Here is a 72089-nt window from a genome sequence, read left to right as displayed (position 1 = left end):
ACACAATTTAATATTGCTCAACTCCTTCCTTTCCTGGAGCTTATCTTTGCATTCCAGAGGGCTCTTCTCCATTAGGAAATGGCAGGACCAAGTTCACCTTTATATATTTAAGATAAATATGTAACTGGCCGGTGGCTTTTCCTGCTCTGAAATGACTGTCCTATTTCAGAGCAGACAGGTCTTTCTCTAGAATTTAGTTTTATATATATATATATATACACACCCTTGATAAGGTTGTCAAAGGGCAATATCTTTTTGAGAGACATCATTATAAAACAGAAGTCAAGATTCCAGGTTAGAACAGAAATACTGAAGCAGATTGGTATATCAAGAAAAACAAAGTAGGGTGTAGAATTGTACCCTTTTGGGTCAATGTAATAGCACAGAACAACAGTGACTGGTTGCCTTGGAAACTCTAATTAAGTCTAATTAATGATGGTGGATACTTATTTTGGGTATTTATTTCATCTGGAATCACAAAGACAAGTCCAACAATCAGTGAATATGCTACGTACTTATTAAAAATCTATAAGATGGATGAAAATGTATGAATAGGTGCTTCCTTAAAAATCTAGAAGCCATTTCAAAATAATGCTCAACACAAATTCTCATCAAATCTTGAAAACATGAACTCTCTAAAAGTAAGTCAGTAGCAGTGGGTTTATTTCCTACAGAAATACTATTGAAGCTGCTTCATTATTTAAAAAAGTGTCTAGGCTATTTGTGGCACATAATTATGCTATTAGATATTATCTTAATTACAGTAGAAGAAAATAAACCTAGCAAAATCTGATGATTATTGTCAAGACTCACTCAGGACTTTATATTCCATGGATGTTTCTTTGTAGTGTAAGTATTTATATTTATATTCCAAAATTTTTATTTTCTATGACAATTAAGGTAATAAACATTTTCCTCATACTGCTAAAAATAATTTGCACGAAAAACCTCAACTGTCAAAGCATGAATTGCATTTATAAGATATTTGAAGAACTTTTGGTACATATCAAGCATGCATGAACTGCCAATCACAAACAAATTTCCGTCCTGAGTACCTATCATAGTTTTATTTGTAAGTACTGTATATATTCCTGGAGCAGATGCAAGGATCCAGGATGTGTATGCTCATCTTTTTGTAAATGTGCAGGTAATATCTGAAGCTCTTTGGATCAGCCCAGTGGAAATACTAAAGTAACAAAAGAGTATGTTATTGAATAAAGCCTAGTAGAATAGACCACATTTAGCTATTCTTCTTTGACCTTGTCAAATCTCATGACTGTTATTTTGAAAGTTCTTGCATGCAAGTATTTCTCTGTTACCGACTAGGTTTGAGGTGGTGTCTTTCCTTACTGTACTTTTACTGCTTCTCTATTGGTTCTACTGTAGCATCCCAAAGGAATTATCAGGAATCATACTGAGCTCTACAAATGTAACAGCGAAAAGACTGTAACTCCAGAGAAATGCCATCTTCATCTCTGCAGACTTTGCAAGCAAAAAGATAAGTAGTATCAGGGTCTTCCAAGTATTGTAAGCAAATATTCTTAAATTATTCCTTCTATGTATATATAACTTCTGATTCACTGAAATTATGTAGAAAAACTGCAGACCCAGCTTTCTTAGCTACTTATCCCCTCTGTGAGGCTACCTAGAATAACCTGCATGGTTGCAAGTTCTTCTCTCATGACTGAATAGGAGGAAAGACTAGACAAAGATGAAATATTTCTGTAGGCAGAAACAAAGAAAAAGCTTAGGGGTGCTCATTACGGTGATTGTCTGAGATGATGACAATAACCACAAAGAAGATGCAATTTTCATTCTACAGGACTGGTCAGGAAAATTATTTTCTATAGCATAGTTTAGCACAGACCCTTACATTTATTATCGTTATGATCATGGGCAAGGACTCTGTAAATGGTTGTGCCTGACAACCATGAAATAGGATAAACAGGAATAAAATAAATACAAATATAAATAAGATAAATAGGAAAAAGTAAATATCATAAACTCTGGCAGTTTAAATATAAACTATTATTCAGCAAGCCAAAGTGAGAAAAAACTAACTAAAGGAGCAAAATTAAAACTAAATAGTTTTTCCAGCATATTTGGAAAGAAGCCTACCAGAGGGCCCGTGCCATGACAGCCAGATTATAAAAGAAGCACTCAGGGAGCCTGAGGCCATTTCAGGGAAGCTAAATGAATTTTATACATTGATGTTTATTGTAGAAGAAATGAAGAGCTTCGCACTCTGTAAGGTTCTAACAGAGGAGGAGAGGGCTCAGCATAGGATCTGTCTGTAAACACACTGACTGCAGAAGAAACTGTGGTACAACTAGATGGAACACCCACAAAATGATCAGAGTTGCATAATATTTGCATACAAGTTCAAAGACATCTTAAGCACAAAGTAGCTGATTTACTGATGCTAGTATGCACCCTCTGGAACAGCCCTGATATCCAGAGACAGGAGACTGGCAACTATAACATCAAAAAACCAAAAAGTTTTGGTGGGAGCACTGTGGGGAACTGCAGACTGGCCATTCTGACTCCTGTGCTGGATGGATCAGCAGAAGTTCTGCTGAAGGGCAGAGTTGGTCAGACTCACGGGTGGCAGAGTTCAGCACGGCTCTTGTTGGCAGAGGTTGTGTCTTTTGTAAGGCTTCTTGGAGTCCTTTCAAGGCAGCAGCAAGCATATTGATGAGATGATTGAGTCTGCTAAAACAGTGTACTGAAGTTTCCAAAAGGTAAACCCTCTGCAAGGGCTTTTAAGGGATTGGTGGGGCAATAGGAAAGATCGTAGCATAGATTAGTAGTTGGCTGAAAGAGAAACATGAATGTCTTGGTTAGAGATGAAGTGTGAGAAAGTGTGCAGATGATACCGAGTTATTCGAGGTAATAACTGGGGCACTGGCAGACAGGGTAGACTCATGGAAGGACTTTACAAGACCCAGGTAACAATGAAGGAGTAGGCAAAATTTAATATAGAAAAATGTAAAATGACCCATTGGGAAATACACTCTGAGTTTTGCATTAACATGATGGGATCTGAATCAGCCATCTCCCAGTGTTTTCCATTGTGATTATCTCAGGTTTTGGTAGATTTAAAAGTGGGATCCATACATATTTGTAATGGAGAATGGAGAATAAATCACTTTCTATATGTGCATTTCAGGAGAAAGAAATCCTTTTCTCAAAGTCAGGCCACAGTCATTTCTGAATGAGAGAGGAAGGTCTTGAATTGTACTGTAACCTGTTCCATTAACTGAGTAACACAGCAGTTTCCATTTTTAGATCACTTCACAGTGTGCAGCAAGGGAGCAATTTCATTGCCTTCCCAATGCAATTTGGGCTTGACTGCATATATGGGCTTTTTAATTAGAGTGTCCCCCCTGCTCCCACATATTTATGCAGGGAAATTTATTCAAGAAAATGCATTTTTGGGCACATATCCAAGTTTTATGAGTAAAATAGCATTGGATGTGAAAGAAAGCAGAACCATTTCAAATGATTATGTCACCCAGACAGAAAAAGAAAACAATGTGATGTGAAAAAACAAATGATTGAATATTCATGAGAATAAAACCTATTTAAACCAAAATTGTTACAGTCAGCCATTTATAAGCAATCCACAAGTTGAAATTTGTGCACCATATATATTTGCTAAACAACTGGAAATCATAAAGAGTGAAGTAAAAATAAGTCAAATAGCAGACAATCTAACAGTAGTGAAAAGGACAACTTTAAACAGCTTTTTTTTTTTTTTTTTTCTCTGAAATTGTCTGTGTTTCTTTAATTATATCATGGGGCTAGAATATCACCAGCAACAGATCTTGTTTAACGAATATGGGATCCGGTTCTGGGATCCAAATTTCTGATGCCCCTGGGAGATGATGGTGTTGTCAGGTAGCTGTATCACTGATTATCATAGCACAGAATAGTCTTGCCTTATGGCTGATACTAGGGGGTGGGGACATGTGTGACTGTCCAGCACAGTAAACACCTCAGATTAATTTCTTGCTTGGCACTGCAGTTATATCTGAATTTTGTTGCTTATCTAGCAAATCATTAAGGAATCCTGTCTGTTTTCTACAGCAAAAAACCATGACACAGCAGGAAAACCAATATATATAGAAGCTGTGATTGTCCAAGTTCATGTAGCAGAACCAAGACTAGAACAGAAATTGCCTTCTTAATTTGTGAAGTATAGTCTTCTGTCTAGCTCTTAGCCTCTTGTAAACAGCTTATGCTTTTTCATATGGCTTAGGAGCTTGCATGGTTAATTATTATCTCTCACATTTCCAGCATATTAACTATCTATGTGCCTATGGCATTGATACATTAGAATACTACCTACAAAATAGTAGCAAATTTGTAATGGGGATAATAACAGTAATACCAGAAAATGGTGGCAATAGGAAGATGGATATAATGGCAGTAAATGGCAGATGCTCACAGAAATTGGACATTCTTCTTTTTCTGGATTTTTTGATGGGAAACATAACTATAATTTCATGTCACCTTAGGCTTGCTTGGAAAAGTTAAAATCTTTAACAGAAGGCTGTAAATAATATAGGCACACTAGCCAGATGTTGCTTTAAGCTGTGCTGCTTACGAATATAATGATATCCGCTCAGGGAACAGAGACAATGCTCACATAGCCAGGAGCCTGAAGTAAGGGAAGGTGAATGCTTAGAATGGTTAACTGCTTAAGCCCAAGGCCCAAGTCATACTGGAAAAAAATGTTGAGTTAAAAACACATATGAGGGTATAAGGGTTTTTGAAACAATATTTTGAAAATGCAAGAAATAAATTTGTCAAGTCATGCATTATCTGAGCACATATTACATCCAGCTCTTTAATCAAGCATGTAGTATCATTGCAAAGTGGTTGGATAATATGATCATTAGCTGACAAACCACTATAGCCACCTAACTGTGAAGTTTCTTAGATAAAGAGCACTGTGTACCCAAAATGTACAAAAGTAAACTTCTGCATATAGTGTTTTTAGTTGCAATAATATTTTCCAAAACTAATGACTAGATGAGATTATCTTTGATCATGAGGACTAACTGCAGATGCTAAAGTATTATAAAAATAATGATTGCAATCTTGCACTCTTTTCAGAGTTTGGAAGGAATAGCTCTCAATTGTTTCCAACACAGAGCATCTAGGAGTCAACAGCCAAAGAGGCTGAGAGTCTAAAAGCTTTAATTAAGACTTTTAAAGTTAGAATAACTTTTACACCTGTATAGCTAACAGATGTGTGTAGAATCCTGTATATGTGACGATTTGGAGGACAGAGTATGTCTGCTTCACATAACACTGCACTGATGCTGTACATCTCAAAAGGTTGGAAATCTTAATGATTTGACAAACCCAATGCATACTTGTAGTTTACAAGTTGTGCCAATGGTGTCTTGTTGATGAAGTTTTGACATGAAATACCCCATCTATAAATTCGGTCTTCATTACACTTGGTATCTGATGAAACGAACCTTAAGCACTGACACTAGTAACGTATCAGAGTAGAAACTGAGTCATGCTATGAAGGGAAATGCAATGACCAGGAGTCACTTCTAAGAGGCTTTACAGAAAAAGTCTTTACAGAGACCCTTGCTCAGCTTGTTCTTCTACAGGGTTTTAATTTTGTGGCAAAAGTCAGTTAATCTGATCTTGCTGATTTGAAGGTTAAAATATGTGAGAGTTGCCATCAAGCTAACATAGCTTGCCACTGGAAAAGAACAGGTGGAAAACTGGCAATGGATGGCTTCCGTATGCCTCTTGCCTGCTTGCTGGTGTGGGAAGCTCTTGGGTACCTTGCTTCTACTTGGTGAAATCAATGCAAAATTTTCTCCCTGGCTACCAAACAGCTTCAAACTCAGTAAGTTGAACTTAACAGTTAATTGCTCTTACATTTAAGTGCACCAGTAAATCCACCAATATAAAGATACTAGACTCTGCATTCTTCAAAGGCCTTCTCTTTTGTCTCAATTAAAATGCAATCAATATAGTCTCAATTTTACTAGCTTGTATGCAAGTTATCAGTCAGTTGTGGGCATACCTATTCACCACTGTGCTCTACTAGAATCATTATTTTAATGATTTGTCAACTTTACACCTTTTAAAATTCATACTGAAGTTTCATAGCAAGACATCCTTTACACAAACAAACAATAAAATTAAAGGTTTCACTGAGACTATGCCCTAAATAGCTTCCTTGGCGGCTATGGTCAGTAAGATAGAAAAATGTCAGTGATATTTTGGAAACTCAAAGCTACAGGCACCCAGTACTACCAAATCTTCACACGTGACATGCACATGGATTTGACTGGTGTGCAGGCTAACAAAATAACTCACTTCACTATTGATGTTCATGAACATAGATATGGAAGAATATAGATTTTAACTGTCTGCATAATTAAAACTACTTCATGATCAAGGCACTATTCTCACTCCCTTCACTGAGGAATCCTTTCCCACATATTACTGATTCTTGGTTCAGGCTTTGACTGCTTTGCACAGCTCTGTTGCTCTAATATCCAGTGAGCAACCAATGTGCCACACTAATGGGAACACCTTTGTTGCTATTATAGTGCCCATAGACAACGTTCTTCAATACCTCTATGAAAGTGACATGGTTCTGCACTTCGACCTACCCAGAGTGATGATGTAAAAACAATGTAATAATCCTTCTGAGATGAAAACAAGCAAGGAAGAAGAGTGAAATCATACACAGATGTGAGTATCAATCAAGTTTTGCCTTTTTGCATATTAATGTATATATATTTTTGTGAGGGATACAGTCACAAAGAAAAAGTACTTTTTATCTGAAAAGAGTCATGGAAACAGATTGTGGAGTCATGAAGAACTAGAGAATGAAGAGAAAGGAATTAAAAATTGCAGTGTAACAGGTCTGATGTAAATGAAGAAGTAGAAGGGATGGTGGAACAATGAAATGTGAGAATCAATGACTGTGATTAGTGGCTCTATATGTGTATAGCAACTAAAATTGGTCAGTCAGTCAGGGGTGGTCAGTCAGAACTAGATTCTTCATTGTAATTAATATTGTGCTCCAGCAAATTAGGAACAATTGCTCCAGTAAGTCCAGGGGCCCTCTGCAATGGTGGGATGAATTCACAGAGCTGCTGGTCACAATCCTGGGGAATTCAGAGACTGCTGAGGGACCACTGTACTCTTGGCCATTTTGCAGGAGCTGACATTGCTTTGGAGGTTCAGGAGTCTACTTGTTAACAACCTAAAGACATTTTGTTACCTGTAGGTTTCTATAAAATAGTAGAGGTTTTTCTCTAGGGTAAGGTTAGATTAATTCCAGAAGCACAAAACTGAAAAGATGAACAAATTATTTTCACAATGGCTAGAAAGGAAACATCTGTCTTCTGAAAAATCCAGGAATACTAAATTACAATTAGTAAAATGAATGCAGGTGTAACTTATTTTGATGATTAATAAGTATCTACATTCTTATTGGCTTCCTGCTGACCCATTTGAGGGCTGCCTTGCTGCTGCACTGGTTTAATTCTTTGGTGGTAAGGTTTCATATACCCTTTCTCTTGTTTTAATGTCACCTTGCTGCATGACTGACCAAAAAGAAGGTGTCTAGTGAGAATGAGGGTATGAGAATCTGGTTCTTAGTAATATGTTTTGTACACAGTGTAACTTTGAAAAGAATGATTTATAAAATACATGATTATCTTTTTGTCTATGATTTGTGGGATACTTCCAAGTAGGAAAACACAGGAGAGATATTTTTTTAATACTGACAGTATTATTGACTACCATATAGCAAATATTCAGTGGTCTGTGATTTCCTCTGGCATTTACTGCTAGTTTGCTAGTAGCTGCATCACAATTTTCAAAATATGCATTTTTATAAAGCAGATTTCACAGGAATGTATTTATTATTTTTTAAAATCCTTTAATAACAGATATAACTAGTCAAGGATGAAAAAAATCTCATAAATATGTGGTGGCCTGTTTTATTTGTTCATGGTAATATCTTACAAGATACAATGTGTATTCCAGGGATTTTGCAGATATATTGTCTGCTGACACTTTATTCCTTTGTCTGCTGACACTTTAAATAAGTAGAGTCAATTTCCAATTAATTGTATTTCTGAAAGTATTTTTAAAAATCTAGTTATGACTAATGTGCTGAACATATTTTGTAAATGTTTTATGAACTTCTTTTCTGAAATGATTGTGAAGTGCATAATTAGATGTAATGTATACCAACAGACAAGCTGTAACTGCTGAATGTTAAATAATTTCTCATTTTTTAGTTACACTTTGACATTTAATTGACCTTTCCAAAAAGAAACGGTGCATGTATAAATGTACTTAAAGTCTACTTCTTGAAGTAATGATTTTTCTCAGCCTTGATTGGATTTAGAGATGCACAGTTAGCAAGTTTTTGTTTCCTTTTATGTTTGTGCTTATTAGTAGTAAGATTTGGGCACTCTTTTTTTGTACTTCATTTATTCATTACTTAAAATGATGAGAGGAGAATGACTTATAAGGGAAGCCAGGATCCATTCTTGCAAGCTGCTTCTGCTTCTGGGTTGTGCCTGGGCCTTTCGCTGTTGTGGGTTGTGGAATTCACATAGGTTGTGGAATTCACATTTATTCTGAAAAAAATCGGGTCTGGATTAATACAATAATCCTGTCTTCCAGAAATCAGATAGCATAGCTGGGGTTTGGGGAGAAAACATGTTGATATCGATAGCTGAGCTATCCGAGAGCATTTTGCCCATTAGTACAACTGAGACTGCATATCTACAGGTTTGTAGGGAGGCAGTATTGTCTAAGGCATTTTTGGAAATTATCCAGATTAGTCATCTGAATCTTTCATCTCTCCCTTTGGATACTTTATGTGTTTATATTCTTATTGTCCTGCAAAGATTTACCCTTTCTAGGGGCATTGAATAATGCAACATCTCTGAGTATTACTCCTAATCCCTACATGCTGCATGGGAATAACTCATGTCCATTTGGTGGATTTTACATTAAGTGTCACAGTTACATAGGAAAAAGTTTTGTAGCTGTGGATTTCAACAAATGCCTTCCAATTCTCAGTCTAGTTTGTACTCTTGAACCTTGCCTCCTCTTAGTCTTTCTTCCACCCATCTTCAAGATTATAATTCCACAGACGTTTATAATTCTCTGTAAACTTCAACTATAAAACTAGTTCAGACATTTCTTTACTGGTCAGTGATTTTTCTGTTTTTCTTTCTGTTGCTCATTTTCTTTGTCTACCTGCAGCATAAACCTTATTTGAAATATAAAAATAATATAACTTGAAGTTAGAAAAAAATCATGTGAGTTGTATTAAATTTGATTGATACAAAATGAGTAGAGAAACAGGAATCTTAAACTTTTCTGTTTTTGAAGAAAACAGAGTATGAGAAGATAAGAATGATCCTGTTGAATTGATTTCAGTATTAGTTCCATTATTGCAATTAGCAGCTAATTGTCTGCTGATACTTTGTCATTTTTCCTGTTGGGTAGCTGGAACTGGGAGAATATTTCAATAAAATATCTCCAGAACTTTTCATGGAGAGCATAGGTTTTTTAGCAGTGTACTTAAACTTTTCACGCAATTCATATACAGACATATATAATCTAAATGTGCATACTTTTGTTTTCATTTTTTTTTAATTTTTTACTATGTTTATTTTAGGACATGAATAGAAATATGGTGTTCTATTTTTTTTTTTTTTAAGTTGTGAGCATTTTACAGCTGGTTTTATTTTGGAGGTTTTATGTTAACAAAATTTTTAATTACTCTTAAATACTAGGTAGAGTATGGTTCTGGAGGTTAAAAATGTTTTAAAAGAAAAAAATAGATGTGGCCAACCTTACCACATATAGCCATTTTCACAGAGCTAACATTCTGACACTAGTAATACTTAAATGTTATCAGGGATTGTTTTTCTATGTGAAGTTTAGATGGGTTTTCCAAGTGGCTTGTTTTAAAATATGTCTTATGTGTGAAGCTTAGTTGCATTTTTCACTCCTATAAATTGCACTTTAAACCTATAGAGCATACTGTATAAAAAATATTATTTTTCTGTGTGGACATTTATGAAGATACTATCTTGGTGTTACTAATGTATCCTTAAGAATTATGTTTACTTGCTTAGGAAGGCATAAATCTCCTTATTTGACTATTACTGATATTTGTCTCTTTTTTGGAGGGTGATGCAAGACCAAAACCATCACTTTCACTGTCATATGACAAGGTACAGGCATGCTCTGGTGAAGAATTTTCTTTTCTAGATAGATTCTATGAGAGAAAAAATTCTGTCTGAATGTAGAGTTTTGTAACATAGGAAATTGAGAATCTGTGAGATGTTCTAGAAGTAATTCTAAGTGTTGTGACTAACATTGTTTATAATATTCAAAAAAACCCCATCAAAACAGGAAGCTGTTTGCCTTGCTTTACCCAGACAATGGATATTTTAAAGCTTCCATTCTGCAAATAACTGGGATTATAATTCTAACATGAGTCTAAAGGAAAAGCAAAGTATGTTTTTTCTGAACATTCTTATCATATCTTTGATTAAAGTGTACCTGTGCCTACAAAACCATATTCACATTCCATCCCAGATGATGAACTGAGTTATAGATGTGCCAGTCCAAGTTTTTTAAAAATTAAATTTAGATTTTTTTTTTTTTAAATTGATAAATAACATTTTAGGGCATGAATTTGTATACTTGGCCAGTTACAATAACTTTCATCTGTCTCTCAGATAATTAGAAAGTCATTGTACTCCTCTTAGAGAAAGAAAAATACAGCCTCTCTGAGCTGAAAAGTGAGACATGCAGAACAAACTACCCCAAAGTGTTTAGAGCAAATGATAACAGTGGGATGAACTATACTTACAAAAAATCCTGGCATTATTCTTTATATACTTTGTTGGTTCACACAAGGCCATATTTTCTGAGCTGTATTTCACATTAAAAACAAAAACCCCAAAACAAAAGCCAAAAACCCCACAAGAAAGCCAAGCCGAAACCTGGAAGCAGTGCAATTTAGCTGCTTTCAATTTCCCTGAAAAGGGAGAACCCCTCTACTCTCAATTCCACTTCTCGTTTATCTTAAACCTCCATTTATGAAGCATTTGTAATAACTATCCTGTATTTGCTCCATTTTCAAATCAAGTGAACTTCAGCGGGCAAGAGGGGAACAGTCTTCATGCAGTGGCTGAAAAATTCTCTCCCAGCCTGTTGTTCTGGTGTTCTCTGTACTGAAGCTGTGCTTTCAGCCTCCTGTAAACTGGACTTTAAAAAATCTTTTTAAAAGCCCTGGAGTCCTATGCCTGTATTAGCCTTATCAGTGAACTATTTCAGAGGCAGTGTTCAGAGTACCTCCCTTAATCAAAAGTACAGGGAGAAACAGCTCTGCTAAAAATCCACTTTTGGACTCCAAGCAGATAGCAAGGAGCAATCAAAGCACAAGAGGACAAGCTTAGTCATTGCTGCCCAGTTCTTCAGTGGTTTCCCTATGGTCTTTATCTACTATAACTGAACTTGGAGACCCTAGGAACTATGGTGATTAACTTTGGTCTTACCAGCCCTGGGTTAACCACCCCCTTGCCCTTTGGCAGCTGGAGATGTTCAGCAAAGGCATTTGTAATGAGACATGGCAATGGTAAGATGCAGGCCCAGGGCTCCCAATGAATGTGGCAGCTCAGATGGAGAGCTAGCAGGCTCCCATTTGGGTTAGAGGTACCCACTCACAGTTTAAATTGCCTTTTCTAAGCAAAGCACTTTGGTTTAGTACATGACAACACACCCTCATACACTAGCAGAAGTAAACTAACTTGTCACACATAGGCTATAACAACAGCACAAAGCACGCCTGCTCTTTCATCTTAGTATGAAATGCAGGTTGATATAGAGTCCTTTCCCCAAAGAAAGGATAATAGATAACTGGTCAGCCAGCCTGCAAATTTTACCACAGTTTATACAACTTCACAAGTTTTATTCATTTCTCTTCATGCCAGCTGTCCAGTTTGCTAAAATCAGAGCAAAATAAGAACAAATATTTTCCTAGGTATTTATCTTTATATGGTTTATTTTAGTTAAGTAATATTAGGGAGATATACAGAGGCATTGTGCAGGCAGTTCTGTGAAAAATTTAGATCCTTAATTTATGTGCATTTTTTTTTGTTGTTGTTCCCCAGCTGCACATCTATTTCACTTTGTGTGCCTGTGCCTTCAGACATCCAATAAATTCAACAGTTTTCTTTATTCATATAAATATACCTCAGAATGGCATAGCAATTAATTTATATAGCGGGTAAGTTGATTTGACACAAAGTTGCCAAATGACAAGGAAAACATAGGTCCCTAGATAAAAGCTATGCAGCAAAGTGAAAGCATTCAGTTGTTCAACATAATTACTGTCCTGAAGTCTTAGAATACTGCTCTACTTATAGATCATGGCTGGTATAAAATCCCTCGCCTTCTTTAGGTCTACGTCATTCAATTTTGTCATGAAATCCTATATCATATCTGTTTGCAGTCTGACTACACACATGATAAAAAATTTTGTATCTTTATGACAACTCTTTGTCTGAGTCTACCTTTTAATTTTGTTATTTGGGTTTTGATGTTCCTATGTGAGCAAAGCTTAAATCTGACTCCTCAGGAAATTGTGTCATTGCTTGTAAAGCAGTTTGACACAAAATTAATCTAAAACTTTTTATTTTATTTATTAATTGCATGTAGGTGCCTGATGGCTGGTCAGGATGAGATTAAATTGCTAGGCAAAAGTACCATCAGTGTCAGTGATGGCAGTGTACTGGAGGTTGCCATTGCATATATCTCTTTATCCTTAATGAATACCAGAATGAACTTTAAAGTCAGGTTCTAATAAAGTAGTGGCCACAAGATAAGCTAGCAAAAAAGACAAAAAAGGAGAAGAAAGAAGAAAAAAAGCTTCCGTTAACACTATTCAAGAATGTCAAAGGGTTTTTTTCACTTGAAATGACAGGTTGGCAATCTGGAGTTCATTGCTGACAAGCGGAATTGCAAGTGTTTTAAAACTGAGCAGGTTTTGAAATTGTTGATTCTGTCTAAAACTCAGCCTGGTTTTTCTGTAGCACTGAATAAATTCATTATTTACTGTTAAAAACTATGTAGACTGACAGTCACTCTTATCCAAGAAAACTACATGAGAGAAAGTGAGTGTTAGCCGTACCATCTGGCTTTTGAAATACTGAAGAGAAAAGAAAGTTAGAGCTACAATAAGTGCCCCGCAGGCAAAATCTGTGAGTTTTTTAATGGCTCAGGGGATGGTAGGTGTAACCTGAACTATAGTGCACAGTACGAGAGAAGAATTGAAGGTTGAAGGTTAGCAATGGTGTTCTGTGACAGTGCCTGTCTGACAGACGCTTAGGGCAAAAGGAGGAGGTCACTGATCTAAAGGTCAGTTCAAATAAGAAAGCCCGTATTTTCTTACCACATGTATGTGTGAGATTTGGCATTTTAATTCTTAGGTAAAGATCTTTCTCCTAGCAGAAATTAATACTGAACATTTCCTAATTTTTAAAAATATATATCTAATGGATATATTTATAAATATATATTTAAATAAATATTAATTTAAATATAAATTCAAATACCTGTTAATTCAAATATAGCTTACATAAGACATGTAATAAACCCATCAAAGATATGTATGTACACTATTCAAAAGACAAATATATTCTTTCATTTGCCTAAATTAATTAGGAAACAATGGAAATTGCCACATGGGTTCCTTTGAAAAAAAATATGTATTAATTTTGTTACACTAATATTTATGTGATAACATATTTGCTTTAGTGTTCTTGGTACAATGATGACACAAAGATTTTTACTTCTGCCTCCTACTCTATCTTAGAACCAAGAGGAGAATGGAGCATACATGAAAGCTTGTGGGACAGGTTCCAATAAAATTGAAACAATGCCATTTGTTGGTAAAAGCTGATAGAAGAAGGATGGATAAAATTTATGATCTTTTTGTTGGTAACCTGAAGGCTGAGAAGAATGGTTTCATGCAGAAAGAGAGAAGTAAAAAGAAGATAAAATGCAGTGTTTTAAATTTTGATTTTGAACTGTTATGTTTAGAAACTTGCCTCAAAATAATTGACACCAATTTTAAAATCTCTGAAAAAAACCCAATACTGGAGGAATATATTCTTGCTCAAAAATAAATTTTTCTTTTGTATTTTTTTTTTCCTTTTTGGTTTTGTCAACTAATTTCACAGCAATAACTAGTACACAATCAGCTTTCTGCTCAGTCTGCAGATGGTTGGGAGCCTTCTACTTCCTTCTTTCAGGCTTTGTAATTAGCACTCACCTTTTCATTAATTGCAACTTTCCTAGGGCAACTCTTGAATTATGTGGACACTGCAGAACTTTTTTCTAAGGACCAGAACTTCATGGATTGTCTGTTTTGTGTTTTCTCTCTCTACCTGCCCTAATAATATTAGACTTGTGCTCTGGAATGGGTAAAGACTAATGACTTGTTTCCATACTCAATTTACTCTTTTTTTTTTAGGAATCCAACTTCCTGGAAGATAGACATTTTCAGGAAATTTTCCACTTGGGAAATAAAGATTTCCAAAAGGATATTTTTTCTGGTTTTTTTTTTTGGTTGTTTGTTTGGGCTTTTTTGTTGGTGTTTTTTTTTTTGGTTTGTTAGTTTCCCCTGGGTTTTTTTGGTGTGTGTGTTTTGGTGTTTTTTTTTTTTTTTTTTTTTTTTTTTTGCGGGGGGGCACATTGTGGTTAATGAAGGAGATATGGAAATATTCAGGGAATTTAATTTTTTTTTCTTAGCTCTGTTCAGAAAGTCTTAAGTGGACTCAGCATTACCATTTGGGAGTAAAACTGGCTCATCATTAATGTAGGAAAGTAGATAGCATGATCCATTAGTAAGAATATTTAAAGCTTGTAGAATCAACCCTGTTCTTTACTTACACCATTGATTTTTATGGTCTTTTAAATTCATGCTACTCTGACTATGTTTGAATATCATTCTCCCAGTTGAGAGTTTGAATATCAAAGATTCAGTCACATCACCCCCCATTTTTATCTCCATTTCTCTCTTCCATCTTCATCACTGCATGGCAATACTTCACACTTAATTTTTTGATCATACTTTTTACCTCAAACTTGATAGAGAGAATTTTGTGAGGTCATATGAGCTTCTCTTCACATATGTTACACCAAAATGATATGGCCATTTTGTCCCTCTACCTAATAAATTCATGCAGTGAGGTTTTTGTGGTATTGGTATGAGCAAAACTTATGTTAACCCTCTCCATATTTTTGCACTGTCTCTAAGGTTGAATGTTTTTCCTAGTTCACTGGGAGCTTTTTCTAGTTAAATGCTTTAAAACTCTCCATATAAAAAGTACAAAAAAAAAATTTGCATAATCAAAATGCTTTTTCGTGATCAGTGCCTTCAAAACTAAAGCAGTGTTCTTATTTACCCCAAAATCTGTAACGGACAACACACCTGAATAACAGTGAAGAAGAAAGTAGGTCATGCTGTAAAAGCCTGTTGTTCTGTGCCTCATTACTGTGAGTGCATGTTGTTGTCTTCTGCTATTTCTAATTATATGTGATGGCTCACAGCATCCCTTGAGAGCAATTGAAGCAGATTAAGACTCTCTTTGGATGCTGAATCTGAGACCACACCCCTATTTCAAATTCTTTTAAGATTAGTCAATAGATTAAATAATTACTTTGAGGTGAGCTAAGTGCCAGATGTACACGCAGAGGTAAGAGACGGGCATGCATGTGGAGTGTGTTGACTGCACAACTCTTTCTTACTTAAGATATCATGCTAAAAATGAATTTCATTCATAAATATGTTGTGAATTACTATTGTTAAGCTCTCCACATACAGCAGTGTTCTAATCCATGAGCAAAAACGGCAAGTCAGGCTCTGAAGAGGTCTTCGGAAAAATGCTCCACTGAAGGAATGGACTGAATTTTAATGTTCAGTGTATCAGCAAAAAGCTGATCTTTTAAACTTATTTCTCTCTGAGAAAGAGATGCCACTGTTGTAGGAACTCCAATTCAGTATTGCCCTATGGGTTAATAAATAGTGACACATGCAGGTGACCTTGACTGCTGGGACAAGGAATCTGTCTGTGATCTCTTGTCATATCTGGGGCAGCCTCTCTGTACCTTCTCATCTCCTGGCTGGACAGTTGCTGTGTTGCATGTTGGAGCATGGTTCCTGGAGCCCTGCTGCAGAGGGTTCACTAGCAGCCTAAGCTCAGCTTCCCTGAATTGTTAGCTTCATGGCTCATACTCACATTTTTTCCTGGTTTGGCAAATGAGTAGTCCAGTGCAGTTGTTCTGCCAGCATTATACCTAGGATCTGAATTTAAATTCAGATGGATGTGAGGATTGATGGAACTTTATTTTTTTTCTTACTCACTCCAGTACTTTCATTAGGACAGACAAAAATCCCGTGTCAACTGAATTTTTTCATTGTGAATACAACCTGATGATCTCAAATGACCCAGCTGGTTATAAGTAAAGCAGCAGCTGCCAATTTCTATATGTTGTGCATGTTTCATAGAGATTGAATCTGCAGCCTGCTGCTTAGACCTCCATATGTTTCTGAGTTGAAGCTCTGCTTGGGCTTTAATTTCCCTGCAGTGGAGGTAAATATTGTCTCCTGAAAATGGTGGTGAGCTGGCAGCGAAAATAGGTGGCCCTGTTACCTGCTAGTCAGGATTTGTGATGCTGAAAGGCCTGTATTTCCTGATGGCCCATTTGCCATTCCAACTCCTGGGGAAGAGGTAATTTCAACAATCTCAGCTGCTGAGATTGTTGCTGAATAGTGTCAGCCTTGCATGTCAACTAAAGTTGACTAAACAACTAAGGTGCTTTTGTTTACACAAAAGAGAACCAGTGTAATTTAAGTTAGTCACCTCTATACAGTTCAATCTTTTACTCAGAATATGTGAGCAGCTCAGTTTTCAGTATGGTGTTTTCCATTAATATTGATGAAAGCAATTTCCCACTCTTCACCCTTATCTTTGTCCTCAAATCATCTTGAGACATTTTGTTTACCTCCTCTCCCAGTGACATCTAGGTCTGAGTGTTTAGCTGATGGTGTGGCTTTCAGTGCTTTTCCCTGAAGGGCTTCAGAGCAAGGCTTGGCTTCCGATAAGGTCTTTTTGCAGCCAAAGCCATATGTCAGATCAAGAGACAAGGCTTATATGGAGTGATTTTTCTGAGGGAAGAGGGAATAAAAATTTATTCACTTACTTGGAAAATGTTGTTGTATCTATATGATACAGGAAAATTCAATATTATTAAAAAATATTACCCTACTGTGCAACTGCTACTGTCAACTCCAAGCGCCAACCCACCTCCAACTAACTGAAACAACCTCCTCCCCCAGACCCCAACTATCTCCACACAAATCTAGACCTCTCAGTTGTAATGCTGCCATGAATATCCTGAACTTTAAGGTAAATACAAACATGGTTGGTTTTATTTCATAAATAATTCTGGTTTTCTATTTTCAGGATTTACTCTATTTTAAAAAAGAAAAAAAAGAAGAAACGTGAGTCTTGTAGTCTTATTTAATCATATGATTTCAAAAGCATATATTTTAAGAATTTTTGATAACACAAAAAAGCAGAGAAAAATGGTGGTAACAATAATGCAGCTTTACCGATAGACTAGAAATATAACATAGATTCTAAAACAGTGGAAGGAACAGTGACCTTTTTAAAAGCAAAATTTTAGTGGCAATCTGTAAATAAACAGACCAACGGTGTTTAAGGGCATGTTTCGTGGAGCAGTCTGGCTCTCTGGGTGGGTTGTCTGCAACAGATTCAAGGAATAATATAAAACATAGCAGAGGTGCTACAAGTACAAGCAAGAAGTAATACTAAGTTGAAAGAACATAAACATGTTTGTAATTCAAGAAAATAGGCCCTGTTCTACCAAAATATTTTGGGCTTTATCTATTCTATGAAAGATGAATACCACCTTTGCGTATTTGTTCTTTAATTCCAAGTTCTGAAAATGAAAGTGCAAACAGCTGCAGAACTCTTATGAAAATCAAGTGACATTGAGATATCTGTTGTAGTGAATAGAGCAAGAGGAGGACTGGCATGTTTCTTTTGAGACATTTTCAAATGTTAGCATTTTTGTTACTTAAATTATCATATGAATAATTGTACATTGAATTAAACCAGCTCTATAGAATGATGAAAAATTAATTGAGTTTGAGTGATGGTTAAATTATGTCCTTACAGTCTTTGCAAGGAATGCTCTCAGAATTATGGATTACTGAAAAATAGCAACAAAAAACCAAAGGGAAAAAAGTCAAAGCTGGTAATATTAATGGAGGAGTGAGTTGATTGTTATGCACAATGATTAAACAGAAGAGATCACATTTTGGCTGCAATGAACATGGCTGAAGTATTGGCTATTATTATTAATACTAATATATATTTTGCAGTCAGAATGTTTCTGCAGCCCATAAACAACTTATTCTTTCTCATTAACACATGATTCCTTGCTACTGTAAGAAATATTGCAAAATTTTCCTTTGAAGTCATGTACCTTATGTAAACATATCTGAATGTGTTCTTGTAAAGCTAGAATGCAGAAGCTTGCAAATAACAGCATAAATAGCCCTTGTAATGTTTCAGACATTCTTATTCAGCCACACATATGGCAGGATATATATTACTTTTTAACTAGAAGAACTGTCTCTCACCCTGATACCTTGGTTTTTGTATGTGTGTTTGCTTTTTTTTTCCCTGTGAGATTTTGCTCCAATGAATGTTCTGGAAGGAAGATATTCAGTTAAAAAAATGGGATCTAAAAATAGTTTTAAATCTGATTGATATTTATTCTACTAGTTTAAATCTGCTGTGGTTAAAAATGTAAAAACCTGTGTCGTGTGTGTGTGTGTATTCCTTCCTTATATGTTTACAGGAGTGATTAATAATAAACTGCTTTTACTCTGGTGTTACTGTAGCAACACCAGAGAGTGTACTGATACTGCTATTACTTTTTTAAAAGACCTTAAACAAACTAATTACACTGGCACTATTTCTGAGCTAATTTACCAACAGTACAGACATGAAATTGTTCAACTAGCTATTTTAGGATTCTCTTTTGTAAATTTGGGAGCAGTGATATTGCTGGTCACGTCAGATGTGTTCATTTTACTAGACAATAAGGTGTTGTTATAGATTAATTTTAAGCAGATGCTAGTAGATTGTACTAGATATTTATCGAATGTTACAGACACTGCAAGGTCAGCTATATTTCTTATTGATTGTATTAGCTCGTCTCTGGAAAAGACTGTGCTATAAAATTATCTCTGTTTCCAATGCCTCCAGCAACCGTGACATGCATTTCGTGTTATTTCTGTAGCTTCATCTGCTGATAGTTACAATTAAAATTGCATCTTGTATTGGAATTTCATATCTGATAGTATATTATGATTTAACAAAGATACTTTTCTCACATAGGCTCACTAACTGGATAGACAATATTATTCTTACTTGGCATTAAACAGTGGCTTCTTGGTAACTTTCTCAGTAATGCTTTGTACTTTTTCTCAGATTTGTTTTTATGTATATTTCCCCCAGTTTAAATAATAATAATAATGTTTTGAATAAGAAAACCTTTTGTTCAGAGTAGATTTGTTCCTTTTCACGTATCTGAGCATACTGAGAGTCTTATTTGATGAAAGAAAGATAATATTTAAAAAAATAGTGGTAATGAATAAATTAACTGTGAAAAGAAAAAGCATTTGTTAATACCTTATACACCAAACTTTTCTGAGATTAAAGAGACTATTTTACTTTAAATAATAGTTTTGAATTGGATGGAATTCCAAATTTTGGAATTTTTTTTTAAAATATTAATCTCTCTTTAATACATGAAGGTATCCCAGAAAGGAAGAATGATTCTTTTTTCTTTTCATTGCTTTATTGGAGTCAAGTCTGAGACACAAACTTTTCCAATCTAGTGTATTTACGTGGGTTTTGTACAGCCTCAGCATATCCATTTCCATTCTGAGACAATGCATTTGAGTTTTACCGTAGGCCATAAGAATAGACACTTGATAATACAACTAAATGAAAGATCTTGGGTTCAAGGTGAGAATAATAAAAACATTCCTTCAGATTATATTAAAAGACATCCAAGGAGTAAATTATTTAATTTTCAAAGAGAATACTATAGAATACATAAAATAGGTAGTATAGATTTTGGGGTGAATAGAAAACAGCTATTTTTGATTTTGTTAATATGTTCTGGAGGTATGCAGAGCAGCTATTACCATATTTAAGGTTCTTCTCTCCTTTTTTTGCAGTGATTTGGGAGGAAGTTCTCACAGAATCATCTACGTTGGAAAGGACCTTGAAGATCATCCAGTCCAACCATTAACCTAGCACTGACGGTTCCCAACTACACCATATCCCTCAGCACTATGTTGACCCGACTCCTAAACACCTCCGGGGATGGGGACTCCACCACTGCCCTGGGCAGCCCATTCCAACGCCTAACAACCCGTTCTGTAAAGAAATGCTTCCTAATATCTAGTCTGCATCAGAATGTCAGATATTCTTATGATTTCTATGTATCACAACTAAATGGAAAGGATAATTTTTCCTTTTAACTACTTGAGATGCTCAGCTGCATAGAGTCAGTTTTGCTTTGATTAACTTTATAGGTAGACGGTTGTGCAAGTCAGTCTGGAGAACTAATTCCTGCAAGCTTAAAGGAATCAGTAGATACAGTACAAAATGTCACTGTGGTATCTCAAAAATTTTTCATTTTCTGTGGCATCAGTGGTCACACCACTCTTTAATCCAAAACCAGTAGGACTCCATCTGTCCCTGTGAGCCAATAACTTTGGCAAAAATTAAGGAACAAGTCTGTTCTAGCTCTAATTTTTAATGGTGCACAGTACGGTAATTTGTTTTGTTTCAGTCAGATGTTTCAGGGTCCATGGCTCTATCCTGTGCCAAGCTTACAGTGTTTTCTATGAGTGGAGGACAGGCCTTTAATGTATTGGTTTTAGGCATCAGCCAAGTGCTGCAGTATCTGAACATAAAATAGATTCTTTGATCCAGTTACAAATGGCAATCTTTTGCACTGGTGAAATTCAAATCTTTTTGTTTGTTTCATTTTTTTTGGTGAAAGCATGACAGATCAAAGCAGCTCTGGGGCTGTTACCACTGAACAACTTGAATGAGCAGCAGAACTTGGTGGAGAACTGGGTACTCTTTGGGGCAGGCTGCCAGGGCACTGGCTGTACTACAGTGACATGTGTAGCAGGTGCACCTGCCCAATGAAAGCAGAGCTTCTTGGCTGCTGAAGTGCAGCAGCTCCTGACTGCCTTTGTTCTCAGGGCTTCATGGCAGTTGGGGCCTTTGGCCAATGGGAGCCGCTATTGACTACAGGTCAGATTTGGCCTGGGTATAAATGGAGTCCCCTGGGGGAGCCATTTTGAGCTTGTCCCCTGGAGCAGCACGCTGTGGTTGAGGACTCTCCCCTTGGGTCAGGACTCTGCCCAAGGAAACTCCTCGAGGTTCCTTGGGTCTGGATGCTGCCCTGAGCAGGTCCTCGAGGTTGAGAGTCCTCACTTGTCAGGTGAGTGATAGAGCGTTTTGGGTTGTCAAGTGGTGGTTTGTTCTGCATTTCAGGTTGTCCTTAAACCCTATGGAGTTCTTTGTTCTGCATTTTGGGTTGTCATTAAACCCTAGGATGTTGTTCTGTTCTCCTCTCACAGACATTCGAACCTGTAATTTATGGAGAGATAGTTAATTGTGTTAACAATAAATTTTTAATTTTTGGTGGTTGGTTGTTTATTTGAGACCCTCTGTAACAACATGTTAGTTATGTTAACGCTTTCCTTCTCTCTGTGAAACCAACTGGAATTAGAGAAAACCATCTTGACAAAGGTGTACTTCCAGTCTGGTATATTAAATTTTTCTGCTTACTGCCATTTTTCCGCCAATAATGTTGCTGCTACACATAGATTTGCCTTTTTTAATGTGATAAATCTCAAGAATTTACTGGAAATAGAAAGAAAATGTTCCACTCAACTACTGAAATACTGAAACCATTACAAAACCAAAACTCACTGTTATGGCCTTGACCTGAATGCTTTGTTGAATTCTAGTCATCAAGAGGAAGCCTAGTGAAAGGCTGCTGGAGTAATCAGAAAAGTAGGGAGCAGGTAGCTCATTTTACCAGAGTGCTGAAAGAGCCTGTCTTTTTCTATCTAGCTCATAGATTGCATAATTGCTTGCTAGAAATTTTTCAGAAGGAGAAACAATGCTGGTCAAATACCATGGAGGTCAAAGAGCAAATGCACAAGAGACAAAGGATCAAGGACAATGAAAACAGATATGGTAAACTTTAGAATAGTAGGGAACTCGTAGCCTTAAGAATGAGTTTTTGAAGTAGCCTTTCTTTAGGTCTACTTTGGTTATGCCATCTAACCAATTTGATGAGAGACCGCTTATGAAATAGACTGGGCTGTACAATACAGATTTTCTCAGGTAACAAGGGGTTAGACGTGATGACAATGGAAGTTGTTTTCAGTGTTTTATTCCTAAAATACTATTTTAAGCACCTTGTTCCAGGTCTGGGTACTATTATTTACAGGTGGCTGCTCTGATTCTCTTTCAGCTCAGATGTATGCCATGCCTTATATAAAGTAAAATTCTAGATTTGTCAATGTGGTTGCATTACATCAGGGCTTATCTTGCTCAAAAAGCTTGTAATTCAAGCTGGTATGTTCAGAGTGCCTGTTGGATTTAGGTGTCTAAATCACATTGATGTTGCACATAAATAAACGTCAGTAGTTAGATATATTGGTTTGAAGTCTGCACTCCTTAGCTGCGAATAAATTTGTGATTTAACAGTGCAGTTTGCAATTTTGAAAAATGGCTTTCCAATCTTAGTTCTATATTTCACTTATATTTAGGTGCATTGATTAGCATTGTCTGTGACATAATTAAATAATCTACAATCACACTGATCTTATTGCTTTTCCTGTAAACTAAGAAGTTAATTCATGAATTTGTTACATTCCAACAAGAAGGAACCAGTTTTTCTCTGAACTTATTTCAGCTAATTGTCAGGAAAGGGTCAAGATTCACTGTATTAGCTCTTTGTAATTTTCATTACCTTTCATGCTGCTGTTTTTTCCACTTCCTGACCATAAAATCCCATTTCATTTTAAGAGGGCCTGAATTTAAGATGGTGCTTCTGGTATAAAGCATATAAAACTTAAAAGTATATATTTACCGAAATTAGGTTCTCACAAAAGTAATCTCTTTGACTTGAATAAGACTATTTATTTGAATGACTGCTATTTAGCACCAGTAACACGGATCAATTTAATTCTACTTTTCAGGGAAATGTGCTTTTATCATAGGATGTTGCTATGGTCACATAAAGAAATTGTTTAGCAGCTCCTTGTAAAAACTGCTTTCATATTCATACAGAGAAAAAGCAGTCTGAAGAAAGATCTGATAACTAGAATAAAAGGTGTCTGTTGGAACAAACTATAAAATCTTTTTCAAGGAGATGTCTTCTAGGTATCAATTAACTTTAATTTCAGTATTAATTCATTAAAGTGTTTTATATTCTAATGTCAAAAGGGGTTAATGAAAAGTAATTTCACTGAAGTTAATCAGTGTTCCATACAGTTTTTCAAATACTTTGGTACAAGAGAATTCAGGAGGAGGCCCTGCACTTCGTAGGTAAAAGGGCAGGGATCCTGGTTGCCATTATTTTAATTCTTGTAAGTTAATTTGTGTTGAAGAATTTCTGTCTGCGCAGTGTCTAGACTGAAGCCAACTGTAAGAGCTTTTAATTGAGCTTCCTACGAAGACAAGTAGTCTACCATTGAAAAACTGCATTTTTCAACTAAAAATGACTATTTCTTCTCTGTTTCCAAAAGAAGCAAATGTTTTTACCACATGTCATTCTGGGGTCTCTGTGCTGTTCTCTGTGCCTACATAGATCAGTTTCTGTAACTTTTTCACCTGGTGAGGGTTCTGCCTCCTTCACGTGTGCTTGGCATCGGGATGGTTCATTCTGGTTTGGCAGAACACGGTTCAGTCATCCCTCTCCTCTGTGACTCTTGCTGAGGCCAGTGCAGACTCCTGGCAACTACTGTGGCCTGTCTACAAACTGTTGCGTCACTTAACCATTTCATCAGCACTGTTTTCTGTGTTCTATTCTGGTTCAAGGATAAAAATTTCACAGTTTTGTAACTGGTGTTAATCCACAGTTACTTACTGTGGTAGCCAACCTAGAAATGCATAGTTAGCCATAATTGACAAATATTTCTAATTAAGGCTGGCTTTAGCCAATTAACAAGTATTTCCAGTGTATTCTATATAGCTGCTTTGGACTCAGTGTTACATGATAGTATCCATGCAGCTGTCAGAAATTACATAACAGCATTATCTCAGAGCATTTATTGTTTAGACCTTTGGTTCTTTTCTCTTGTAGTTTTTTGATGATACTCAGATGTGCGGCTGGTTTATCTGCTTTTGTACCAACATTCCTTGGATCTTCATACTCTGAAACAATCAGCAAAGAATGGGATATTACTCTAGTATTACTTTTATGATTTTACTTATAAACTGAGATTCTTTTTCCTCAGGAAATAGCACTGAAGTTAGACGATCTATAAAATCTCATCTCCCCTTTTTCCCTGCATAAATAAAATGTAATCATGTATGAACACTTTTACTAAAGTGTTGAGAATTCTCAATTAAAGGAACATAATATAAGCCGAAGTATAGTAACATTCTTGGAATTGAGACAGCAGTAAAGACATCTGAAAGTGGGAAAGATGAAATACCCATGAAGCTGCATAATTTTTTTGTTATTCTCTAGCAATGTCTGTGTATATTTGTGCCTGTGTGTATGTGATAGGTATATGTGTGACGGTATATAGATAATTGCATGGATCTTTGCATGTATGAATTTGTACCAAATACCCTACATTTCAATCTCCTCTTTTTTTTTTTTTTTTTTTTTGTAATTTTCCTGTTTCTTTTTTCTTATTCAGGACATTTTCAGATTATTTCACCCATTTTCTTCCCTCAGTCACCTGCTTCCTCATCTCACGAATCTTTCAAAAGATTGGCTTCTTGCCCTTTGCTTCTTATTACTGCTTGCAGAGCAAAACTTCACTGAGAACGTGAAAGTGCTTTGAAATAGTTTAAAGGCAAGAAGAAATTCAGAATAACTTTTGAATAGTAAACCAGAAGTATCCAAGTGGTTGTAAAAGTGTTTCTCAGGCAATATTTCTCTTACCGTTAATAATACTGGACGTTCTGATTTCACAAATTTGATGTCGATCAAACTAAAACCACATTCACATGTTGGTCAATTTAGCCAGAATCAATGACAGGTTTTCTTTTTTTTTTTTCTGGGTTTAAGTTGCCTTAGAGAGAACTAATGGTACCTGATCCAAAGGAAAGTCCAGGACAAAAAAGACTACAAAATCAAAAATCTTCTAAGCAATATGAATTGTAGCTGTTCACCATGTTGTGAATCATTCCTTCTTGTAATCAGTCTTAGATGTCATCTTAGATGAAATAATTTAGGAAACAGAAGTGGAATCTGAATTTATTTTACTTCTAAAATACAATAGATTGCTATCAAGATCTAGTAAGTGTTTGATAAGTTGAGCGGTTATGTGATTCATGTGACAACATAGGAGGTGTGCCTCTGAGTGAAAGCCAAATTGCTGAGTACTTGAAGATAAAATTAAACTTTTTCCTTCAAGTAAAGAGAAATTGCTAAAAAAGGTGTTACATGTTCTTGGTAATATTTTTATTAATATGATATAAATAAGATTTAAGTATAGGCATCACTTGGTTTTTTTTGTAATGTACAATTTTATAATTAATATTATAAAAATGAAAGATCTACAACATATCCTGATTGCAGGAACATAGAGTCTTTCTAGGCAATATTTTGAAATGTGATACAAGAAAAAAATGGTTTCCAAAAAGTCTGTGTTAAAAAAGTTTTCAAACTGCATTTGCATTTTACAAGAACTTTAAGAAAAAAAGATTTTACTTTTTTACTTATTTAATATATAAAATATTAAATTTCTAATTCTGATTGTTATAGCAATTTGTTATAGAGACAATTAAGTTTGAACCTCAAGATCATAGTCTTGAATTTTCATTTATCATAATAAAGGATTATTATGAAAGTGTTATATGTAAACCTAAAAAAATCTGATGAGGGAAATACTTTTCAAATTAAAGATTGGTTTGTCTAACTACATATGTTATAACAATAAATCCAAAGAGAAATCTATCATGTTAGATTAAGTATGTTGGATTAAAGTTTTCTTTTGCTAAGACTACATTTTACCTCTCTTACTCCCCAGGTTCGCTACTGTCTATGAACATAATTTATCTGTTACTTATCCATTATCTTTGAGTGTGCAAATTTATTGATCTTTATTTTCAAATCCCAGGAATTTGTTGGATTGAAAAGTTTGAATTATACAGGACTGAGGCTTTTTTCCTACTTAAATGAGGTCATGAGATCAGAGCAGACAGATAAAATGAAATTCTAACATTAAAAAAGTACTTCATGCTGGAGTTCAAAAAGTGACTTGAGCCAAAATACTATACTTTAAAGATTGTAGCCTGAGAAACTGATATAAAGAGGCACACCTCTAAGGCAGAATGAAAATTACTAGAAACATCAAAAAGGTTCAAAAAAAGGCAGCGATGTGAGACCAGTATAAGAGCATGGGATGGCCATGGTTTGTTAACAGTGAATGCTACAGATGATATAAATTTGGGAACATATTCAGTCAATTGCACAGGTACTAAATATCCTTCTCTTTATATGTAGCTCCAGGAACAATCTGTTTTCTCAGTAAAATAGTAGAATTATGAATTAATTGCCATGTGATATTAGTAAAATTACAATCTTACTCCGGGAGAAGAGACTAAATACATGTGTTTGTGTGGTAAGGTTAAGCATAGTTATACTTGGTAGATAGACTGGAAATAATTCCCTGTAATTCAGAACAGTAAGTCAAATATATTCAAAAAAATATTCTATGAATAAGTTATCACACGCTTATCTGCTATAATAATTCTTGTAACTTGCTACGTTCAGTACTGGACACTGTTGGAGGCAGAACACTAAATTAGAAAGTCAAGGTGGCAAATCCTGCCTTGATATGTCCGTTATACAGCTATTTTCCACAAGCACATCATCATTGTTACACAGCACCCAGTCTTGATGATATTCTAGGAAAAAAAAAAAAGAAGAAAGGTTTCCTCCATATTATTGTACAAACATTATAGAGCTATTGATTAGCTATACAGGTTGCTTCTTCAAAGAGGAGTGTGGAAGAAATTTTTTTACTATTTTGGGTGATTTTCTTATACTGATCCTGGCAAGGTCCATTAAATACTTGAAAAAAAATCAACCTGATCCATTAGATTAAATTTCTGTAAATGTAATTAAATCCTGTCCTAGGTTTGTTCAGGTATCAGTAAACTAATTACTAATTGCATTTAGTCAAACATTTACTTTGAGTCTGGACAAAATTAAATTTCCCTAGCTGTGAACTATAGGAAAGCAACATATAGTAAATTTCTAAGGATTCAGACTATTGACTCAGAAGGCAGAGTTACAACAGAAATGTTGATACATTCAGTAAAAGGAGTCATTAGAAGAATTATATTTAACTTATGAAACAATTAATTTTGCATTATTGAATTATATATAACAATTAAAGTAGATGAATAAAAGAATTACTAGGGAAGGTTTATTTCCTTCTGCCTCTTGGGATTCAATTCTAAAAACATGAAATTTCTCCTCAAATTTCACAGTATGGTTGACAGGGGTGAGATTAAGTTGAATCAGAATTTGATGGAAGAGAAAGAAAGCTCAGAAAGAAAGTGAGTGGAAAAGTGTAAGTGGGAAGAGTCTGAGAGGACTGGGACAAGCACCATTACCCTCATAGGAGGCAGGTTTCAAATAATTGTCATATGCACATGTGTCAAAGAAGATCTCGACTCACAGAGGGGTTGTGGGTGGAGAAAAACAAACAAAAAGATTTAGAACAGATTTTGAGGACAAACCTGTTCTATTTTCTATAAAGGTTTACATGGAAAAGAGAAGCAAGACAGGTTATTTTTACAGTCTTCTGCTCTCTTTCTGCTCTGAGCTGAGAGGAAGTCCCATGAACAAGCTCAATGCTGAGCTGAGCTTGCACTGTAATTGCTGCTGAGAGGTATGAGCTCAGCACTGTTGGGTAGGTGGGTCCCAGCTCTGCACTAACAATATTCATCAGAGTTTCTGGCTGGAACTGAGTGAGCTTGAGAAAGGTGGAAGCATGCACTGAGGCTGCCCTACGCTATTCACAGTACAGAAATGTGATTGAGGCTCATGTCTAATTTCATGATGAGGACATTCATTAAGAGATAAGGATTCTAGGGATATTTTAATTATTGGTATAATGTCATAAGAAGAGACTGAGAACATCATCTTCCTCTGAGTGCCCTGTATTTGGGGAAGCCTGAACTCAGATACTTTCCCTCTGCATGAACTGGCGAACTCTTGAGGTCCTGCGACAGCTCTTCTACTTCCAGCAACTTTATGAGTCTTAGCCTTCTTTCCCATTGCTTTGCCCACAAGTCAGAAACTAAACAAAAATTTCAGGGAAAGATTAAAAAAATAAATCCTGAAATGATCTGATGTGTATTTATTTTTAAACTGCTGCACCAAAAAAGCAGTTTTTTGTACCATGTTTTAGTTAAGCAGAAAGAATATTTGTCTGTTTCTGAACTAGAGGAATACTTATCCTTCCTGAGTCTCTGATCCAAGACCTTTAAAGTTTAATCATAATTTCCTATTACTTTAAATAAAAGGAATAGAAACATGAATGCTAGAGATGAACGGTGGATTAATTTTCAAAATGTAAGTCCAACATTCTCACTCAATTTATCTTTAAACTACTTTATTACTGGTATCTTCAGTCTGGCCTTTTCACACTTGTTCTTGTACGTATGGGGGTTTTACTATTCACAGCACCTACCAAACTGAATACAATCACAGAAATGCAGTAAACATCATCATTTTTGTTTAGTTTTATGCACATTTAGTTGCACTAAATCATAGACAGAATAAAGTACACTTCTGTGATAAACTCTGTATGTCTAATGTTTATAGGAAACCTCATAACCAAGGTAAGTAAACCTACAGAACAATGTCCAGACTTGAACCGCATACAGAACCCTAAGAAACCCAGTAAAGATCTGACTGATACTCAGGAATCACTGGCAGATTAAAAAGCAGTGGAAAGAAAAAAGGTATGTTTATCATAACACATTATGTTTTGCCATCTTCTGACTGGACCATACTTATCACAAATACTGAAAGTCATTAGTTGAAATAGTATCCTAAAGCAAATGCCCTGGATGAAAAAACTGCATATAAAATTAATATCAGTAAACAAAAAGCTATTTCATTTATTTTTATGTGGGTCAATTTACATTGTTCCCTGTTTTATTTTCTACAGACAAATTCAATTTTGTATACCACAATATCAGTTCATAAGAATAAAAGGCCTTCTGGATATCAGAACCAGACCATCCAGTTCAGTCTGTAAGTATATTTGATTTGTTTTGGCTCCACTGTCCTATTTTTTCTCCCTTCAGATCACACAACACTTGGCACAGAACTCTTGAGAAGCTGTGTTTCCTTGTAGTTTTTGGTTTAATTGGCTCACAAATTTAAAATTGGTGATTTGAGTGTTAATCGACTTTATCAATTTGGTATGGATTAAAACAGTTTTTCGCTGTAAAAGTAACAGTATGATGAAAATACAGCTCCTAGAAACAAAACCAGGATCCTCTACCAAACTCTGTTCTAGCAAACAAATTCTGGGGTTTTTTGTTTTTCGATTTTTTTTTTGGTTTTTTTTGTTTATTTGGTTGTTTTTTTTTGTAAAGTAGTGCTAGTATGCCAACTATTCTTTTCAGAAGGAAGAAAAGCTTGCAGGAAGTCTTGAAAAGCCACAAGAGAGATAGACACCAAACCAGAAAGGACAGACTGTCAGACAAAACACATCAGAACTTAGTAGCTGTGAAACAGAATTTATGAATGAGGCTATAAGGTGAAAGACATAACTGAGGCTGTCAGTACTGCAAATGAGTTAGCTGAAGTTAACTTACTCTGCATAAACCATACAACAAAATATAAAATGGAAAAAAAGCTGGCTGAGAAAAGGGTCATCTTAGGATCTGTTTAGTAAAATCTGGGACCCAGTAACTCTAAATGAAAGCAGTGTTAGAGTGACGTAGGAGAAATATAAGAAATACCATGCAAAAACAATCCAGTACTCCATCAACTCTAGTGTTCTGTTTTTAGCAGTGACTCTCAGTGCTATAACATGTTTTAAAGAAAACTGGAAGAAGACATGTGGTAAGCAATTATAAAATCTGCCCTGAGGAAAAAGTTTCTTCCTGCAACCCATCACTTAGAGGTTTGTTTATGCCCTGAGGCATGAAGATTAATATTCCCTCCAAATGCTTTTGTTTTATAAAGCTTTACCTTTTTTTCATAAAAATATTCATGTTAATTATCATTATTTTTAATTCTACTGACCTTCTGGAAGCCGAGGATGTCTGCAACAATAAATTCTGCTATATAGTTACTAATTTATGTGACAGAAGTATACTTTTGTGACTTTAAAGGGCAGCTGGAATAAGTGGGTGATTCCAAAGACTTACTGAGATCATCGCTGACCAAATACAAAGGTGAAAAGAATTAAAAATGAAACCGTATGGTAAGAGAAGGAGGGAGATAGAATTTAGAGAGAATAGATAAAATAACAGCACTGTTTCACCAGACAGTTGCTATTCATCTGGTCCTTGTGACTGCCACATACAAACAGCAAATGTGACAAACATTACTTATAACTAGTTATGAATTATAATCTGTTTAGATTACATAAACCCCCACTTTCTAATGTTTGGTGAAGATGACTTTGCTAAAAACAAAATTCCCAAGCCCCACAGTCTTAAGTAATCCTTAGAGTATCTGCAGCAATTATAGGAAAAGAGAGGAGGCTTCCAACTCCTGTTTGGACAGACAAATTTCTTGTATTCATAAAGCTTACTCAATGTTTATAGTGTAAATAAATGAAGTGAAAATATATTCATGTTTTTAGGAATCTGTTTTCTCAAGCTGTTGCTTTAGGATAAAAAGCTTGATCCTGAAAATGTGTGGGCAGCAAGACTACCTATGCACATAAGCTCATTCATACATTCAAATCTTTGTAAACTGCAGTGGGATCTACACTGAAAATACCCTAATAAAGAGACATTTATGAGGACAATTATTTTCTTTACTTTTTTAGGAAGTTATATGCAAGACAATTCAAAACAGAGACTGCAGTGTTCAAGGTGCTGAAGATTAAATAAAGCCTCTTACATTCTCAGTTTTTAAAGAAAACAACATGCTAGTATTTTGTGTTTTCCTTTCGATATCTGAGCTCTTAAGAGATACTTAATCTTTTTGTAGTAGACTGGAAATGTAGGTATTTTCTGCTTTCTAAATGAACAATATGGTTAACATATAACATAAAAGTGTGTCTGTAAAGAACATGAACCTTCAGGTAAGTATCAAGTCTCATAGGTGTTCTAAAAAAAAAAATAAATGAATGTAAGACCTAGTAATTCTATGGTGACCCATGCCCACCTAATATATTCTGAAATACATATTGGTTACAGGAATCTCTCCCAACCCAAATGTTTCACATCTATAAAAAGGAAAGTGAGAGAAAGACCAGATCAGAAGGGATGGATGTTAAAGAATGATAGGATGAAATGGGAATGCAATGACAAGTAAAGGTCTTAGCTCTGGCATTTAACCGCAGAGCGACAGTGGAAGTAATGAAAAGCTATCTTCCTTCTGGTGATGCTTAGGGAGCAATTAGAGAAAGATAACCTTCTTGAGTTCCTGATGCCAAAGAGCTCTGCTGCTGATGTCAGTCTTTTAAATGGCCCATGTGGCCTCCAAGCTAGTGACCTAAGAAGAAAAACTGCTATTTTGCCTTCTGCCCACTTCACGCAGCAATGCCTGTCCCAGGGCTACTCAGAGAGGAAGTCCTTCCTTTATTCTCAGTGTCCCATTCAAGATATAGTTATTAGAGGTGATGTTCAGAGGAAGAAAAGCTAATGAAAAGTTAAAATATTAAGTAACTCTGCATCCTTCCCTCCCAGCTCCCACCTCATGAAATATTTTAGTGTCAGAGATATTTGTAATTCTCTTTGCAATTCTATCTTTTTTTTTTTTTTTTTTTTAACTATGCCTATGCCAAAATCAAGACTTCGGTCTCTGGCTGGTAAAATCTTGTAGTTTAGGCTGTTGTGATGCCTGAAGAACTCATCTTGCTTGCAAACTGATCCTAATTCCATTTTTATTTAGCCTGGCAACAGATAGCACTGAAATTTATATAGTTGATTCTTTTGTGCCTATATTTTCTGTTTTCTGTTTTTCTCTCTAGTGACTTATGCAGACATTTTCTGCTCATTACATGACAGTCAAATTCACACTGAGGCTAGGGAACCTTTCAATTTTGTGTGTGTGTATAAAATTTCAAAGAACTTTAATAAGCAGGTAATTTTTTATTCCTTTAATCATGGTGTGTTCTTTAATTCTAATTATGTTAACGATTTCAGTTATAATTGAGCTAAATAGAATGATTAAACCTTGAGAATGAATAGATTTCTTGTTTTATCTCAAATTTTTATACAGCATTGGGTTTTGCTTTCAGTGAGGCAGATTTGTTAGAAAATATTTAACTATGTAAACAGTGAAACTGAACAAGAGAAACTATATCCTAAGTCTGGTAAGTGATACAATAATGAGTTATTGCCTATTAACTGCAACTTACATTTAAGTCTATTTCTAATTAGGAGAGCTCTTTGGCACCTGTGTCTTAAGTATACCTTTAAGACCCACTTTCTTAAACCTATGCATTGCTTTTGAATAGGGGCATTTTCCTGAAGATAAGGTATGAGTAGCGACTGGTTTTCTATTGAATGCTCATTTTCAGCTTAATAAACCAAATCTTCCTGGAACCCAACTATTTCAGAAGGGGGCCTTGTTCATTGTATGTTCAACATACAATGTTCTTGTACTGTGATTTACATTGTTGTTTACATCTATACATTGTTGTTTAGGTCAAAAATCCTTCGTTAAAAACTACCAAAGGATAGATTTACTGTACAGGTACAGTGTAGCATCTGGGAAGGAGCCATTAAAGTCTACTGCACAATTACCATAACTTTTCAAGAGCAGTGTTTATTTGGAATTCCACAAAAGCTCAAAAAACCTTTTCTATTTTAACAGGTATCTTCAACTAGAATTTGTATAACACTGTGCACATTGTCAGTATTGTGCTATGAGAAGGTCTTTTTTTTTCTCTTTTATTCCACCTGTTCCTCCATAAGATCTCTGCGCTATTTTAATGGATTAAGAAGCTGGCGTGTTTTTCAGTTTTATGGGTTTTGGACACAGTCTGCCAGGTCATCTAAATACCAGTCAGGGAGTTGCAATAAGAGAGGGAGTTATATGAATAAGAAAGTCTTGTTGAAGAGAGCAGGAGAAAAGTGATGTGGACAACTATTGGCCACAACAGTTCAACTGTAAGAAGACTTTGAGAGACATTTTGAAGATGGATTAACTAAAGATGTAGAGTTAAATGAAAAATGGCAAAAAGACCATACAGATTTATGAGGGGAATGCATATCGCAACGACATGGTGTCTTTCCTTGGTAACAATTGATTTTATAGACAAGAAAAATGCGATAGAGCTAATTTATCTGGAGTTCAGAAAAGAATTTGATTTAGTGTCTCAAAGACATTTCAACATGAGAAGATATAGCAAAATTGTGGTATGGATAATGGACTAGCTAAGAGGAAGGTGAAACAGGTAACATTGAAAAGGGAAGGAGCATTCTGAAAGGCAGTTACTAGTAGGAATTCTGGAGGCCTGAACTTGAGAATAATTTTATTGAATGTTATTGCTAGTGGCCTTGATATATGGGATTAGAGCGTGTTGGTGAGGAGTGCTACTAAAACTACTTGCATGCTAGTACAGAGGAGGATTTGAATTTCTAGTAGGTAAAACTAGCATAGCAAGCTTGTAAAAACACTGGATTTTTATCATGGATCTGTGTAAATAGATGTCACCAGTGGAGTAACATTGGCTAATGATGAGTTAAGTTAGTTTAGCTGATGAATTTTTTACTAGATTTCTTCAGTACTGCCATTTTAAAAACTATAGGAAAGGTGGTGAAGGTAGAAAAGACTATATTTGTGGATCCAAAGCTACCAGAAAGGAGCAATTTTTGCCATTTCATATTTCACTAGTAAGATCTTCTTTTGGGAAAAAAAAAAACCAGAAAGATGTGGAACCTCATGCCACCTCAAATGGTCATTAAATTGGAAAGATACAATCAAAATGGAATGGAAAGGCATTCAGTTTCAGAATTACTGCTTAACAGAATACATTTATTTGCAAATGAGCGAAAAACATGCAATCTTCAAAATCTAAGCAAAAAAATCTTAACATAGGTGATCAACCCTGTTCCCGTGAACATAGAGAGAGTACCCTAATGCAGTCCAGAACCATAGAGGAGGAGGTCAGGACTTTTTCTTACCACATATGTCAGCTTTTAACATCCTGCAATGTGCATTGCAACATTCCTCCTACTGTTTGTCTGTAACTGAGATACATAGGTTTTCACAGGTATCTGGATTTCTTGATGCACCCAAATATTTTTTTTCCCAGGTAGATTGCTTTCATTTTGAAAACTTACTCTTGTATTCTGAATACAACTGAGTAAAATTTCAGTCAAGCTTGCTCTGAAATGTCAGAAAAAGTTAAATAAATCATGCGAGTTTTGAAATACATTTGTGTTTCCCATATATTTCAGCCTCATATCCCAGGCTTGGGAAGTGATCTCTTGCTGACTGGGTGTAACTCATCCAGCCAACATAATAATGCAGTGGTTTGGCATTGAACAGGTATTGCATGTTGTAAAGGGATCAGGTGTACTTGCAATGAAATTCCTTGTAAGCCTTTTAAAAAAAAAAATTGCAGAATTTTTTACTTGGACAATGTACACACACAACACAATGAATGACAAGAATATTTTGGGGACAATACATGGATTTGCAGGACTGTAAAAGTAAATGAGATCTCATTTTTCAGAGTGGGTGACCAGGTGTATGCTGAAAAAATGCACTGAGCCTTGGCCATGCTCTCTGTGCAGTGGGCAGAGTTGCTGAGGGGGTAAGTCAATGTAACCTTTGCTTTGCAAAGTGATAACAGGACATTTTGGTATCTAGTGCACTTTCATATGTAAGAGCACTTTATAATCCCTTGCTGCTCTAGTCTCTTCAGGCTGCTTTCAGGTCTCATTGCAGTGGATGTGTGGCCCTTTTCCTTAGCAGCAGTGATGATAGCAATCACAGTGGTTGTAGCAACTCTGTGAGAAAAAGATATTACTCTCACCCAGCCCATGATACGCATTTCATTACTTACGTAAACAATTACCAAACTTTTTCCTATACTTTTCCTAAATAGTGAAATAACTGCCTCAGACTTTTGTTGCCGCTCACATTCCCTTTCGAGATGGTGCAATTTACACATTAGCCCTTGATTTAGGCCATTACCAGAAACCTAGCTGTATTACAACCAGTTGTTTCCAAAATGGCGGCCTGTTACAGTGTAAACTGTGAATGCTGTAGAAATTAATTTCCTTAATAGCTTACTAAGGAAGGGTATTTCTGACATTTATCAAAACAATTTCCAGAAAATTTTCAACAAATTCCAGAGATTTTTAAATATTTGTAAATACTGCATGCGCATGCTGGCAATAAAAGCATACATCTTTCTAGCAGCAGAACTCCGACTTCCTTGAAATGCTCTTTTGGAGACTGTAAGAGAGATGTTGCAATTGCAGGAAAAATGGAATTCTGCTTCATTTTAAGACTGTGTCAATAGTAATATAATCCACAATATCTGTGAAGTGCTGTTTATGATGCTACCGTCAGTTGCCACTTTGCAGAATACCATTAGAGAGTGATATTTACTATAAGAAAATATTTTCAAGGAGCAGAGTCAGCTACAAAATAAAATCAATGATAGCTTCTTTCTTTAGATGAATCCAGTTTTGAGATGCAATTGTATCTGTTTTCACAGGAATTAGCTGTGGACAGGGAGCATTCACTCTATATGGCTCTGCCTTAGGATATTGTATAACAAAATATAGTGGGTCTGGAACTTATACTAGCATGAGAATGCTGGTATAATGCTTAAACAGATAATAACATTTACAGATCTGATGGGACTATTGCTTAGGTGCTGTATTTGTTTCTTCTACGCAGTGAAGTAATTTTTGACCACTAGATGGGACTATACAACTTCCTGCAATAGTATTAACAGCAATATTTGTTTTACTTGCAATTAATACTCTTTTTTCCACCCCTGACACTTTACTGAAAGAGAGCTTTGTCCCCGCCCTTTGCAAAGGGTGAAAACAGCAGAGCCTCTTGTAAACAAGGGTCTCTGTAATGCTAGTGAGAATGGAAAAATAACAAACTTTACAGTCTATCCTAATAAAAGAGCCAGCATGTATATAAACCAGTTTTAAAGTTGTAACAAATCAGTTTATCCTCTGTGGAGACTAACACTGCAATCATGCTGCTTGACTATGCGCTACTACTACATATTTCTTCTTCCTCATCTTTTTCCTTGGTATGCAATTATCTTAGCTGTTAACAGCTGAGTCTGACTTTCTAAACTATGCATTATAGACATTTCCTTCTAATCTTAGGCCCAGCTAGGGTTCTGTGATACTTTATTCAGATTAAGATGCTATAAGAAGTAACAGAAATGACAACCAGTTATCCCTTTCCCAGCTAATTCATTACATACTTCTTCATTTTTCTTGTGATGAGATTCACAGGGATCTGGAGCCTGATGTAGCAGTAAAGCACTTTCCACTTTGATGAACTCAGCAGGTTTTATTTCATTGTGAAACAGTGTTTGGCAGATGGAAAACTGATCTTGGTTGGCTATTGTCATTCTAATGTTAATTTTTCCTTCAAAATGTTTTGAGATTTTTTTTTCTTTGTTTTGCTTGTTCTTCATCTTAGAGTAGTAATTGCACCATGGGTTTTTTCATTTGCAGTTTAAAGATGTTGACTTTAATCAGCATAGGATAACACATTTAAATCCCAAGGCTATTTTAATATGGAATGTGCAGGAAAGGTCTTGACCATATATGATAGGGTTTGTTGCTGAATTTATTTTTGGGTTTTTTTTGTTGGAAATGTGAGTTTCAAGCTCTGTGACTGTCTTTTAAAAAACTAAATAAAAGGAGACAAAGCACAACTAGATTTTTTGTTTGTTTGTCTAGAATATTCAATAAGAGCATCTGGAGAACACTTATAGCTTTAGGACCAACTCTAATGAGGTAGTGATTTTACTCACACAGTCCTTTTGTGGCAAATACTATCTAATTTACTGATAAATCTACACTGCATATCTAACCTGGCTTTTATTATTTAAGCTCAGGCACTGAAAGCCATCTAATTTTTGGTTTATCGTACCCCACTGAGAATTTGTACTCTAAAATAAACCAGGGGAGCAAAATATTATTATTCCATTTTAGCTATGCAGCACAGAATAAAGACAATATCGTTAACATGCTGAAATATAGCAGCTTGTCCAACTGACATACACTACATTGAAGAACAGTGGTTTCTCATGAAAATGACATTTTGGTAGATGAGTGTTGGCGCACCATGGTTACTCAGATACTCTCAGCAAGACAGAGAGATGACTTCCCAGGTTCCTGTCAATGCTCTTTCCCTCTAGGGTCCAGAGATATCTCAGAAATGTCTTACGGTTATTAACACAGATATCCAGAAACAGAGGAAGTAGAATGATCAGGTTGTCTTTTACCATTGCCAGGAAGAGGTTATCGACTAACATAATCAATGTGGTTTTTAGTTCTGACTGCTGTGTAGATGGTGTGTGCATATCTGTATGGAATAGATATCTAGAAAGATAGATATAAACATACATTCTTTTTATTTAATGACAAATGAAGTGTGGTTGCAATATATTCATATATATTTGAAACTAACTGTCTTAACCTTGGCTGATATTGAAGTTTCATTGTCAGTGAGGAAATCTGACAGGGTACTTTGGCATTTTCAAAAATCTACAGATACATCTGGATCAGCACCACATAAGACTCATTGTCTGCAGGTATGAAGAAACAGATAGGCTCCTCTGTCTATATTATAGAAAGAGAGCATGGATAAGTACATGATCATACATGTGTGTATAAATACATGTCTGTGTGTGTATGCTTTCATAAGTGCATGTTGAAAGCTACTTCTCCAAACACCATTCCAGATGCATTTAGAAAAGTTCTTAGTGTGTCAAAAACTGACAGAACTGTTCCAGCAGTAGCACCCTTTATTGGTCAACTTGCTTTAAAAACGAAAATTCTGCATATCCTGCTTCATAATCAGCTTCAAGAGCTTGGTTTACAGCTATATCCTACAAACTGGTTTGCAACATGGAGGAGAAAGAGTATCCAAGACCTGCAGTTTCCCAAGCAGAGATGCCTGTCATCACAACACACACTTACCTATTTCTCAATTTCTTGTCGCTGACTAACAGGGGAAGGAAGAAGGTTGTATGTGTGTATGCAAAGGGAAGACTGCAGGGAGAGATTGTTTCATGTCTGAACAGAGATTGGATCAGTTCTGTTTTATCCCCGAAGATCCAGAAAGACAGGCTCATCTTGAGAATATTCTTCACTCCTTTCCTGAACTTCCTAAAACAGGTATGTGAAAAAAAAAAAAAGCTTTCTCCCCCCTTAAAACACTTATCCTTTTTGCAGAAATTTTTCGCTACTTTTCTTCCAACAACAGCTTAGGCTTTTACACTCTCCTCCACAGAGAGAGATTATTACTGCTGCTCCTGTCCTTTAGCTAAAGCAGAAGCCAAGCGCTGCTGATGGCATAGAAGTGAGAGAGACCCTTTTCCTGCCTGGCTGGCCATTTTATTTAGCCTGGCTGCTAGAGAGAAAATTCTGTCTATAGGGAGATCTGCTTTTGCATTAGAATTAGTGATTTTCTGAAAATATATGATTACTGTTACTTCTTAGAAATCACATATATTTACAGGTAAAACTGAAACATTATTTGTTTGCATTTCTGTATAGAAGCTTGAGGTTACACAAGATTTTATGCAAAACTTTTTGAAATTATGTGAAGTTCTGCTCTTGAGTAAGACAAAAGCCGTATTTTGAGGAAAACTCTTAAATGGTACTGTGGAGGTTACTTTTACAGAAGGAAGTTAGTTGTTCCTCCTATGCAACAGGTATATGCAGTGTCAGGAGGTCTAGCATAGACATTTGAGTAACAGTACCTGCAATATGCTGATGGCATCCAGATGTGTCTCCACTGAGGGAGCTGAGGAGGCTTCTTAGCCCATCAGTAACATAGGGTGTGAACAAGGGCCACCTCCAAACACTATTACTAAAGTCTGAGGGGGCCAACAGCTGTAATAGAGTTCCTTTGAGGGAGGAAAGTCTTTTGTTCATTTTGTCTTAGCCAGAACAAGCTGATGAAAAGTGTTTCATATACTAGTAGTTGAGATGACATTAACTACGTTAATGAGGTTAGGTCTCCTGCGTGGTGTTTTATACTTTCAGACCTGCCCTGACTGTAAGGGTTGAATAAGTGTCTAGAGATGTGAATGCTGGACTTGGAGAAAGGAAGAAAGAATTTTGAAATTTGCTTGTAATGTAAGTGGATTAACTGTGTCCTTCCTTCATTTTTATCATGCCAGAACCTATAACTACGATCCCTATCTGATGGTGGGGATTTTGCAAAGAAATATGTATCTAGCTTGAGCTACAGGCTAAGTGCAGCAAACAGCAATGTGTCACATTCCCTGGGGTGTGTAATCATTATAAATTGGGTACTAGACTACTCACAGAAAGCCCAAAACACTAATATGTTCCTTCAAAAGGATAAAAGGGTACATCTTCCCATTAGCTGCCTGAGTCTGTTTGGAAGTTTGTAGTAAAATGAAAAAATGATATCTGATGACCTGTCTTAGCCAGGAACACCTTTTGGACTCCCAGGTCCTGAAGGATTTTATAACATGTTCATTTTGTAATAGTATCAGGACTAAAAATATGAGTTAAGAATGCATCAATGTGTGGTCTTACTGGAGAGTAAAAAAACAAAACAATTGAGAAATTGTTTGAGGATATCTCCCAGTGGACAAAGTAGTTCTTAATTGCATATAGCACAGAATCTGAAAAAGTTGAGTTGAGTTGAGTTATGATCCATGCCCCTAAGAAAGTTCTTTTCATCTTTATGCAGAGATTAAAAAAAAAGCCAACCAACCAAACAAGAAGAAGTAAAAAAACCTCCCCAAAACATGGATAGCTCTGGGAATAATGTATAGTAAAGCTATCATGTAGGATGCATTTTTTGTGTCTCTAGGAAAATCTTCAATATTTTGTTTTTTAATACATACTTAAGAATTAGATAAATGTGCAATAAATGGAGGTTGCTTTATTGTCAATGAGACGAGAAGTCTGATTCTGGATTTCTTTTTTTTTTATTTCTTTTTTAAAATTTTCGAGATATCTTCAGGTTTCCATCAGATTCCTTTAGAAAGAAAAACAAACCAGAAGATAAATGCTCCCATTCGTACAGTCATTCAGTGTGCATTTTAGGAGACACTTCCCTCAGGCTACCACTAGTCACGCTAAGGCTTACCAAGAAAGTGCTAAAGTGTGCAGATGATGTCTGAATATGATGAAAGGATGGTAGAAAAGCATAACTAAAGACACCGAGCAGCTGTGGAAAAGGTGGGACCTGTTAAATTAACGCATACTAAGGAAAATGTTAAGCTGAAATGAAGATAGCATACTTGAAAAATCTTGTACAGCAAAGTGAGCTGGCAGGTCATATTAAAAGGAGACCATCAGCTCTGTAGTTACAGATGTCTGTAAGGAACTTATTGGTACGATCCTTTCTCACAAGACAGTCCTGCAGATGTGTGGCTTATGCATCACTGCCACTAAAGGAAAATTAAATAGAGAAAAAAAGTCTTTGGCCTTAGTCTCTGAGAATAAAAATAGTTTGATTTCATTATTTACAGAAGGTCAGTGTTAGCTGAAACTGACTATAAGCCACTTACTGCCATTGCCAAAAGGTGCCTGGCAAACAGCCTGTAGTGGATGAAATCATCGTTTTCAGCTGCAAATGCATGCTTTTTCAGAAAAGACCATCTGAGGTAAAAATTGGGTACTTGGAGATGCAAGTTCTCAGACCACTTGACAAAAGTGAATGGGTAGGACTACAGAGCTAGGTTATATACCTGGCCATCTGATACAAAGCAAGCAAACAGACCTGCCCTGCAAAGACAAAATGAGAGGTGATTCCTAGTATGACAACCATGATATCTTCTAGGTGGTAAAACAGACTATTATCCCTAGGCAGTCAAATATTTTAGTAAAGAGGATTTTGATGAAAGATACCTGAAGAGCTACAGAAGACTATCATAACAGGGAGATAAGAAGGTGATGCAGAGCTGCAAAATATCTTAAAAAAAAAAAAAAAAATTGTATATACCATGAATACTGATACTAAGGAATTAAAGTTTTGTTCCGTACATCAAGAATAGAAGATAGTTTAAGTAGTTTAAGAACAATAGTTCTTGTAGACAACTCAAGAAAAAATGGCTTCTGAAGTAATGTAGAGGTATTTGCACTTAGAAAAACAAACATCCCTCTCCACCTTGTATTCATTCTGGGCTGCTGTTTTCTCTTCATTATTAGAACTATGTATTTACAGATAAATCTATGCTGTGCACATCAAATGCATCTTCATCAGATATTACCTACATTATATAATAGTTCACAATGGAGTTCAGTTTAGGGGTATGAGATGAGCCACTTCCTATCTGGCTTATTAAAAACCCATTTGAGTCATCCTTTAATCTTTTCCTTGGCACCGTCAAATACCAAAACTGCAGAAAAGGGGTGTGTGTTGTTACCTGCTGTCAATATTGTTAATCTAAAACTACAAAGTAGAACACCTTCCCCTGTTAAAAACTGATATCAGAGCACCTAGCGATCTGCAGTTAAAGGTGTGGATAAAGCAGATATAGCTTTGTATAATCTGTTGCCTGTAATAACCTGCATCTGGAGATAAGGAAGGTGCTACCATGTCATGAAAATGCTGCTGAACCAATCTCTCATGGTCATGAAGCTTATCAGTCCAAAAATACATGTACTACTGAAGTGTCTGCTTCCTAACAGAACTTCTTTGGGAGAACCAGACCAACCAGGTACAGACAGGAATTTTTTTTGCTAAACAAAATGAGTGTCTGAGTGATGATGAGTCTTTGGTATTTCACAGGCTTTTTGGAACGGCCCTCATGGTCATTAGTCCTGAAATATGGTCTAGAATCCTCTTAGAAGAGTAGAAAGGAGGGGGAGAGTTGACCATGTTTGGGGCAAAAGTAAGCTCAGAGTAAGCCAAATGCTTATAAATGTAACAGTCCCTTATGGGGACCTCTTTTCTGCTGTTCACTCCCTCATAACCATAGATTCATATTTTAACTCCTGATATCCTAAGAAGAACAGAATGTGACTCACCAGACAACCAGGAAGGTGCCCAGCAGGTCCTCAGTAGACCTTCTCTAAAGGTTGTTTCATTATAGCTCCTAAGCCAATACATGCTTTTACTTCTGGCAACATTAATTTTCAGGATTTCCTCCTGCTCTTTCCAAAATGTCAGGCTCAGGCTGATAAACCTGTTAGATGAGCTCTTGCAGATATCTCTGCAGAGGAGCTGGGTAACATTTGGCAGGCAATGGGTACTCTATTTTAGGATTGCCAGGCTGCAGGGACTGTCCCTGAGGAAGTCTTGAAAAATTATGTACTGTCAAGCAATGTGAGCCTGCCTGTGACTGTCATGTCTTAGTGACGGTGGATAGCTGGACTGACCTTCTCAGGGGAAGCCAATTCTTCTCTGGTGGGAGTGTGCAGAAAACACCTGCAGCTCACACACTTCTCTCTAAGGAATCCCTCACAGAAAGAAAATTTTGCACTGCATTCCCAAATCTTCCTGAAAAATGGGCTTTGCATAGGCTGACCGACATGCATAAGTCAAGCTGGGAGGTGGGGGATGACAGTAAATACATAGGGATGTAATGGGCATGGACTGCAGGCTCCTGCCTTATGCATCCCAAAGGCACAGATGAATGGTCCTGGGACAATCCAAATCACCTCCATGTGCTCACAGCCAGGGCTACACAGCCCTGTGGGAGCGTTAGTCACGTGAAGGGTGCACAGGGGCACCAACTAGGTCAAACTCTTCTGGCTGGTGTTTCATGTACAGGGGCACGTGGCTAGGGCGAAGGGTAACCACAAACACGTGGCTGCAGAAAGAGATGGCACATATGCATGGGTGTGGCAAGCAGTGTTGACTGGACTTGGTCACCACAAACTCTGGCCAGGTTGCTGGTTTCCAGATGGAAGTCTCAGTTTTTGGCTGAGAGAGTCAGACCTGGGACCTAAGCAAAGGTGAATGTCATCTTGGTGGGTCTATGAGTGCAGCCATGTAGCTCCACCTCTCAGAGAGCTTTCAGTTTTGCGTGAGAGGCAAGATATTGCTGAACTAATTTCCTCTTGTATAGTGTGATCCTGTGGAGCGTTTTGGGAAGGATATGTTCTGAATGCCAGAAAATATCTTTCCTTGAAGAGTTACCAGTGAAGAGACCACATAATTGACAATGCTACAAAGCTTTTGTGGGGACATGCTCTACTCTACATGAAGCTCTTCTGGCAGTGGGGCATGGATAGTGATAGTGGTGTTGGTAGCCATACTGGACTTTCTTGTGGAGTAAGTCTTGAAAGATTATTTCTAGTGCAGGGAGTCATCTAAAGTGCCAGGAGTAGTCCTCTATAGCATAATTTAAGGACCAAGTGCTAACTAAATTTCATGATTAGGCATACCAGGGTGCACTCAAAGAGCTCGCTGTAGATGAGAGATTTGGTGCTAAGAATGCTACCAGGGTTAATCCAACAAAAGAGTATACATACAGGGTGTAGTAGAGTTACAATGCAAAAAGAGAACTGATGAGCTGAGAGATGCCAGAGCCCTGAAAGTTAAAAAACCAACCAAACAAAACTGCTTAAAGACCTGAATGTTTCAAGTGAGTGGCTGCAATTCCAAAATATTAAAACAAAAACTACACTTACTGCCTAAAATTGCTTAAAATTACTTTTTTTCTAAGAAGGCAGCTGAAGTTTATGTTGACTTGATTTACCCTTAGTGCAGTTCAGAACACGCTATCTCACTTCAGCTGGTGACCATGTTTTCAGACAAAACAAAAATGAAACAATTCTATAATGAAAGGCCATGCAAAGTTGAAATGATTCATTTGGAAATGCTAACAGAATAGTTTCCAACTTCTTGATCTTTTTGTTTGTTTTGTAATTTTTAAATTTTTTTTTGATTGAAACAATTTATTGAATTGGGTAACAATATGAAAATTCTTCCAGCTCATTCAGATCTGCATATTTTGATGAAAGAAATGGACCAAATATTGACAAGTAGCTGTGCACTTATAGAATCATAGAACCATTTTGTTTGGAAAAGAGCTTTAAGATCATTGAGTCAAACTGTAAACCTAACACTGTCAAGAAGCTCCCCTGGTGCAACTTAAGGCCATTTCCTCTCATCCTATCACTTGTTACTTGGGAGAAGAGACTGGCATGCATCTCGCTACAACCTCCTTTCAGGTAGTTATAGAGAGCGATAAGGTCTACCCTCAGACTCCTTTCGTCCAGGCTAAACAACCTCAGTTCCCTCAGCTGCTCCTTATAAGACTTGTGCTCTAGACCCTTCACCAGCTTCACTGCTCTTCTTTGGACACGCTCCAGCACCTCAATGTCTGTCTTGTGGTGAGGGGCCCAGAACTGAACACAGTATTCAAGATGCGGCCTCACCAGTGCCGAATACAGGGAGACGATCTCTTCCCTAGTCCTGCTGGCCACAGTATTTCTGATACAAGCTATTGGCCTTCTTAGCACTTGGGCACACTGCTGACTCATGCAGTCAGCTGTCGACCAATGCCCCCAGGTCTTTTTCTGCCAGGCAGCTTTCCAGCCACTCTTCCCCAAACCTGTAGTGTTGCATGGGATTGTTGTGACCCAAGTGCAGGACCCGGCACTCAGACTTGTTGAATCTTATATAGTGAGCCTTGACCTATTGATCCAGCCTGTCCAGATCCCTCTGTAGAGCATTTCTACCCTCAAGCAGATCAACACTCCTGCCCAGCTTGGTGTCATCTGCAAACTTAGTGAGGATACAGTGGATCCCCTCATCCAGATCATCGATAAAGATATTAAGCAGAACTGGCCTCAGTATTGAGCCTTGGGGAATACCACTTGTGACCAGCTGTCAACTGGATTGAACTCCATTCACCACATTATCATTTGATCCTAGGGTATCTTTAGTTTGGAAACACTTAATGAGTTGCCTCATCTGTGAAAATTTTGTTAAAACTCCTGTGCAGTTAAGACCTGGCAGGAGACCTAAGCAGTCTTGTATCATGTACTATGTGCTCCAAGAGTATATATGAAAAGAGAAACAATGATGGAAAAAAAAGGGTTATTTATTTGTTACACTTTGGTCATCTTGCTGAAGGCAAGTTATATTTATTCTGCTCTGACCTAAAGCAATTTCTTTGGTAATCAACACTGAGAAAAGACCATAAGGTAACCGTGAGCACAGGATTCATGTGGTAGCACAGATGCCCATTCACAGCAGGATTTCAGTGAGTGAAAATTGTGTTCATCTCTTATATTCAAGAGCAATCTTCTCTAGCTTTACCATTCACATATTTGCTCTTACAGTGTCTTACATAGCAAAATAGTGACTATGATGTTTAAGAAATGTAATCACAAATTCTCTGCATCAGCAAAGTTCCATCTTTTTGCAGGAGCTTATGCATTTTCTATTCAATACTAAAACTGTAATAACTTTTTAAAATAAGCAATTTATCACTGAGAAAAATTTCAATCTTATTTCTTTACAGTATTTTTATGTGTGTTCTTAATCAAAATTTGGATCTTAGATTTGATGAAAAAAATAATACTAAAGTCTGTGCTCAGTAATGAAGGCAAAATGGCACATAAAAACTGCTTTTCTGAATTCTCACAGGTTAGGTTTTTGGGTAGTGTTTGGTTTTTTGTTTGTTTATTTTTTAGATTTTGAATAGAATATAATTCATTTCTGAAGTAAACATTTTTCCTTTTATGGCTTGATTATAACCTAGTAAGACTCCTGGGATAGAATTCTAACATAAGTAGGTTTGTCCTTAATATATTCAAACCTCATCAATTTTGCTTAAATGGTATTCAAGAATGAATGTTAACTACTAGAACTGTAGGCTTTGGATGTTTGTAATCCACGGTGGACTAAGGAAGATGTGATTCTTTTATGGTTCTGACTGCACTGTTCAGCAGGGACATTGTGCAAATCACTTGATTTAACGGAGACCGATTCTGAAGTAAGTAAAAACAGGAGAAAAAGTCTCCCAAAGAGCTTTTTCAGCATATAGTTGAAAGGAGGGTAGCTTACTTGCTATGATACTGCTTTTTCATTAGTTCTAAAGGTACACAGCATTTGAGGAAGAAACAGAAAGGCATGTGATCATAGCAAGTTAGCATAGCTTTATGCTTTATGTCATCAAGGAAGGAACTATTTCAGGATCAATCCAGAGAACTGGACCAACCAGTGCACAATGGGCTGTTCTCCAGATAGGGCCTCTGTTCTGATGAGTATTTTTATATTCACATTTCTTGTTATATGTTTGGAGAAATTTACAATGTGTAAATGCAGTTAGTGCTGTATACTATATATGTTGTGCGATTTATGTAAGGAAGGGCCCTCTGTGAGGTATGTATAGGAAGAGCTTCTCGATAGTGTAAGCTAGACAAGTCCTGAGCTCTGATACATCCCCTCTATTTTGACATGTTTTTGTTCTTTTGTATTGACGATTTTTTTTGACTTGCTTTTTTCCATAGTTGATAAGCTGTTCATGTTGAAGTCAGTCTTTTTATCAGACTTTCCCCCCTCTTTTTCAACAGCTTGATGCTCTTGCATAGATTTTAGTTCTAGACACTTTTACAACAGCTGAGTTCAAACAGTGCTTCTCTGCAGCCCCACTGCTCTCCTGAGACACATGTTTTAGTGTGTGAGTCAACTTGAAGCTTCACTTCCCTTTGTGGTATGTTGTGTAGGGTGCCAGGTCTCAGGAATTTTATGGCTCAGAGACTTGCTTGTTCCTAGGAAAAAAAGTATACTTGATCAAGGAGGATAATTTCTGAACTATTTATATCTGAGTTTAAATCATACAATCCAAGCATACCTTAAGATACAGAGCACTTGATTTCCATGCAGGAGTTTAACATCTCAGTCCAAATCTTCAGTCACTGTGAGTTAATGACTAGAAGACAATACACTGATTGTGTTGATACAATGATATAAAGACTTCTCCTTTTCCCTTGTACCCTAACCTAAATAGTCTAAATCATTTGCTAGCATGGCTGACATAAGTAGGCAGAGCAGTTTGAGTAATGGTTTCTGACTAGGAGAAAATTCAGAAAAGAAGAAAAATCTACAGAATACAATGTGACATAATTTTTTGCCTCATGTCACACTGATGACATAATGAAAATAAGATGATGTGGGGAATATAAGATTAAAATTTGAGAATGTAAAAAACCCCCCCACCATTTAGAAAGGAGAAATTGTGAGAAGAGGTTGAAGAGATAGGGAAGGAGACGTTGTGACTCAATGCACAAACCAAGAGGCTAACATATGAAAAGGGCAGAGGAAACCTCCAGGAAGTCAGGAGGAAATTGTCATATGGCATTTGTTGGTCAAAAGCTTTTAATTTGGGATGTGTAATAATTTGAAATTAGTGAAAGTAAGACTAACATAGAGGCACATCTGAAATGCCACTCTACTATTGTGACTTCGGTATAACTTCACACTTTTTAATCTTAATATGCCATAGACTAAGTTGTGGTCTATTATGCCTGTGTACCTCTAAAAAAAGCACTTGAATTCAGTGAAATTACACTGGCTACTAAGAGCAAAAGCCTTCTGTCTTGAAATTAACATGATAAAGGAGAAATAAGATAACTGGCAGTTCAGAGTACACGAAAGCACTGAAAGTGAAATCCTAAATGCTAGTTTTAAATTACCAGAGAGGACCTGTGAATACTGTTCTGATAGACATTAAATGACAAAGAAGATGTTATGAGAGAATATAATTCTACTTTGGGTATATACAAATCTTTGACCATGCTGCATTATTCAGTCTTCAGAACTGAGGAACTCGAAAGTATTACATTATATATAGGCCACTCTTTTAATTTTTTATCAGTACTTTTCTCCCAGTGTTATTTTAAAGTCAACACAGTTAACAAAACCATTTGTTACTAATGGTCAGGATCACTGCTACTGAATATTTATGCCATAACTGAATGCTGTTAGACATGTTATTTGAATTATTGCTGCTGTTTATTGTGGGGATTTTCAGATTTGCTAGATGTTCTTTTCCATAGGGGGAAAAAATGTTACTAAGAATTAAGTTTTAACTATGCCAGAAAAAAGAAGCAAATACAAGGTATGGTATGAGAGCAGTGTACACACTGGTCACGATATCAGAATTAGTTGCTATGAACATGTCATAGTGTAAACAGTGTCAGAAGTACTGTTTTTATGAAACACTGGGCAGAGTTCATCTCTTACAGCAATGTAATCTGGAATTACTTTTTAGACATGTGTACAATTAAGATTCAGAATTAATGCCAAGATTCCTGTCTGTATTGGGTTTGCATGGCAAAGTTTTGGTGTCAGGGAGGGCTACAGGGGTGGCTTCTGTGAGAAGCTACTAGAATCTTCCCTTATGTCTCACAGAGACAAAGCCAGACAGCTCCAAGATGGACCTGCTGCAGGCTACGACCAAGCCCATCAGCAACGGTGGTAGCACCTCTGTAATAGCATATTTGAGAAGGGGAAAAGTTGCTGTGCAACAGCAGCTGGGAGAGAGGAGTGAGAATATGTGAGAGCAACAACCCTGTAGACACCAAGGTCAGTGAAGAAGGATGGAAGGGCGGAAGGAGGTTCTCCAGGTGCCGGAGCAGAGATTCCCCTGCTGCCCGTGGTGAGGCAGGCTGTGCCCCTGCACCCATGGAGGTTAACAATGAAGTAGGTATCCACCCGCAGCCTGTGGAGGACCCCACACCAGAGCAGCTGGATGCCCAAAGGAGACTGTGACACCATGGGAAGTCCACCACGCTGGAGCAGGTTCCTGGCAGGACCTGTGGACCCATGGAGAGAGGAGCCCATGCTGGAGCAGGTTTTCTGGCAGGACTTGTGACCCTGCAGGGGACCCATGCTGGAGCAATTCATGAAGAACTGCAGTCCGTGGGAAGGACTCATGTTGGAGTATTTTACTGCTGGTGAATTTAGTAAAAGTAGAGGGTTATAAGCAGTTCACCAAAATTGGACTATTAACAGCCTTTCCTGCCCCCCCCCCCCCCTCCCCCCTCCCCCCCCAACTGTGTTATTAAAGTAATGACATTTAAATTAATTTTCAAATGTATTGAATTAGTGTACATTATACTGACAAAGAGAAGATGGTTCTTACTTAGGTTAACACACATCCAATACCTAAATATTTGGGTTAACATATGCTTTTGAGATTTAGGTTGCACTAAGTAGTTTTGCTGATGTTCCTCAGAAATACCAGACAATCCTTAATTGCCCAATTCAAAGGAGACAACCTTTCTTCAAATAGCTGACATTCTCATTATATAAGACTTCTCTTATTCACAGCATCATATAAAATAATAAGTGCATACTTCAAAACATAAACTAATGAGGACTAAATATGTCATTTCTCTCATAATACAGTGGCAAATTTGACTTATTTTGCTGCCTCACATCTTCAAAACTGAGATGAAACTTTGCAGATTTGCTTAGCTATAGCTGTGCTCCTCAATTAGGCCGATAAACCTCCTATTCAAGTTGGTGTATGTCAGCCCTGATGGACCACTTTTAGAGCTTTTGATATCATTGGTACTCTCGGGTACTGCAATGAGACAGGTTGTGTGTGTTCCACATCCATGAAGAAGTGAAGAACTAATGGCTATGTCTGCAACAATGTTCAGTTTTGAAGATTAATTTAATTAATTTTTAGTATCTTGTCTTTGTGACAGAATCTACATTCTCAGATAGGTGTAAAGTTGTTCAATGTAGGGATATAGATGCCTGTATAGGTAAGGGGTTCAAATGCTTAAACTATCCCTAAGAAATGCCTGAATAAAGCATCTATATTTAAATCCTTTTTTTCCCCTGATCTTTAAATGCCTCCTTTTACACACAGTTAGACACTCCTTTTTTTCCCTAGAAGCCAATGCCTAGGTTTTTTCATTCACACAAAATTCTGATTATATTGTAAAAATACTGCTCTGTGCCCAGCAGCTCAGTGGTTAGTGCACTAATGCAAAATTTGAGAGGCAATGTAGAAGAACAGGGAAGGAATTCCTATTTATGCTTGAGAGAAATTGCTTTTACTTCTACTATTTACTAGTATTTAACTATGAAAAAACAGTTTGCTGAGATGAGGCTGATTGTTATGGTTTCCTGCATAAAATATTCCACTTTTCATGATATAATTCAAGTTTCACTGGTTAAAGTAGAAAAAGACACTACACACAAGAGGGTGTATACATCTTCAAATACTAGATAGGCATGTGGATATGGGGAGGGACCTTGTGTTCCATGTGAAATGGTATGATTTCTGATTTCTATAGGAGAGGTTAAAAAACCCTGCAAGCAACATACACAGCAGAATTCATTATTTTTTCATCCTGGCAGAATTCAGTGAAAATTTAGAGTCAGATTTTCATCAGGTATAGCTCTTTGTTCAACACACTTTTCTGGACATAACAGACCTGAAACACTTAAAGCAGTTCATTAAAGATTTTGGGCATTAGAGGGTTGTGATTTTTGTTATACATTTCTTAAACAGAGTATTGAACTAGGTGTACATGTCTGGCTTTTTGTAGTCCTGTTCCTAAATCTCTTCACTTTTTAGGATATAGCTTTCCACAAGGCATCCAAGAAGCCAGTTTGTGGAGATGAATTGGTAGCTGTAGCTTGTTTATCTGTTAGTAAACAAAGCTGAAACCTATACTTTCAAAGTAGGCAATGCACATCTCAGGAAACAAAGGCACACTATGACTCAGTAACATGGGGGAGTTGTAATTTTCTTCCTCCAGGAAGATTCTGGGAAAAGGGTAAAAGGGAGAATTGAAATGGCTTGGTCTCTGTTGTAAGTTTATATGAGCATCTGCAAATAAATATGAGGCCAAATGACAATGTAAGTAGATGTCACCCCGTTGCACGTTTTGTTTTGTTTTCCTCACCCTCTTGTTTCTTTTAATATTTAAAACTGGTTTTGGCTGAATGTGGTGTCTCAGTTGAGTCCAACACAAAGTATCTACCCTTAGATGCTTTGGATAACTTTACAGTCTCTGCAAAACTTGAGTAGCTAATGGCTTTCAATTCATCAAAAGGATGGAGTGGTGCTAATGGAAATTTTTGTGAGTAATTACATCCAAGGGGTTAAAATCTATTTCAGTGATGCTTTCTGGTTAATGGAATTGATCTTGACCCTTCTTTTGCAGATATCGCTGCACAGAATTGTATATAATGTCAATGCTGCTGTTCTTGGCATACTCTTTGCTTAATTCTCTAACAGAACATACACCTCAGTTGATACACTTGATGCACTACATGTGAAGATAAGCAGTTCCTATATAATCAGCTGCCGAAAGACAATTATAAATCACTTCTCTATGTGTGCATAAACATCTGCTGCCTTTTCTCCCAGTAAAATTTCTGAATCAGAACCCAAAACCACGTAAATCTACATCCCTCTGTGGAAGACACACCTGATTTACAGCTTGTCCTTATTGGATAACTCCTCATTTTGTCTGTCACTTACACAATTTGTCTGTGGAATACCAAAGGCACCTAAATACTACAGAAAAATGGAACTTCCAAGTTGTACTCAACAGCTGTGTTGTGTGCTCTATGCAAGTTCTTATTGAATATTTAGTTAATTTCCTTGGGTGTGCAATAGATGTGTACAAAAATTGGTGATTTTCTCTTGTACGTAGTTGTTGACAATTTTTTTTTTTTTTAAGAGAAAACTCAGAGGGACATCTCATAGTCTTCACCTTCTACTATATTGACTGACTTATTGCTTTCAAACCATGTTTATGTTTCATTCCACATTTAGTTGAGTACAGGCAAACAACTATTGCTAAATACATCATACTTCAGGGGAAAAAGTAAAACCATAAAGTGGTGTCTTATGAAAGTAGCAGAGCAGGGTAAGGCTTGTCTGTACATTGTACAGTAACAGAACTAATAAGATGAGAAATATACATAGTAACATTTTTTCTAGAATGGTTCATTGGTTTAATTTTCTTTTAAACTGCCTGAGGTAAACCAAAGGAAAAAATGTTGTTTCACTCATGCTAGGAAAGAGGCCTAGATTTATTTGGATCCTCCATCCTTTTCTTAATCTAGTTCCTTAGTACAGAAAATGGTTTCTGTGATTTATGTGCTGGGGTTTAAAGTAGAAGTTGTAGTAAATCTATTAATCTATCAATATTTTTTTATTCTGGAATGTGCTGGTTTTGGCTGGGGTAGACTTATCTTTCTTCATAGTAGCTGGTATGGGGCTATGTTTTGCATTTGTGCTGGAAACAATGTTGATAATTCAGGGATGTTTTTCTTACTGCTGAGCAGTGCTTACACAGAATTAAGGCCTTTTCTGATTCTTATGCCGCCCCACCAGTGAGTGGGCTGGGGGTGCACAAGAAATTGGGAGGAGACACAGCTGGGACAGCTGACCCCAACTGACCAAAGGGATATTCCATACCATATGATGTCGTGCTCAGCATATAAAACTGGGGAAGGAGAAGGAAGGGGGGGGTTGTTCGGAGTGATGGCGTTTGTCTTCCCAAGTCACCGTTACGCATGATGAAGCCCTGCTCTCCTGGAGATGGGTGAGCACCTGCCTGCTGATGGGACGCGGTAAATGAATTCCTTGCTCTGCTTTGCTTGCATGTGTGGCTTTTGCTTTACCTTATACTATCTTTATCTCAATCCATGAGTTTTCTCAGTTTTACCCTTCTGATTCTCTCCCTTATTCCACCAGAGGGAAGTGAACAAGTGGATGTGTGGGGCTTAGTTGCTGGCTGGGGCTAAACAATGACATGGAAACAGCATGGGAATGAAAAGAACAAGTGGCAGAAATTAAGAATTGTGTTATGATGCTTTTGAATAAGAAATATTCTCCTGAAATGTAGAATCTAAGGCAGCCTCTTTTCCTACAGATTTGTCTCAGGACAGTTTGACTATGGAGTCTAGGAAGGTTTAAGGTCATCGTGCAGACTTTCTCTAAGGAAGGGTATCTAAATAAAAGATCCTCTAAGGGATCTTTCTTCTCTACCTGGATGCTTATTTTCATGAAAACTGTAGAAATGCAATTATTTTTTAAGACTGTTTCACCTCTGTCAAATTATTCTGAAATCATTCAGTTCATATGGAAGAGATTGAAGACATATTCAGACACTGACAATGGCACAGGGAAAGTTATTAAATCAGCTTGGTTTCCATGGGAAACAAGCTGAAGTAAAACAAAGGCAAATCTATGATAAAAGATCTGCATTGGAGCTCAGAGGTAAGGAAGACTCCCACGACCTACAAGATTAATTTAGTGCATCAGACGTTCTTATTTGTGTTAGTCACATTAGTTTGTATTTTAAAAGCACTGTAGAGTTTACCAATGGGTTTCAGTATCGATATTTTATTTCCTTCCTTGAGACCTGTTACCATTCTTGTTGATGCTCTTGCTTTTCTAAGAGTGGGAATTGATGTTACTATCATTACCTGGTATCTAGAGGTCATCCTTTTCAGCCTGAGAGTTGATGAAATCAATTTCCAGTTTCTGCTTGATAACAGAAGCAAGAATATCAAGAGATAGAAAGAAACATAATCGAACTTGCATCATGTTAGTTTTCTGAGGTGTCTCAGAAACACTATTCTGCAATCACTTTCAAATGACTCTGCAAATGTTGCAAGATTTGCAACAGACTCTTATCTTAAAAAAGTCAGCCTTCCCGTCCCCCTCAACTTAAAAAATATTTTTATTGGTTTATCTTGTTGTCATGCAAAATAGTGACTCTTTGGTGAGAGTGTTCAATAGCTTTTTCTGTAGTCTACAAAAAACTTTTTAAAACATAAATTTTAATGTGCTACTATCATGAATCTGTTTTACAGTGAGCTTTCACTTAGCTAATCTAAGACATAAACAAAGTTTTAGAACACATAAACAGTTTTAGAGCCACACTGAGTTCAGGTGAAGGAATGGTAACTATTCATGCAATTATAAGTTACTTTTCTGCATGGCACTTTCTAGCTAGTGAGCTGGAAAAAAAATTACAAATGATGAAATAAATAATGAGTCTGAGAACCATTCAACCTTCACTGTATTTTGCAATGATAATTTTTTAATAAGTAGGAATCTGTAATGCCTTAAAACTCTTCCCAAAGTTCCTTGAGATATCTAATTATTCAGTATAATACTTTATTGAGACACAACGAAATTGAAAAGTGAAAGTTTGTTTTGAGCCTATGAAATACTGGAATACAGTAATTATCTAGTCCCTTAATTTTCTGATTTTTATTTCATTTACTTAGTAGCTTCTACAGTCATGCTGAAAAAATAACAATGGATATCTAAACAGTCATGGTGATTATACATAATTAAAACACCACAATCGGAAAAAACAGTTCTTAGTAGCAGATTATGTTGAATCACCAAACTAAAACTAAGCCTAGAGTCTTTTCAGTTCCAACAGGAAGGAAAGCAAAATAAATAGGATTGTCTGAAACATTGTAAGAACAAGATCTGAAAAAGGAAATTTTATTTTTTTTTCTTTCAGAAATCACTACATAGTCCTAGTAAAAAGAATTGTAATCATAATCTACATCTTCTATATTGGAGATATTTTGAAGCAAGGATTGCTGCCCACTGCTTTCTCTAGCCATCTTTTCTTGTCTTCTGGCCATTGGAACCTGTGAGGGGAGGGTGGAAACCAGAATTCAGGCAGCAAACTGTTATCTTTCACAGCCCAGTAAATAGAAACTTTGCTGTGGCTAGTTCAAGTTGACAGGTTTTTTATTGACCTGACAGGACTTGGGCCTGAGCTTTTAACAGTTTTCTAGCAGTTGACTCTTTCTTCCCTGTTTTAACTCAAGCTGTGTGAATACCACAGATCATAAAAGTCTGACATACCTAGGGAGTAGATTATCAGGTGTAGCATAACAGATAGTATGGTAGCCCAGCAAACAACAGCACTTTGTGCCAACTGAGACAGTGGGAGGTTATCGTACAGCTTTAAAACTTCATCTGAGAACCAACTAAAAAAACCCAACAGACTGTGATTAGAAAACATTTTAAAATAGATTCAGGTGGATCCAAGTGTAGGAGAAAGAGCGCCTCATCACCAGTATTGTGATGCTCATGGTGGATAATTATGGATGTTGGTACCTCACAGTGACACCTCACAGGACATCTCTGCCTGGGTAAGAGTGGGAGTCACCAGCCTTCTGACTTAGGGGGATACTGGAAATGTAAACATAATGCAAGAGAAAAAGAGTGGTTATTAGTAAGTTTTCTTTGACGACAGTATTAAAGACCTTTTTTTTTTTTCTTTAATTAATGGACCATTGATCTTATTGTAACTGAATTAATGATAACTGTTTTACTTTGAATAATTTGGATGTTAACTGAACTAACACTAAATTTTTGGTTCCACTTACAAACTATGTTCAACTTTTGCCAACAAGACTTAAACCATAACATTTTTGCTGAATCTTTGTGGAGACTGCTATTTTGGGCCATGAAGAAAAATAGTTCTCTCACTTTTCCATTTTCTTCCCTTCCAAGATTTTGACTACTGGAAAAAGCTGTGGGTGGACTGGACTGAGAAACTGTGTGTGGCATTAGAGATCTCAAAGCCAGAGAGAGACTCTGGTTGTTGCAGGGATGTGAGGTAGTGTTCTTGCTGTCAGAAGAACCTCCTGATATGGATGGTGGGATTCAGACACTTGTAAGATGCAAAAGCAGATTCTTAAGATATACAGGATGTTTGTGAAAAAATGGTTTTAGAGAGGTTTGTACTCTGTATCCAGGAATTAGAGAGATCACAACAGGCTTTAGCGTTAGAGAGTGGAAGGCTAAGGAAGAGAGTTTCATTGCGTTTTGATCTTGGTTTGGGAAGATAGAGAGAGAGAAGGAGAATGTAATTTTTGGTTAACTTGAATTTTGACCGTAGTTGCTAGAGCCTTGAAGTCTAACAAGTTGAGTGGCATACCTTTTTTTTTTTTTTGAGGTAAATCATCAAGGCTACTATCACATTATGTGTACTGAGTTTCTTGACTTCACAAGGGCTTAAATGTAGCAGTTCATAATTATATATGATATAGCATCCCAACATGGGTTCCTGTGGTTTCCCCCTTTGACTTCATTGTGAAGTAAAAGCATTTACATTTTGTTTCTTTGCATGAGTAGAATCACATTTCTGTTCACACAAATGTCTTCCCTCTGTTTTCATAGGTGCTTAGTTTCCCTGGAAGTCATTGTAAAAGCCTTTTAGAAATGCAGTGTGGGGTGGGATAACCTTTATTATTGTGGGCTATGATAGACAAACTGGTAGATTTTATGAAAATAACCCAGAAAAATGGGTTATGATGGATTTAAGTCAGGCTGGCTTTTGTCAAGAGGAATCATGCCTCAAAAAGTCACTAGAATTGTCTGAACAACAAAGTACATATAGTTCGATTACTTTCTGTAAAACAGTTGCTCAAAGTAACAGCCTTTTTCAGAAGGGTGTACCTATGTCTGTGAATATATCCAACACAAAATCTGAACACAGGTAGATATGAGCTGTATACTGCATATTCTATTCAGTTATACGTCAAGAACAGAGCTCAAAATTGGATTCAGTAGATGTACCTGAAGGTGAAGTAATCACAATATATTCCCTTAAGATATGTGACTGTGAGCTGCTAGAAATCCATCTGTCTAGCTTTTCTACATGTGTTTGAATCTTTCTAGCAAGGGAGTGTTTAACATGTGCTATTCTAGAGACCTTCACCCTCTATCGAAATTTTTTCAGATTTCCTGCTTAAGAGAGCACGGTCATGTATTCACATATGTAACTGTCACACAAGTGATCTTATGGATTAGTGAATTACGAGCCTTTCATGGTATGCTCTTTATAACAGGTTTTAACTTGAAGCTTCCTTTTCAAATAGACCAGGATAGAGCCAACTGTCATTATTCATCATCTTGAGATGTGGAAAAGTTTGACATAAGAATAGGCATGTAAAATTTTGTAAAGGACTTAGAAAAGTTCAACATCAAACTCAGTTTAACAGTAGCTGTAGTGCAGCTGGATTCCCTTAGTTTTTTGAAATTCATATGTGGTAGAGTTACATTTTGCACAACTGAGCTAGACTACAAGAGTTTTTCAATTTGTTTTAGAAAAACTCTTTAATGGAGTAAGGCATTCACTTTTCAGACATGTAGGAAAATGAAGAATTTGTTTTTCACTCTGACTCACAAAACAAAGAACAATAACATACTCTTCCATGACAGACCATCCCAGACAAAACTAAATGGAAACATGTTTGGAGGACACAGTGCAATATGCTTTCCTGACTTACTGTATCCTTTTCTCTCAAACAGTGGAAGTCCCCTGAACTCATAAGCCCCATATGAGTACTGAAGATACATTTTTAGTTATGGCAAATTAAAAAAACCATGAGACCTGAATTTGTGAACCTGATATTCCTGGTTTCAACTGGAATGAGACAAGATTTAAATCATGTCAGTAGGTAGTTCAATATTGTATCTCCACTGACAAACAACATATGTGAAATGAGAGTCAGATCCTATTGGATCAGCAAAAATGAAATCTAGTTTTCTCATTTTATTCATTGAAATCTAGATACTATGTAAATACCAGAATTTTGCATGAAGGAACATATTCCTATCAGTTAACTTGATTTAGAGAAAAAAGTAAGGAGTTCACAATCACCTCATGTTTTCAATATTTCAGTCTTGAAAAATATTTGGTTGGGCTTTTCCTGTCAGTTTTGATCTGAGCTGGTTAGAGACTTGAGTGTCTGTAGCTGCAGAGGAATTTCTGAACCCGAAGTAATTATCTCAAATAACAACTATTATTTTTGCACTTCTATAAGTTTTTTAGAAATATGCTAAAGCCATCTATAAAAATGTCTTCCAGAATGAAGGATCCAAAGCAGAATTTCTGCAATGATTGAATCGTAACCCCTGATGTGTTTGTAATGGAAATGCTGACACAATATTAAAGGTAAAAAGTGTGTGTAGTCATAATGAAGAGTTTCATAATGAGTCTGATAATAAGTTACTAACTTTTTGTGCAGTAGAAGTGATGGCATGACTAATTTATTTAACTTTTGTAACCATAGATTAGTACATACATTTATTCAGCTGGTAAAATTCACTTAAAATTGTTTTAGCTTTCTAAAATAAAGTGTGTTTCTATTCCAAGGTTATAATGGACTTGCTAATGGGGTATTGACTACTGTTTCTTGTCATCCATCTTCTGGTGGAAAGGTGATCATTACTTTCCACTTAATAATTCCCAGTTTTCTGCACATTCACATAAAATTACTTTTATTAGGAACTCATTCAACTTGCAGTTGAAGATATCCCCAGAAGCAGCTGATGTTTAATAAAGTTATTTTCTGTGTAGTATAAAATTGTGGTTTCAAGGATTCCTCAGAGTTAAGAACTGTTTTCTTAACTTGAGATTTAGAAATGATATGCACATCTTCAGACTTGAAATTTGGGTGCTATCTACCCAACTGATAAGGAAAAACTAATAAAAAATTGATTTTAAAAAGATTCAATGTGGCGACATATCTCATTGAAATGAACTGTTGTTGAGAAACTCTTGAGAAGAAAGAGTGAAGTTGACAACATAATTCTGTATTTGAATTCCTATGCTTTTAAAATAAAAGCCAAGGACAATATAATGTCTCCAAAGAGAGATGTTTCCAAGCATTTGATTCTATCAGGCTCAGCACAAGAAGAAGAAAATGCAAGAAACATTCATTTCCCACCTTTTCAGTAGGTCCTTGGGATAACTTCAGCTTTTATTAAAGCTCATAAGGGCTTCCGTTTCCTGAACAATCCCAATAATTTCAAGAAACTACCCACCTTACATGTATGAGTTTGGCTGCATCACTGATGGCTAAAGTTGGGCTGCACCTTAGAAAGTGACACTTAGACATGAACTGCAGCTCTGTCTTGGGTCAAAACATCCATTCCTTAGGACTGTATTGTTTTCCTGAATTCAAGTGAATAAAATCACCACTTCAATTATCAGAGTGACTGAGCACAGAGACTCAATTCTTTTGTGATATTAAATTAGAGCCTCATAAACATTTTGATTTATACTGGAAGAGAATTGTCAGAAAGTTTTAAGGCTCCAGTTCATGTTCTGTTTAAATTGTACTTTAATTTTCTGATGAGCAATTTTTAATGGTGCTCCAAAGGAAGGGATGAGATTAAAAGTAGAGTATAGTCACTAAAAGTTTCAGTTGTAGAGAGAATCCTTTCATTGTTGAGAAATTTTCCAGATTTCTAGACAGAGTGTAGAATCAGTAACAAGACCGAGGGAAACTGTCATGCAAGTTTAAAGTTATCTTTTTCTATGATCCTTCACTAAAAACCATTCCCAGTTCCTGACCTCAGTTCCCATGGCAATCTGTGGCAACTTAAAGAGCAAAAAGCTTTGTGCGCACAATTTAAGCATGAGCATTCAACTATAAGAAGACTATAAGTCTTTGTAGTGACTGAGGTTTTCTTTGTTACAGCTCTTAAGTTCCTACTGAGTTTTCTCTGCAGTTACTGGTGTGAGAACTTGACATATTGCATAAAAGGTGAACTTACTAAATGGAGATTTTCTTTTCCTTTTCTTTTTCTATGTAGAGATCTTCTGAGACTGTGGCATAGTCTTCCAAACTGTGTGATCTCTGGTAAGCTTTTACAGATTTTTTTTTTCTCTGCTTAAAGAATTTCAAGTTAGAGCACAGTGAAGGAGTCATGATGTAGTGCAAAAGAAAGTCTCTGATGTTCAATCAGCTGTAATCAAGTGATTCTAGTCAATACTGAGAAACAGACTGAACAGTGGTTACTATGTACTACTTGGTATATACTGGTTGCCTGAGAAATATAGAAATTATATTATTACCATATTAGTAGACACTAATATTGACACTTTCTGATTGCCTTCCATTATGAGCCCACATAACAAACACGTGAGTAACATGTAAATATAAAATCTGCAGGCACAGACATTTACGGATAGCAAGAGCAAACAAAATCAGGCATACGCTGAAGAGTTTTTCAAAGACGCTAATTTATATTTGAGTCAATGATTACTTGTAACAGGCCGTTGTGCGCACAAGTTTGTGTTAACTGGAAAGACAAAATAGTAAGCGTTAAATGAACTAAATCTACATGTAGACCCTTTTTTTTTTTTTTAAAGTAGTACTGCTAAAATGTGTCATTTCACTTGCACTACATAGATCAAAGCTATTGATATGTGTTTGATCATTTATTCCCCTGTGAGCAAAAGTCATCAGGATACCACTTTGAAATTCATAGCTTGCTATTCTGTAAAGAGATCTTATTTCAGAACTCCGACATGCCTCTTCCATATAAAATGAGTTTCACAACTGATTGCAACACTGTCATTTGACCTCCTAAGGTCAGTCAATCAGCAGGGTGGTGTTTTAGTTGACTTCAGAGCTGGTAAGATTTCCTAGCACCCAAGTTTTCTGACACCTTAGTTTGAACTTTTTAGTTTTATTTGTACACTTGAAAAAAATTATGTGAGGCATTCTTAGGCATTATTTGTAAGGCGTGTTGTTCCATATGCTCATACAGGGCATGCGGGAACTGAAAGGAGCACACTTTGGAAAGGAGCGCAAGGAGAAAGCTGCTTAGAAGAGAGTTTCCCTTACCTTATGTCCTGCAGCTCTGGAATGAGATCCAAGCAGGGGAAAGACCTGCAAATCATGAACTATGTTGGGATTTCTTGTTACCCTGTTCATTATTTCCCTAAGAATTACAATCCTTATGGCAGTAGAGTTTATTGTTATTATAAGTAGTAAGTTACTCCATATAACTTACTTTGCTGCATGTTAAGTACATCATCTGCGTCCCAACAGGACTCACCATGGAGAACTGTCTAAGCATGAGGGAGATTCTAAAGAAACATGGAAATAATTCAAGATTGTTCTTCTCTGCTCTTGGTATTTAGAAGCTTTGTATTCAATGTCTCAAAAATTTGCTTTATTTCTTGATTGGCTTCTAAGACCAGATGGTGCAGCAGAGCAGCAGTGGCACCACAAAACATACTAAAAAAATGGTCCTTAGGGACTGAAGGTAGAGGTTTGATTTCATGGAAATAACTGAAAATGCTCTGCAAATGTTCCATGGACTACATTGTATTGCACTATTACTTCACTGCTTTTATAGTATAAACAGATTTTTCAGTTCATCTTATTTTCTGACAGAAAAGAAAACAATCATCCCATTTACCTCTATCAAAGAGGAAGATGCAAAGAAGGTTCAATAATGCTATGCATTTGCTCCCAACAAAAAATGACATAGTTGGCTCATTAGAATGTTAACAAAAATAATTACCACAGTTATTTTTAATGGGAACAATATCCAAGTCTTTGATCTGTGACATGGCATAGAAAATATTGTTGAATTACTCTGCTGGAAAAATTAATATGCATGTTATGATACAGCATGTAGTACTGCATAAGAAATTATTTTGAGAACTGTTTTGGGCCTCTGCTTAAGTAGTTGTGCTTTGTAATTTGATGATCCACTTCTGCTCACAGTTTTCTCCTGTGCATTGTTACCTGAAGAGTTAAATCTATTTGCTTTGTTGCTTGCTTTGTCTCTGTCTCTACTAACCTGGCTTTCCCAAGCACTAAAAATTTATGCTGTCTGTGGATGGAGCACTCTGTTACGCACACCTGCTAACTTGTATCTGCACCCACAGTGATACATGAAAACAGCAGACCTGTTCTGCAGTGCAGAGATCAGGACTCCATGGTATACTTGAGGAAAGCACTTCACCTTATATCACATAAGGTTCAGACAAATCTGCTTTTTAAAACATAGTTCACATTCCCTCTGGGACTGTGGAACAAACAGATATTGGAGCGTTTTATTTGCACAAAGCACCTTGAGTACCCAGAGAGGATGACCCAGGAACTTCTTCTGAGGTATTCAGATTTTTTTTTTTACTATGTGTATATATATTATCTCCCTTCTTATAAACTTTATTCCATCCCTTGTCTAGTATAGCATTTTTTTCATCACAGTATATTATTCTGCAAACGTTGGGGAAAAGTTGAGCACTATCAGGGGAGATGTAGGTTCCTTGAAGATGGGCAGATCTTTTTAGTTTCCATCCTTGGCAAAAAAGAGCACTAACAAAATCAGTGCTACAGACCAGATTACTTCCTAAGATCCATGTACAGATAGGAGACTTAGACTGAAGCTTGCTTTCTTTCAGAGGAAAATGTTTATGCCAACACCTAGGAGGTTATTCTGCTCCACTGGTCCTTCTGGAAATTTACACAGAAGGACCTCTATGGGGCATAGGGTTGTTTGGTTCCAGATAAAAGTGCAGCAGAAAGTAGAGGAAGTGCAGCATAAAGTGTGATGTGGGAACACCTTTTACCTAGATTTATAGGCAGCCCCGTCCCTTTAGCCACCTGACTCCCGTGTATCAGAATTTGAGGAATATGAATTGTATAAAATCTGTGAGGTTCAGCTTGGGAGATCTCAGCCTGTTCCCATAGACTTGCTGACTGTGTGGAGTGAAGACTTTTTAAAACCACAACTTCAAAAATTTGGTTTATTATGGCTTTTCTTTTAAAATGATTGTGGCAAGATGATGAAAAGATCTGGAGAGTTTTATCAAAGAAATGGTGTGTGTGTTGTCAGTTATGTGATAAGAGAGTAAATCCAGATCAAATTGTACTGAAATTAGGATTTTGCACTAATTTCAAAGCAACAAGAAGTCTACCCAACTAAGATGTTGGAGCATAAACAGTCAAGGCAGTGGTGTAATAGAGCACTGTCATACAGTCCATGGAGTGTTTGCAAAGCATTTACTGTTATTTTCATTGAAACCAGGCCTCTACTTCAAATCCCTGAATACTGGTATTTTTCTAACTTGTGGTGCCACTGTTGCTCTGCTGCCCTCAGAATCTGTATGGTGTACAGTTTCATGACTGGCAAATGCAAAAGAAAGATGCCAGAGGCATATTTCTTGCTGCTGAAAGAAGAAATTTGTGCTTCCATATTTGAACTGTCAGTCATGAGCTGTTAGCAAGATATGAAAGAACCACATACAGGGCTACTGCATGTAGCCTGCTCAGCTACGATATCTGAACAGATCATCCAAGCATTTAACCGCTCACACGGACTTTGGACTACCAAGGAAAAGCAACTATAAGTCACTAGATAGATAACTATATTGGTCATAAATCACAATATATGAACTTAATTTTCTAAGATATCTAAGCCATTAAAAATCAGAAGATAAAAATAATCAGCAAGAAGTAGCGAATTGCCACCAATGTATCAAAAACAATGAAGGGATGAAGCAAGGAAATCATTAGGAAATAGGGAAAAAAAGCATATGCATTACCAAAAACTGCAAGCTGAAAACCATCTCCAGACAAGTAGCTATATCCAGAATACAGTCTACCCCTATTTTAGCTTCAAGGCTGATTGTTGTAACATTTATTTTTCCTATGGTCAACAAGGATATATGTTTTTACTCAGAACATGATTCAGCAACTGTTGGTGTGCTTCTTCCCTTCTTTCTTTCTTTCTTTTTTTTTTTTTTGTTTTGTTTTGGTTTTGTTTGTTTGTTTGTTTTGTTTTGTTCTGGTATTTCTGACTACTTTCTAGTCAGGTTCTAATAGATTACACTGATGCTAATCTGAAAGCGATCATTAGGACCTCACTGCAACTGCTTCTAAGTGATCACTGGCTCAGTCAAAGAGCCCCTTAGCTGGTGAATCACTGGATTACTGTGGGAGAAAATACACCCATTTTCTGTAGGAAGTCCTTCTGCCTAGATTTCTGGGATCCTTGGGACAGATACAGCTCCACCACTTTATCACTGCAGTTTAGTTTTGTCCATGAATGAGTAAATAACAGGCAGCATTCTGGTGATGATGTCAGTGTCCCTGTATGCACAATTTATATACTATTTTTTCCTTTAAGTCTGGGCTTTAGAAATCAACAGTTCAAATCAAGAAGAACTTTGAAGACTTGATGAGCCTTTAAGAGTTAATCATCTACATTAATAAGTATGAGGAGCTATTAACTGGCCACATAAGAAGCTTATTTAGACCAACAATGTATAGAAACACTTTGTAACTTAGAGAAGAGTCAAAACGAATGAAGTTGGATTTCTCCGGGGTTCATTGTTTTATATTTTATGTATTTTGTATTTTTGGAACTAAGTGGAATAAGGTGAACAGGTACAAATCCCACTTGTTTACTTTACTTGAAGTATCACTGAAGATTTGAGCTCTAACACAATATCGTCACATGACTAGAATAATTTAAGGTCCTAGTAAACCTTGAGGGATCAGCCTTGTAACCTGGCCTACATACAATACTTGGGTTGTGGATCTCCTGCTTCTTGTAAAGAAGAAAAAGAGGGAGTGCCAGCGGTCAGGGAATGTGTCAGAGAGGTCAAAAGAAGAAACAATGTTCCAACACCTAGTGACAAAATTAAACTGAGAATATACACATCCAGAGTGCTGGGACCTGACAAAATGGGTGGGCAGAAGAACCCTGATCAGAATTTTCTGGGCATTTTATTTGTGACAAAAATCTAAATACAATTATACTGGTTTGTTTTTGTTTTTTTTGGTTTGGTTTCCCCCCCCCCTAGTAATTTCAATGTTAGTTTCTGCATTCAGTGTTAGTCCTGCAGCAAAGACAGTACAGCCCCATAATTTTTCTGTCAGTGTCCAGATCCACATAAATGCTCTTTACATCACTGAATTGATTGCTGCTAAGTACAGGTGAGAAAGTTATTTTGAGGCATTGCTTACATGTTACAGAAATCTTTCAGCTTAGGCAGCAATGTACCATGTCTACTCTGCTATTGTCTGTGAAAATCATATAAAGAAAATACAAACTGCTTCAGGAAAAAGTTGAGCTTACAGAGAACCAAAAGTAGCTACAATATCAACAGGTCCAGAGACCCGCTTTTGAGACAAGATGCTTTTCAGTTAAGCATAATGACAAACAACTTTAGGCAAATACATAAAATGAAAGTTTAGTCAATAGCATCCTGCATTTGAAAGTCTCACTGTGCCCCTTATTGGTATTTTTTTTCTCATGCAACATAGGAAAACAGCAGAGGTAGTTAAAGGGGAGGGAGCAGCTGTCACAGCAGTTTGCAGGCTCCTGCCTCAGGAAATATCTGGGAGCTGCATTTTCTAGGAACCTCTTCTGGTGGCTTGCTGCTGCCAGTGATAGTTAACAGCTGGAAAAGGAATATAAAGGAAAGCTTTTCTTACCACAAGGGTGGTCAAGCACTGGCACAAGGGCCTAGGAAAGTTCTAGGACTTCTATCCTTGAGAAGCCCAAGACTTGCCTGGACATGGCCGCAAGCAGTCTGATCCTATCAATTTGGCTTTGAGTGAGGGGTTGACTACTTGACCTCCAGACATCCCTTCCAACCTAAATCACTCTCTGATTCTAAGATCTTCCAAATTGGTTACTGATATCATAACACTTAAAACATGTTGAGTAACTGTCATTGTTTTGTCTGGCACCTGAATTGTTTATGAGACCTTAAAACCCGCCTTACTGTCTTTTCAAAGTATGTCTAATCTAAGAGTCAAGGTTGCTTTCATTTTTGATGTAGTGGCATTAGAGAATTTTTTTGAAAAAGATTACTGCAACAGCTAGGAGAACATTAATTTGGCTAGAATTACTCTGTTGCTATTGAGTATTAACAATGTCTTTATCTGACCAGAGTTGTCCTCCTTTGTGTTTTATAATACCTGAGGTAGTTGTGTGTCTCATGTTATTGAGCTCAGTAACACACAAAATTGATACTGCCAACGATTACAAGAGTTAGGGTGGGTGAATTTTGTTGCTTTATTTCTATTGTTAGAGGGAGATGTATTAAACTATATAGAAATATGTGTGGGTTTTTAATACTGTGTTTTGTTAATGTTTCATACAATAATGAAGAGTCTGATAAATAAAGAACTAGAAAGGTAGTAAGCAGCCTTTCCTCATTCCCACTTTTATTTGTGTTCTGCACATGCGGAGCTGAGAGACTTCATGCCAGCCTAATGCATTACTCACTGAAGAATCTTTCCAACAAATAAATTCAGTAATGAAGTAGTTGGAATCCCTGTATATTCACATTCGTAAATGGGAAGTGTATCAGCAATGGCATGTTGTTATTGATTTTCTAATAAGCTGCGCTGGTTAACTAATAGGCCAGCTGGAAGACAAAAAGGGATTTTTTTTTTTGCACACAGGTTGAAGGAAGCAACATTATTGGTGGAAGTATTGGAATTTTGTTTTATTTCAAAGGCATATGCTGGGAAAATAAACCAGTCCCAAACAATTATGTAGTATGGTTTCCTATGAAGGCAATAAATAAGCTGAATGTCTCAAAGAATCTTTTCTCTGCAGAAAGCTATATATGTTTCTACCTGACTTGTTTAAATTAATTTTCTTTACTGGGAATGCCATCCGTTATTTTGACATGTTTTATGGTAAGTAAAAGTTCTTGATTGCAGCTGCATACCAAAAGAAGGAGTTTTACCACTTTTCACAAAAAACCCACTATCTTCAAAAATGTCAGAGGCCATTTAAATGTTGCTTGAGAAAGTACTTTGGGAATGCTCCAAAATGAGCTTTTCTGGAGATGTCAACAATTGGAAAAAAAAAAAAAAAGAAAAAAAAGAAACAAAACCCCACGTATCTGTCTAGGCACATTAGAATTACTTTAATACAGGTTTTCTTGCAGGCATGTAAGAAATATATTAGACAAGTGCTCAAAGCCAGAGTGCCCCCACAAGTAAACACATTTGAACGTTTCTCACAGAGAGAAATTCACAGGTTATTTCACAAGTAGGATTAATTGGACTTATTTCAGTTTGGCTGTTTGCTCATGGATAGAAAAAGAGGATACAAAAATTGCTGGTAGTTTGCTTAGTTTTCCTTACTGAAATTTCTAATATACTGGTGGAAATTATGAAATGTAGTAAGTTGTTTCACATCTTTATTATCTCTGTTTTACACAAAGCTGTAGTACTCTGAAGCCCAGATACTGAACCTCTATTACCTTGTATAGGTGGCATTCTGGAAAAGTAACAGAAAATCATGGGGTTGTTTTGTACTGTGGGATGTATTTGTATATCATTCTGGAGACCTCAGCAAAATTTTAAATGTTTCTTTATTACTATTCAGGTTAATAAATTTTGAGGTAAAATGTCAGAACCATCATGATCATCTTGCTGTGAATCCCTTTGCTGCAGAAGCTATAGAACTTCTGTGAATTATTTCTGACTGGAGGATCCACAATGGTGAGTAGATGCTGCTTCTAGAAAAATACCCTCAAGTCTTGAGTGTCTTATTTTCACTGATGTACAACATAAACTATCCCAATGGCTACTTGCACTGTCTGTTAAAAAAAAAAAAAACCAACCCATGAATAAGCAAATATTAAATTTTAATCCAGAATTTATACAGATCCCGTTGTATCTTGATTTGAGGAATAGAATAGATATCTTTAAGAATTTGGTTTGTTTGACTTTTATATCCAGGTTGTATGTTTCTCTTTAATGAACTAAACTGAATGAACTTCTTAACTTCTCTATAACTCAAAGTTTATGATTCTTTAATTGTTCTTGGGGTTTTCTCTGAATTTTTTCCAATTTAATGATATTCTTCCTGAAATGTGAAGGTCATACCTGGGTGTAGTGCTCTAATAGTGATCACATTACTGCACAGCATACGCAGAGGTAATGTAACCTTTATTCTACTACCATGGCCTATGTGAGGATAGATGGAGTAAGTAATCTCAGGATGCAAACTGTCTGTGACACAGCCCTGGAAGTTCACGGTATAAAGTTGAAGTGGAGAGTAGTGCCTAATAAATCCACCCCCTGATTTTCAGAAAATTCACTTATATTCAGGAACCTATTTTAGTGGACACAGAGAAGTTCCCTGCCTCCAAGAAACTGGAATAAAACTTTTGAAATGTCTTGAGCCTTCCTGGAGCTCTCAAGAAACAATGAGAATGACAGTTATAGGCAAGATGAAGATTGTAAGGAAACCATGGGCATACTGCGACAATTGAGGCACGGACTCTTCATGAAGTGCAGAAGGAAAGACCCTTTATTATTACAATAGTACATACTTATGCTATGATTAAAGCTCTTACTTCATAATTAGCAGATCAGCAATTAGACAGCTATCTACCTGTTCTCCTATCAGCACAAGACCACTCTAACATGCACTGTGCAGACCAATCAACTTCTTGTTCACGCACTGTTCATGCAGTGGTAACTTTCCACAGTTCAGTGTTGCAGCTGTCCGTTGTTTTTCCCTGCCACCTTGGCACAACTCGGCCATTTCTTATCTTTCTCCCAAGGCCTGTTTCTCATCAAAGCCTTGCTGCTTCTCAGGGGCTGCGCAGAGCTGACAGGCCGATGTCGACTTGCCTTTCTCCCACAACATCCTAGCAGCACAGTGCAAAGATGCTCCAAGCTAGCTGGGAGTATGTGCTTCAAGCCAGCTGTATGTGTTGTTCACTCCACCTAAACCCACACAGTTCTCTGTGGAGGGGTGCCTGATCTGCTGCCAGTGACGTGCACTGAAATGATGTACTTCCAGAGCAGGGCCATTCACCCCCATCACGGTTTTGCCAGTGCCATCACAGTACTCTTTCTAATTGACTTGTGCAGTCAGTGCCAACTTGGGTAACTCTGAATTTTGGTGGGGTGTTTTGTTTGTTTGTTTATTTGTTTGTTTGAATATTATAGCCATGTCCTATGACACAACATGTAATCAAGATGATAGTGAACTGAATAAGACAGATTCTCTGAATAAGCATAATTTCTGGACCTCAAAGTTTTGTACAATGCCTATTATTACACCTCAACACTAGCTAAAACTTGCACAAATGCAAGAAGATTTCAGTCTTTTGGCCATGGTTCATAGGTGATACACTGAGGTTACAGCTACACTAATGAATTTAATCTGATCAGGAAATGTTTCTGAGTATGCTTGTATTTCACTGCATTGACAGAGTCTCAGAGAGTAAGGGTGTCTATTGTTGTGTTAGACTTTGTGATTACTCATCCCACAGCAGCCACCAAGCCTCCAACTGGTGATGATTTCAGTGTAATACTTCTGTTGTTTTATTTCAGCTGTTGATTTTCATTTCTACATCTACAATTTTCACTTTGCTTTCATTTGACCATACCCCAGATGCAGTGAAATCTGGATATACTTTTCTGCTGCATGGCAGAGCAATACGAAATATATGCCAGGGAACAAATGTCAAGTGAAGAAATGCATTTAATTGTTCTACAAATCAAGATTACAGTAGATGACTCTGCATCATATGGCTTGCTTTTATTCCCACCATTATTATAAACTACTCTGTTGGCTTTCTGCTTTAGAGCTGAGAAGGTAATGTGATGCAAAAACTGGCCACTGCCTACCAAAATCTCCTACGCTGAAGTCCTGCCAATATACACTGAAAGTGATATAACTGCTAATGAAGCAACAGGGAAAATACACCCTCTCTGGCAGGGGTTAATTGAATTTGTCCTTTTTCCTTAGCTCTACATAGTTCCCAGTCTAATGTTTCCTTCTTTTTCTCCAGGAGGTATCAGTACCTCCTAAGGGACATGTCTTGACAGTATTATCCTGGACAGGTCCATCTGGACCTGGAGTAGTCTATTACCTGTTGCCTGGAAGTATGTCACAACTCTGGAGTAGCAGTTTTGGGTTTCATGATACTCACCTTGTATTACTTCAAGGAATCCCTTCTTTCAGGTTTGTTTACTGGGAAACAGAAGAGTGCAACACTGAAGTGTTTAAATCCTAGACTGCAGTAAACCATACCTTTATTGCCCATCCACAGGTTCCCTTGGCAGTAATGTTTTTTTCCAGGCTAGGTTTAGACTTGTTTCAGGCAAGGAGGAGACTCAATTCTTCCAGGAAGTTGGCACCACTGACATCTGAGTGAGAAAGAGATAACTCACAGGTGAGCCAAGTGTGTTAGCTCTCAGATCAAAGTAGATTAATAGTAGATCCAGAGTACAGATTGCTCTACAGGGACCGTTATGGAAATACACAAGGAGTGCTTCTTATGTGTTATTGCACAGGAAAGATTTTTTTTTTTAAATTCCTACTTGCATGTAATCAGGTATGCTTGTTCCTCAACACCTAACCTGAAACAGGAAACAAGAGAATGAAACAAGAGAAGAATGTAGCATAAGGTATTGTTGTTTTGTTTTGTTTTGTTTTTTTAACTTAACTAAGAAAAAGTTTGCAATTATTTGATCTTTTTTTCCTGTATTTTTCCTGTAAGAAAGATAGCATACCTGTATCAACAGCATAAGTCATGAGTGTATGTGGATGGCTCCCAGCATGAATTCAATGTTTGTCAACATATTTTGGTCAGATTCTCAGCTGGTAAAAAACTGAAGCAAATTTGTTTTGCATCAGGAACAAACACACTGTCAATGTGCAGTATATTAATATTCTGTGCAGTTTCTATCAACTGCCATATCTTGATCTAGATTTAAATTTGAACCAAAATTCCTGTATAAGCCAGTAAAAGATTTCTATTAAAATTAAATCATATGGATCAAACTTCTTGTCAGAACTCACTAAGATTTCTGATCAAAAATCAGCCAGATCCATATTATTTTATTTCAACAATTTGTAATAATCCAGATTTTTTTTTTTTTTTAGATAGAAAAGATTGTGGTATCATACATTACCACAGTATAAGTATATAAGTATGAGAATAACTTTAGCTTATAGTTGAGAAGTGATATGTTTCACTATTTTATTTATGTGTGCGTGTGCATGTGTGTGAAGCTCACTAACCTTGGGCTCTGTTAGCTTCCCCACAACTATTTAAAATATTCTGGAGTGGCAATTTTATGCCTGAGGAAAACAAATCTGAAGCCTTCCTTCGAAGTAGAAAACATCTTATATTATGAATTCATATACATACATATATAGTTTTCAATTTTCTAGGTAAAATACTGTTAGTAATTTGAATTGTTGTTACAGACAATTTAACTTTTTTAGCATTCAGTTCATATTCCAAATTACTGTAAGCCTGGTCCAATAAACAGTACAGATTGCATCTTTATGGCTTGTTCATTGCATGTTTCATTGACCTCTAACTGAACTATATTAAGAAAATTAAGGAGAAATTAAAAAATTTAAAACTGAACAAGCACCAAGTCTCTTAGCCTATGTCATTTGAGTCTACAAAAATAAGTTTGTATGCTGGTAAGACTGGCTGGAAGCAAAATTAGAGAGTAGAGTGGATAGTAAACAATTTGGAATCCTTAAGGATAAGAAGGGATTGTTAACTCATCCT

The 72089-nt window shown here is 36.6% G+C and overlaps 1 long non-coding RNA gene across 1 annotated transcript; it reads left to right on the top strand.

The window, feature by feature from the left end:
* The first annotated feature begins 29637 nt into the window (after positions 1-29637).
* On the top strand, positions 29638-60376 carry LOC141922275 (uncharacterized). The gene is made up of 4 exons (XR_012622937.1): positions 29638-29688; positions 38798-38963; positions 58626-58712; positions 60359-60376. It is a non-coding gene; the product is annotated as an uncharacterized LOC141922275 (long non-coding RNA).
* The last annotated feature ends 11713 nt before the right edge of the window (positions 60377-72089 follow it).

This window comes from Strix aluco, chromosome 4 (assembly GCF_031877795.1).
Source record: "Strix aluco isolate bStrAlu1 chromosome 4, bStrAlu1.hap1, whole genome shotgun sequence".
NCBI lineage: Eukaryota > Metazoa > Chordata > Aves > Strigiformes > Strigidae > Strix > Strix aluco.
The sequence above is the reverse complement of the archived record's forward strand: the minus strand, read 5'-3'. Positions and strand labels throughout refer to the sequence as shown.